Genomic DNA, 67,685 nt, shown 5'->3' on the forward strand with positions numbered 1-67,685 from the left:
TCTCAACAGTCAATGAATATCAGCACATGTGCTCTGCAGCAGGGTATAATGTCCAGATATCAGCACACACACACACACACACACACACACACACACACACACACACACACACACACACACACACACACACACAGGATATAGCTAAAACGACCGTCTTAATTGTTCCCTGCAGCCTGTGTATAGGTATGATCTGGGGGAAAAGCTCTCACAATCCTTCCTTGTACAAGAATGCAATGTCAGTTTTGGATAGATTCTCTCATCACTCTTCCCTCTGACACTGGGGTGTGTGCAGTACACTACAGGCTAGGTTTTACCTTGAAAAGAGTTCTGTAGTTAGTGAATACTGTCTTTGGCGCCCCACTGCGTGTCCCCAGCTGTTCTCCGTCCGCTTTGCTGGCAATGTCACAGTTCTGGCAGCAGCTTATCTTCTCTCTGCTCGGCTGCACATCCTCCCCCTTGTTCCTTCTACCATGCTGCTCTCTCTCTCTCCCTTCCTGCACAACCTCTTCCTGTTACTCCCCCAGCCAATGAGGGCCTTCATCCTCCTCCTGTCAATCACTCCTGGGCACAAGTTTTCAGGAGCACAATTAACCCCTTGTAGCCCTGCATTTTAAAAGCGTTTATGCACTCCTCTGTGCTGTTCAACAGGGCTTTGGGGTACCACACTTAGTATTAATTCATTTTTTTTATGCCTGGCTGCGGAGTCTCCACCTGCCTGGGCTGACTGCCAGGACAGGTCAGATGGGTGGTCAGTGGTTAAATACACTCTGCTGACACAGTGCCTAGAGCAGACAATGGTTTGCCCTAGTATAATAAGACTCAGTCGGACTCCAAGAGCTGAGTGGCAAGTAAAAGTGGAGCACCCAGGAAATAGGGATTGGCTGGCACATAACATATGTATGCAAAGATTACTATATAAACACATTGGATGCACAGTACGCATTAGAAGCATCTTGATTTATTTATTTAATGTAAGAAAAAAAATAGTTTGTTTTTTTTAATCCATATTTTCTTAATGATTATTATACTGTTAAGAGTTGTTCATTATCTTAAAATTTACATTACATTTGTTTATGTGTTGGGATGTGACCCATTGTACACACGCTTGTGTGTATTCTGCTGTGTGTGTATCTACATACGACAAGTAATGTTTAGGCAGAGCGCACTTACACACAAATTCAAGTGGAAACGTATCTTAAGATTTGCTTGGTGTTGAATGCGCACAAGTTCCCTGCTCTTTTTTAAAACACAAGTTGCATCCGGACGTGAATCAGGCCCAGCATGTTGAGAGGCATGGTAATACTTAAATTGGCAATACTTGGACTTGGACAATTTAATTTTTTTTATTGCAAGTTTGATCAGAGCATTCAAAATATATGTATCCAGCAATGTCACTCTCATAACAAAAACATACATTACAGTATAACAAGTTAGTGGTGGGCAAGGGAGGGGGAGGGAAGGCAGTGGACATTGGAGGGGTGGGACTTGGACAATTTTATGTTCAATTAAGTGTCACTTTTATACACCCAATTAGCAGCATTTAAAGACAATTTATTTCCACTTTCTTCTTACTCCTTTTATAAAATATACCCCTTTCTCTCCATCTCAATTAATTCTGTAGGCGTTACTCCACAGTCATAAGTCAACTGAATCATAATTCAACAACAATTCAACAACAACCCGAGAGGCTAAACTTTTATTGTATTATCTCTCTGTATGTTTGAGTTTTGTTCACAGACTTAAGCTATGTACGTACACACTACAGGTTTTCACTCGATTAAGGTGCCAATCACATGATAAACGACCGTTAGGTCCAATATTGCATTAGTGTGTACGCTCCCACAATCATGTTTTATCATACCAAAGCACATCATATCGTTTCATTAGATATTATAACGGGATTAAAAATCTCTATAAATGATGGAACGATGTCGGACAAATTCTGCAGTGTGTACAGTTACAGCCAGCAGTGTAGGCAGATCTCCATAGAGTTTACAAAGTCCCATTTTATTCATGCAGATGGTTACGACAGATGAAGAGCACAGATCTGAAGGCAAATCGTGTAAAATCGTGTAGGTGTGTACACAGGAATCGGAATACTGATCAGAACTTTCAGTCGTTGGTAAAATCGTTAACGATATCACATCGGGAGAAATTTTCTGTATTATGTACCCAGCTTTAATCAATTCATAATGGATTTGCACATCTGTACAACTGAATTCTTACAACATGATTTTAATATACTGTCATGGACAGCCTGAAGCAAAGAGGCGTATTCAGACAATCTTTGAAAAAGAGTTTTGATCTTCACTAGAAAGGATGTATCTATGCCAAAGGCGATATGAGTACATTCTGTGCAATCTTGTCAACGTCAGCAGCTGATTCAGGAACTGCCTGATCTGCAGGAATGTGACTGACCCCTAGCTTCTTATTTTCTTACAATCTCATACTGGTTTTAATAACTTGTGACCAGGATTAGGAAAAACATGTTCAGATCTGAGTACAGTCATCCAGAAATTTTCATTTAGATTAGTTTTATTACTACAGGTATGTTTTAAAGGGCAGCAAACTTGCTAATGAGTCTTGGGGGTAAATTTACTAAAACTTTTACGCTCCCACCACAAAATCAAAACCAAGCTCAAACTCACAAAATATTTGAAACCGCCATCCTGACTTTTTCGAATCACAAGTAGACAAACCACCCCATGTTTTAAGCTGCATTTTGTAAGAACCCATGTCAAACTGTCAGAAAAAAGGCAGTTTTTTTAGACATGTTTCTGATTACTCAAATCGCATGTCATTTCAGTATAATAAGTGCAAGGTACCTATTTTATCGCTCGTGTGTTATATTTTTAGCGCTAAGGTATAGATTTTCACAAATGCAAGATTTTAATCCTCTGTTCTATTTATTTATTTATTTTAAATGTTTTATTTGCATTTTCAAACATAAGAGACAGTAGATATTCAGCGTACAATTCTCAAATAGAAGATTACATATTAAGCAGGGAATGTATCAAAACAGACATACAGAAATCATATAACAGAAGTTAAGAGTAAAGAGTGCAGCTTGAGATAGCTCCACTTCAGGAACATCTACATGTTGTCAAAACTTTCTACAAACAGAATTAAGGCATCAGGCAACCTTTGTCTATCCCTCTAGATTTTGTGTATTGTGCACTGTGCTGGTGGAGAGGGGGGGGGGGGGGGGGGCGGGGCGGCACAGGCCTCATTTCCAAAGATGAGGTAATACATCGAACCATATATAGGGTGTCTACAGACATCGGACAGTAAAGGCCGTCAATAGTTTTTGCTTAACCGCCTATACAAGAACCAGGTAGTGGATTCAAACACTTTGAGAATAGTATCCTGTTGGGTCTTAGGTATTGACTCTATGTATGGACCCCATTTAGAATAGACCTTAAGGATCACCTTCTCGACACCTGGAAAGCCTGTGCGCCTATCAAAGAAAAGGAGTTCCAGTGATTCCATTTGTACGTCCTTTAGGAATGAGGGGGAAGAGGAAGTAGGCAGCATGGTGGCTTAGTGGTTAGCACTTCTGCCTTACAGCACCGAGGTCATGCGTTCAGTTCCCGACCATGGCCTTATCTGTGTAGAGTGTGTATGTTCTCCCCGTGTTTGTGTGGGTTTCCTCTGGGTGCTCTGATTTCCTCCCACACTCCAAAAACATACTGGTAGGTTAATTGGCTGCTATTAAATTGCCCTTAGTCTCTCTTGGTCTGTGTGTGTGTGTGTGTGTGTGTGTGTGTGTGTGTGTATGTGTATGTTATGAGCAAATCCGGATTTAGACCTCATAGGGCCCTAGGCAGGATACTTTTTTTGGGCCCCTCCCTGAAACAATCCATAGCACTATATTTTTGCAGTCTACCATATACCCCTATAGTTACGTAGAAGTGAAAGCATGTGCCGCCGCATGCCTACCATATACCCCTATAGTTAAGTAGATATGAAAGCATGTGCCGCCGCTGCGCGGCGGCACGCCGCCAAAGGAGGTGAGGGCGTGGCTTGCATCTTTGGGGGCGTACCTAACATGTGAAAAGAGCAAGGCCACCCTGCTGCAGAAAAAGGCACCCCTAAATAATTACCAAGCAGTCCCGTTTTTTTAAGTAGTTGGGTCAAAACAACATAATAAATATTGAAGTCAGGGCAGAAATACTTACTTAAGTTGTTTGCAAAAATAATACGCATAAATCCAAGTATGTGCTCTTGTCACTTTTGTCCCTCTATCATCACACTGTGCCCCTTCATTGTCACTTTTTCCCCTTCACAATATCACATGTGCCCTTTCCCCATCACCTCTGTGCCCATCACCATCACCACCTCTGTGCCAATCACCATCACCACCTCTGTGCCCATTACCAACTCTGTGCCCTTCACCATCACCACTTCTGTGCCAATCACCATCACCACCTCTGTGCCTCTTCACCATCACCACCTCTGTGCCCTTCACCATCACCACTTCTGTGCCAATCACCATCACCACCTCTGTGCCTCTTCACCATCACCACCTCTGTGCCCTTCACCATCACCACCTCTGTGCCTCTTCACCATCACCACCTCTGTGCCCTTCACCATCACCACCTCTGTGCCCTTCACCATCACCACCTCTGTGCCAATCACCATCACCACCTCTGTGCCCTTCACCATCACCACCTCTGTGCCAATCACCATCACCACCTCTGTGCCAATCACCATCACCAATTCTGTGCCCTTTTACCATCACCACCTCTGTGCCCTTCACCATCACCACCTCTGTGCCCATCACCACTTCTGTGCCCTTCACCATCACCACCTCTGTGCCCTTCACCATCACCACTTCTGTGCCAATCACCATCACCACTTCTGTGCCAATCACCATCTCTGTGCCCTTCACCACCTCTGTGCCCCTTCACCATCACCACTTCTGTGCCCCTTCACCATCACCACTTCTGTGCCCCTTCACCATCACCACTTATGTCCCTTGTTTTACTTACCTTTCTATTGCGCGCTGCTCCTCCTCTGTCAGTCCAGATGTAAAAAAAAAAAAAAAAGAAAAAAGAAAGAGTCACGTGATCGCTCGTCGGGTCCCGGCAGCCTCTCCTCCTCTCTCTATCACTGAGACACTGAGAGGAGAAGAGGCTGCCACGAGTCGCGGGGGGGGGGGTGCCGCGAGTCGGGGGAGGGGCCGAATATTTTCATTTTTTTTTTCATTATTTTAAAATTACTCCTGTCCCCCCCAGCTGTGCCCCCCGAGAGCCGCTAGGCCCTAGGCAGGTGCCTAGGTTGCCTAGCGGTAAATCCGGACCTGCTTATGAGACTTAGCTTGGCGAACAAGGTGCATCCACTTCGGCGACTGCAGTTCCGCGGATGTCAAGCTGGGCTAAATCTACGGCAGCATCAATGGCCTAGGGTCTACAAACAGGGTGTTCCCATTTCGGTGTCAGCAGTTTTGCAGAAACAGGTCTGGCCTAAATCACTGTCGCCTCGGGTGGTCGAGCTCATTAAGGTGATTTTAAAGTCCGAAATGGTACGTGAGTGTCATGTGCAAGCTAATTTTTAGTCATAAATCTGCAAATATATGTTTGTGAATTACTTCCTAGAAATATTGTGACATGGTTCTCTTAGAAGCTGTTAGATCAATGGGTTGTGTGTATGTTAAACTGCCCAGGGGGGCTGGTAGATAAGAGTAGCACCATATGCCATTTATGGCAGGACGCAAATGTGAAAGCCTTTGAAGAAATCTCTTGCAAGACAATGAAATCTCACACATGTTTGGGAGGCCCCAGACATGCCGACTGCAGAGACTGGGTTGTATGTAAATGACAGATTCCAGCTGAATAAGGTCACAGGAAGGGGGGAGGGGGCTGTGGGCCCTGTAGCTGGGTTTTAAAACTGTACTGAAAATGTAACTCCTGGTTCTTCCGAGGGAGTCATTTAGTTGAAGAGGTTCCATTTTTTCGGCTTCTCCCAGCCCCAGAAACTTGATTCTAAGTGAGGTATCAATTCTGTGTTTTATCCTTTTTATTTTATAACAAACAATTGCACTATATTTGTATGTCATTTTATTATCTTTTTATCTTAAGCATTGTGGATGTATTTTTCATATTAAATTACACTTAATAAGTTCTAGTCTCTGTGTTCTTATGAATTCACGCGACAGTTTGGTCCAGGCGCTACCTAATTGAAACTGTGCAAACCTTGTGGTTTATGTGAACTCTGATTAAAGTAAATTGTGTTGGATTAATGCTAGGGAGAACCGAAGGCTTCCTAAATAAGAGTGTCAGCTCTTATCCGAGAGGTGGTGGTAATTAGTATCGCAAAGCTAGTGTGTGGCATAGATAGGGGAGGATTTAATCATTTTAGACAGACCAGGTGGTTGTCTTTGTGGTTGACCCTGTGTCACATAAGCGTCACGCAGACTCAGGTGAGTGCTGTTCGTGACAGTGAGTATACCCTTTTTCATGCTTCTACACATGTTTACACTGTGTTGGTTAAGCCCCTACACAGCTTATATCTGTCCGCTAACACAGAAGCAGCATTCCGCTCTTCAGGTGAAAAACCATCTGAACAGAGACGCTGTTGTTCACTATCTTCCACAGATGGGCAGGTTTTTATTTCTCACTGTTGTCACAGTCAGAATCAGGATGTAGTTCATTTCTCACTAGAGGATGTCTATTTCGATCTTGGTTTTACTAACCAGAACATTATTCCCTCTGGTTACACACACGAGGTGGATTATTCCGGCTTAAACTTTACACAGTTTTAGCATTGGCAAAACACCAGTCTTTATTTCATTTGGCAATCTAAGCCTTAGTGCCACCCTATTGAGAAAATGTTTTTCCTCATATATTTCTCTTGGTGTCTGTCTTTTGACAAAAACCAGGGAAACGGTAATAGACTGGCCAGATTTTCATCTTCCCTCCCTTTCCTGTTAGAGTGAATACAAGGGAAGTAATCCCGGCTGGTGACAACCCTGTGGTTGTTCAGTTCTCTTATTCTGCTATCCCTGGCGGGAGCTGACTAAAGAGGTTTTTCCTACACAGAGCAGGAGCTGGTAGAGTGGTTCTCTGACAGAAGTAGTTCTCTAACCTTTATTTACATTAAGGGTTACTGGGGTGGTTTGTATTCACCCAGCGGAGTCATAGCTGGTAGTAATATAGCCATCCAGCTATGATAACATTAGTTTGTCACAGGCTTACAGGACTACGTTCCAATATTGGAACTCTCAATTGGCACTATTACAAACGAGTATTCAAAGGCTTCTGGCGGTGGGTGTGCTGTCTTTTATTTTTATGTCAGCGACACCAGGCCATGATGTTTACGTGTTCAATACATTCATCTTTTCTGTTAATCTAAGGTCAGGGTACCACATTCCGGGTCAGGCCTAGCCTTACAGGGGTACTTTATAGTTTATGTACAGTGGCTGTCAGGTAAACATCCATAGGTCTGGGGGGCATCCCCTGTACATGGAAGTTTTTTATTACAACCAACGCTTAGCTTATAGCTAGACGTTTTCAGCCACAATATTATACTTGCAGCCTTAGCAAGCAGCAGGGTTGCATTATTGGGTTCGCAGGTGGTCACTTTAGACCTTCCCAGGTCTTCGCTTATTCTACCACACCAGAAGTGTTGGCTTCTGCCTTATCTTCTAGAATGGAACATTTTGTATCTTCCTACCGAAGAACACGCTCGTCTCTCTTCTACATAGTGCTAAAATGTTCATGGAAGAATTTCCTTTCAGTAACATGAGTTTATGTTTTATAAAATAGGATACCAAGGTTCTAGTGAATCATTGGCACTCCTCATCGGAACAACTCCCATGTCTCAACAGGGAGATTCTCATCAAGGGAAACTACCTTCCTTGTTTTGGACGGCCATAGCATCCCTCTGCCCTGATCCACTGGTTTACCTTTCGGGTGGTGCTTAGCCACACTCATTTTTAAATGGGTCTGTTGTCCTTCTTGTGCAGGGGGTCAGGAAACCTGTAGAGATTTGGTCTCATAATGCAGGGCTGTTGTATATTTTTAGCACTTCTGGAATATCCATATCCTAATTGCAGGATAGGGGTCGACCTGAGTATGGTCGGTGGGGTGTGTTTTGTGACATACTATGGGCCAAGTTAGTCCAACGTATGTTTGTGGAGGGCGAATGCTTTAGCAATCAGTCATTTACCAGATAAAGTGGGTCACTCCAGGTTTAATACCTTTGTGCCTTCCTGGTTAGGTCATAGGGCTCTCCGAGAGGGAGTCCAGGTTCTTTTGACATGTTAACCTGTTTTGTATGTCGGTTCTCAATCTAATGATCCTCAAGTGGATTTGTCCATAGCCAAGTTATTTACAGGTTCCATTTCCTCATGGGTGTTCAAGAGTTTCTAGGAGGGGGCGCATCCCAGCTAGTCTGGTGGTCCGCCGTTTGTCTCGCAAAGCAGTGTTCTCCTGGTTTAGGGGACTAGCGTTGACGTCCCTCTTTTTCCGGTTCCAGAGCGGACTCATCTTGCAGTTCGGCCCTTTTTGATTTCCATCATCTAGTTTGACGCTGTGGCGTCGGACGCCCAACATTTACGGCCAGAGAGCCCTTACAGGGAAATTGTTGCTACCTCAAATACAGCTTCTTCTTCAGCTGTTTCTTTGGGCTTGAAACTATATTTGGTTGGTGTAAATTCCTTGAGTTTTACACGTCTCACTTAGGAATCTTTAAAGGATTTTCTTTTCTAGTTGGCTCTGATTCAGGTCTCCCCCTTACTCCCTTCAGTGGCTCTCCGGTTAGCTCACCGGAAGGTTGTCTTGCTTAAAGGGTTTCTTCAGGCTTAGCCCCCCTTTGGTTGGTCACATATTTCCAGGGAGTCTAATTCTCGTCATCAGGGGGCTTGCTTTGGCCTCCGGTGACTCTCTGAAATATTTAAGCTGTTAACTCATGGTATGAGTGCTCTCTTGTATATATGACGGCCTTACATTGTCAGTTTTCTATATGAGTGCTTTCTCAGATATCACTGAGTTTGTCAAGCCATTTAGCTCATTGTATAAGTACTCCCTGGTATATCTCTGAATGGTTTAAGCACTGTATCAGTGCTTCCTTAGATATAGCTGATTGGTTTAAGCTGTTGAATCAGTGTATATAGTGATCTTTTGGATATCACTGAGTGGATTGAGTTGTTATCTCAATGCAGGCTGCTCCCTTGGATATCACATCTCGTAGGGGATCCGGGGCGAGAGTGTGTATGGCTCTTCCTCATTTTATTTCCCAAAAAATAAAATGCATACCACTGACACAGGGATTGCGGTATATTATTCTTGTGCCTCTTCTTTGTGTGTAACGCTTCTCCAACGGGAGATAGTTTGTGCTCTTATTCGCACAGTTCCTGTTTAGGAATTTTATGCCCTTTAGCCTCTCTAGTGCTAAAGAGCGTAGGGGGCAGGCCAGGGTCTAGGTGGTCTCTTGCCACTGCATCACGACCAACATTCTGTCTGTACCCTTCTGTAGGTTCCAGTGACTTTTACAGTGCACTCTCCAGGAGGGTTGCAGCTTTTTGTACGGCACAACAGCGTCATTCAATGGCGCAGTTGTACAGAGTGGCAGAGTCTGTTTCTGCTGCATGTTGTTTTCTTTGTTGCATGCCTTTACATTCACAAATGCAGGGTTTTGGCCACAAAATATTGCGCACAGCCGTTCCAGAGCATTCCCGCCCTTGGACACAGCTTTGGTAGCTCCCCAAGGTAACACAGTGTCCCCCAGTGGTAGGCTAGAGAAAAGAGGATTTTTACTCACCGTAAAATCAGTTTCTCTTACTACACTGGGGACACTGCGCGCCCTCCCTTGCTCTGAAAGTAATGCTGTCTTTGGTGTTGCTTTCTAAATTGCTTCTTCTTTCTCTCTTCCTGGCTTGGTTATACAAAACTGAAGTCAGCTACAGAGGAGGGGAGGAGTCAGGGGAACAAACAAGTTTATAAGTGCCTAACTCCAGTCCCACCTACTATACCCCAAGGTAACGCAGTGTCCCCCAGTGTAGTAAGAGAATTTGATTTTACGGTGAGTAAAAATCCTCTTTTTGTGGTAAAAAAAGGAAGAAACAGAACAAAAAGCTAAAGTAGTTTTGCAAGCATTTTTAATGTTTTTAAAATACATATAAATGGGTATGACACTAGACACCATTGTTTTAATATTACACTACCAATGCCCATTTTTTTGTGGTTCATTGCAGTAGCAATTTCTGGAATGCTACTTGTTCCATCTTTTGTGTTTGCCCAGTTCAAACCATTAACAATTCTGCAATGATCTCTTAAACACTAGTAAAAACACAAGTAAAAATGCATATGAAACCCGTTTGCATTTTATATGCATTTTTACTAGTGTTATAAAACTGCATGTAAAACATCACTGAGTATGAGACCTATCTAAAGCTTCCCCTCAGGAGCAGGTCTACTTCTTTCATTTTCACTCTGTGATGGTAATGTCTCACACAAATCCACTAGGGCATATATCCACATTTGAAAAAGCTGTGCTGTATATAGTTGTATAGTTGGATTTTATGGCAGAACAAGCTGTTTTGTAGAGGTGCAAAGTTATTATGATACAATCGAGTTCCATTTTGGCTCTGTCATTCTGCATAACGCCGTTCCACTCTGGGTTTGTACAATCACATTTCACAGAATTAAGTGTCTATCAATAGAGTTTGGACAGTGACGGTCAATTAATCATGCTCTGTGGCAGTGGCGGAACCAGGGGTGGGGGGGGCTTGCTGCCGGCGGCTGCACACTATGTGCAGGTCCGTTCGGCAGAGAGAGTTAGGGAGAGAGTCCTGCCCAACTGCTCTGATTGACACAATCAGAGCAGCCGGGCAGGACTCTCTCCCTAACTCTCTCTGCCGAACGGACCTGCACATAGTGTGCAGCCGTCGTCAGCCTTAGGTGTCAAAAAGGGGGACGGGCTACATCGCCCCCCCTAAATCGCCCCTGGTACAATTAAGTTCCGGATCCGCCCCTGCTCTGTGGTGTGGTTGAGGTCGGACCAAAATCCATTGGCCACATGAGGAACAGGGCTAATATCTCACACAATCTGTACTTTGGAGATGGAGCACCTGTGATGAAAGGTAGCGGCCGGGTGTTTGCTAATCAAGGTTAAACCCATCTGGCAACTGTGCACCGAGTCGAGTCCAAAAATGTGGCCACCCCTGGCATATATGAATGCAGTAAACATAATAACAGATATATGAATATAATTAAGCATCATAACACAGACATGGATAGTCATGTGCTCCCAATTACAGCTAGCATGGATAGAGGTACAAATTCCATGCGTGTCATTAAACAAACAGCAAAAAAAACAGGATAAGATGACATATAGGGACATACGAGGTAGACGAATATGAGACATAGGGTACAGAGGTCCCTGCCTGTGAGGGCTTACATTCTGGAGTGATTTGGTACTGAGGGACAGTAGGACATGGGTGTATGTGGTGGACAGAGGAAGCTGAGGGAGTGGATTTTGGAGGTGTAGGGGAGGGGGAGGCAAACATGAAGAGGTGAGTTTTGAGGGAGTATTTGAAGGATTGTAGGTTGGGGGAGAGTCTGGTAGGGTGAGGCAAGGCAAAACAATGTTGCCAAGTGGGTTAAATTTAGTGTTCTAGAATGTTTACAGTGTTGCTAGGACAAACAGCTGTAAAACCACGCACAGAGATGTTTGATGGGATGTCACTTTTGTGCTAGAGATACCAGTCAATCAAATGTCAATAACAAACATGAATGGAGATTACTCCCTCAGGTTCATTGTGTACTTAGATAAGTGAAACATGTACATGCACATGCATCAATGTGGATGGAGGATAATGGACACAAGACAAGTACAGTGGATACAAGACGTAATTATTTATTAAAGAGCAGATCTGTATTTGCCTCCATCCAATCTAAATAGTAGAAAATGGAATCAATATACAACCTTTACATAAATATTTTTTATTTATTGTAAGCTGATTTGGTGCATGGAGGTTAAGGCTGGGTGCACACTAGAAAAAATTTCTCCCAATGAAATATCGTTGACGATATTACCAACGACTGTAAGTCCGGATCAGCCGATTCATGTGTACACACTTACGCAATTTTACCTTATTTATCATCACAGCTGTGCTCTTCATTTGTCATAACCATCTGCTGAAACTCTATAGAGATCTGCCTACACTGCTGGTCGTGAGTACGTACAAACTTGCAGAATTGAAACAACATTGTTCCAAGATTTTGAACAAGATTTTTAGTTTGTTTATAAAACCAAATCAAACAATGCAATGTGCTTTGGAACTATAATCAGTCATCGTTGGAGCGTACACACTAATGCGATATCGGGCCAAACGGTCGTATGATTGGCCTTTAATTGGGTGAAAAACTTGTAGTGCGTATCCAGCCTAACACTGATCCAACAAGCAGCCAGAAAGTTATGTTGCTCAGTAAATCAGTCCCTATGTGTTTTGGGATAGATCAAAACCGATCTTGAAATCAGAAAGAATTTAGGTGAAACCCCACCATGATCCTTACAGGAGCATGTGCTATCCACATGTCTAATGGCTGCATGATTGCTCAAGCAGGTCTTATCTCTTGTACTAGGGGTGATCATGATTAACAGCCACCCCAGCTTGTAAACTCTAACATTTAGCATAGCAATATGTTATTGATTCAGTGTGGACATGTTTAACCAATTACAGGATCTGAGGAGCTCACCAGAAAATAAACTCCATAATATTCCTTCTCAGGCCAAGACAAGATATATCTGTCATCCATCATAACTGCTAGATGAATAGGCCTTGAAAGTTTTCATTAATTTCCCATTCATTGCTAATAGTTTAATTTGTCAAGAAACACAGAAAATGAAGGATTAAACCTTAGATCTACGCAGAACTACATTTTTGCTATATTTCATTGTCATTCATTAAATTAATAATTTTATGTATAAATTGAACAATGGCAAAGAGGAAGAATGTTTGAAAATCTTTGAAAGTGACGAATTTCCACAAATAACATCAGGGAGGGACAGTCTATAAAACGGGAGGTAATTTTTTCTTAACCATGTCATGACCGAAAGATCCCAACTTCCCCTCACCCCCTTCAAGATTAAGCCAATTTTCAAGTTTAGGTGTATGCATAAGATTTTATTTTAGTTTATATAAGAAATGTTGCATTGCTTTTATCTAGAAAGATAGGGATTTATTTGAAAGTATATTGGAATAAATATGTTTTATAAGTCCACAATATTGGGGAAAATATAAGATTCAGCTTTTCATAATTGTTATTAACTTGGGGAGCCACTTTTTTTGTTTTATTGGTCTCCCTATTGCCATCACTAACTCAGTGTAAACCAGATCTAACACAGCTGCATCTATTACATCCAGTTTACAATAGCTCTGAAAGCACTGTCAGGCAGTAGTGGACAGACACAGGTATCTCCTACACTACCATCTGCTGAGGAAAGTTCTTGTGACATATCTGCACATGTGGAAGCAGGACATCGGGAGTAATTCAATTAGCTGCCATGTTCTAAGGATGTGCTGCAGTAAAATAACCGCTCATTTTCCCTTACACCTCTATGGGGCGCGAGGAAAAATCAGATGAGATTTCTGTAAAACTCTTGCGGCTGCGATGTTCTGAGGTACAATGCGGCTAATAGACTTTCCCCCATATAGTTGATTATTATTAGAATTAGATAATTATTATCATTTATTGGTCCCAATTGTAAAGCGCTATGGAACTTGCTGGCGCTATATAAATAAATGTTGATAATGATGATGATGATGATGATTGGTACAGTACCACCTTATATGCAGCACTGTCGGGAGATTATGTAATCATTCATACCAGTCCCTTTCCCCATTGGAGATTACAATTGAAATTCTTTACTACATAAACTACAAACATTAGGGTGCATTTTTGTCATGCAACCAATTAACCTACCTTTATGTTTTTGAACTGTGGGTGAAACCAGAGCATCAGGAGGAAACCCACACAAACACAGGTAGAACATCCAAAATCCATACACATAGGGCCTTGGTCACTTTGTGTGTCATGTAAAATTATTGGCTCTGCACATGTGCATTACTTGCACCAATATTTTGAGTTGCATTTATCTAACACTTGCAGCCCTTTGTTCTTCCAGAGGCAAATCAGGGGTGTTCACAAGCAAGTGCAGTATAGTAAGAGCACAGAGATACAAATTAACCTCACACCCATGAACCATGTATGTATTTAGGTTTAGAGTTACATCTGAACAGTGTGTTTTTTAGGGGTACTGTTTGCACCTACACAAAGTAGGTGCAAGTTCGACTTTGCGCAACATTTCCGTCCATATTTAGAGTTCTAACTATCAGCAGATGCATATAACTTGTGCCAATGGCAAATATGAGCAACCCTAATCACTTCCATAGCATTTACTTTATACTGTATGTGCTGCAACCAGGCTGGCAGGAAATAAACGAAACATATCTGGTTGTTGATGCACAGTTGCCAATATTTTAAAGTGTTTTTCAAGGACACTTTGCTGCTGAGATAGTGCATTTAAGTGTGTCACATGCAAAACTGTCTCAGAACAGGGCTGCTATCAGAAATTGTGGGGCCCCTTCTCTCTGACCACCCTACCTCACTGGCTCCAGTGGATGCAGAGGTGTTGCATTGAGCCAGAACGTCTGGAGCAACAATATGCTCCCAGACCTCCCCACACACCCATCAGACCTCCCCACATGCCCTTACACATCTCCACATTATCGTTATTATCATAGATTCGTAAAGCGCTACAGCGCTCCAAAGTGCTGGGACATACATGAAACAAGGACATACAAGGCAGACAAAATAAATGCAGACATGAAAAGAAAGGGTATGGATGACCCTGCTCATTAGAGAGCGTACAATGTAAGTAGAAAAGGGCACAGCTGAAATAGGAGAAGAGAATGTGGCTGGTGAAGAGTAGGGGGTTCTTGGTGAAGACCGGGGGGTTCGTTAGACTCCGCGCCTTGGGAAGGTCTTTGTAAACACTGGCTGTTAGAAATCTCCTATGAGACGTGACAGTGGCTCAGAGTGGAGACAGTTGTGAGGGTGGATTAATGTGAATAGTATCATCAAGGATAAGGTAAGCTTTAAAGAAGAGATGGATATTTAGAGAACGTCTAAGAATTTAAAGGCTGTGGGAAAGCCTGACTGGGTTGGTAGGGAATTCCATAAGTGGAGAACTGCACCAGAGAAGTCTTGTAGACTGGAGTGAGAGGTGGTTATCGGAGAAGAGACAAGGCGCAGGTCAGAAGTAGATCTAAGAGGGCGGGAGGGAGAGTATTTTGATATAAGATTTGAGATGCATTAAGGGGTGGTGTTATTGAGAGCTTTGTAGGTAAGGGTGGGTTATGTCATTAGACTTCTCACATGCCCTTTACATATCCCTCAGAAATCCCCAAATAGAGCAGACGCTGAGAAGGAGACAGATATTATGTATATTGCACTATCTATGGTAAAAGCTTTACTAGTATTAGCACCAGTGGAGACTGTCTTTGTAGTGGGGGAAGTATCCTGATAAACCCTGTGAGTATCTACTACAGTGGACATTTTAAAATTTCCCACCAGACCCTATATAACATTAATATCTACCCCCTTCATATTATAAATGACTCCACCCTTAACAATAATACCCACCCTACATACTATAACACCCACACACATAACATTAATCCCCCCATGTCATTTACCCATCTTCCAAGGCTGGGGGTGGTAGCCACATGTAGAGAGAGGAGGGTGGAGCAGAGAGACTATTGAAGGGGCAAGTAGAAGAAGAGAGGTTGACTGGGATTGAGAAGAAAAGTGGAGGACTGAAAACTGGGGGAAGGCAACTCATTGGAGACTGATCCTGGGGGAGGACTAGTCACCGGGAAGTATAGCAATGATTGGACCTGCCCTCTTTAGGACAGGGTTGAATCTGATAATGCAAGACAGCCCAGATCAGGGCTCCAGTGGCCCGCACAATTGAATATAACATACATTTTGTGTTTGAAATACTTTTTTTCAATAAACAATACCTTATTTTCAGAGGATAAAGATAAGAAGTAGTCAACATTGAATAATACGGGACATTTCCAGGGACACGAATTTCCAAACAAATCTTTAAAACCTGGTCCCACGTTGTTGCAAAGTCTGATCCAGCCTGCATGTTTGTCATGAAGTAGGTGCTGCTGCTTAAATAGTAGCCAAGGCTGTACATACGCTATGGTACCCAGTAGTGGTGGGATAAATCATATGGTCCATTCATTTCCCAGTTAGCTATTCTAAGTTTTTTTTAATAATTCATGATTGGAGTTTGCATAACTCCCAACTGGGGAGGGAAATCTAGAAACATGCAGAAGAAGGGATATCAGGGCAGAGCCCTCAAATCGGGACTGTTTCACCTAAATCTGAACATTTGGGAGGTATGGTCAGGAGCAATGTTACCCTCACGAAAAAATAATTTTACTGTATCAGCCTGATATCTGTCTTCATCCATTGTATTGGTATGTTCTTTTATGATTACCATTCATGCTTGTATTGTGTTTGTATACATGTAATATGGGCACCTAAATGTGTATTGTATTCTGTGAAACACTTTGACTAAAACAAAAAATGACTGTCAGTACTATTGCTGTATGTATAATACTGAATACGCCTTAACATCCACCAATTTGGAGGTAATGCCAAAGAGGTTGGGAAGCCCCAAATGATCCATAGCAGGGACTGACTAGGAGAGGGGGAAAGATGATGGACCTGATTCATTAAGGATCTTAACTAAAGAAACTTCTTATTTCAGTCTCCTGGACAAAACCATGTTACAATGCAAGGGGTGCAAATTAGTATTCTGTTTTGCACATAAGTTAAATACTGACTGTTTTTTCATGTAGCACACAAATATCAACTTTAAATGTCAGTGTACAAATAAGCTATCAAGTATTTGTGTGCTACATGAAAAAACAGTCAGTATTTAACTTATGTGCAAAACAGAAAACTAGTTTGCACCCCTTGCATTGTAACATGGTTTTGTCCAGGAGTAACATTGATTCTAATAGACCCACAGGGCCTGATTCTTTAAGGGAAAAATTGAGTTTTCTCCTGGACAAAACCATGTTACCATGCAAGGGGTGCAAATTAGTTTATTACTTTGCACAAAAGTTAAATACTGGCTGTTTTTTTCATGTAACACACAAATACTTGACAGCTTTATTTGTACACTGAAATTTTAAGTTGCTCTAGGACATGCCCTACCCCAACTATAAATTTGTCCCTACATTTTAAATTTACCTCCCCCTCCAATACCACATGGTTTTGCCAAGGTGCCAAGTTTCTCATTTTTTTTTGCTTTACTTTGCTTAATGAATCAGGCCCACAATGTCCTAGAGCTACATATAGTATATGTTAAATAAAGCAGCACAGTAACATTCTGTTCTTTATCGCGCTGGTACACAGACAACATCCACCCTACCAATATTGTGCCTGTGATTTTATGGTTGTGGAACTAGACTGGGCTTGTGAAGTTTTTGGCACTCAAGGTTTTCATAGTTACACAGACATATGCACCAATGTTCATCTGAATGGCTGTTTTCAATGTTTGTGAATTTTTCCTTTTCATCACTCAGAAATTACATCATCTCAGTTCATTTGATACTGCAGATTAGTCAGGAAATCGGATAACATGTTTCTGCATAGCATGTACTGTATTAGGTGAACAACACTTCGAAATTAGATAGAAATATTGTCATCCACACTGATCACATAACAGAATTAAGATAATGCTGCTGATGCCAAACAAAAGAGGAGTGAAATGCTGCAGACAGCAGGCTAATTGTGCTCTGTCACATGACAGCTATGGGCAGTCATTTCTTTGGGCTGGCTGTGATGAGCTGATCAGATACAAGCTTTATTAAAATTGCCTACATGGCTCAGCAGCAGCAATGTACACCCCCAAGTGTAAGTGCAAAATAGTCACTAAGGATAACAGTTCATTCTTTCTATTAAAAACACTGTTTGAAATACTGTCACTTCTTCCCATTAAAACATAGAAATTTTACTTGGGATCTGTGTTGAACAAATTATTAATGTATACACAAGTGGCAGCTTGGTTCTGATCTTTGAGCTGCAGATAAAGATTTGGACGTAATAATCTTCCCACCAGTCCACTAAGCTATCTGACATCCCTATTTCTGAAAACCTCACAATAAATCCTACCCTCTCAGTCTCACTACCTAGGTGTTCATCAACTGTCATTTGTTCCCAACATCTAGTCTGCATCTAAATCCATGGGCATAACACTCAATAGCCAGGCCTCACAGCATAATTTGTTGGGTGGCAGTGATTTGTTGCACAGGCCCCCCAATTTTGAGCATGATATATAGGAGCAGGGGCTGGCGCGTGAATAATGAAGCACCACTTGGGCACCCATATCTGGAACTGAAAGCCCAAATAGGGCTCCACTGCACATGGACCTCTATCGTAGATAGACAGGCATCACCAGCCTTGACTATTACAGTTCCCTTACTACTCTTCCCTCGGTTTGGTACGATATGACACGGACCCTGAGATTAAGTTTGCAAAGTTTTTTTTCATTTTGTGAAGCATGTTCCGGTGTATTGTATTGGTTTTTTTTTTATCAAGCTTGAAGAAAAGAAAATTAATTTTTTTTCTAAGCTCGGACTCATGAATTATTTTTACTAGGTATTTTTTTGGACAAGCTTGGACCTTGGCATGAATTGTAATAGTCTTTAAATGTGTCCGCATGCCCTGGCAGCCATGGGTATGCTGGTGCTTGAAGTACAACAAGCATCAGCATAGGAGCTCATATATATATATATATATATATATATTAAAAACAAAGAGATATACGCCTCATGCTATATAGCATCCAGGAAAATCACTCCTATATGCGTACCAGAGGAATGAAGAACATGCCCACATCCAGGGCCGCCATCAGGGGGGTACAGGGGGTACTGTTGTATCGGGCCCGGGCTCACCAGGGGGCCTGGTACAACAATACAACACATACTTACCTGGGGGCCCGCTGTCTTGCAGTCCGCTCTCCGCTACTCTGTCTTCAGCCTGGCTGTCACCGTGACAGCCAGGCACCAGGATGCGATCGCAGGGGTTGAGGAATCATTCCCCCTGCGATCATGTGCTCTGCCTGTGACAGATAAGAGTAGCGGGGAGCGGACTGCAAGACAGCGGGCCCCCAGGTAAGTATGTGTTGCGGGGGGGCACTCATCAGGAGCCGGTACTGGGCCCCATAATTTCTGAAGGCGGCCCTGCGCACATCAACAAATTGTAGTGCAGCCCAAGCCAAATCAACTCATCATCCTCTCATGGTATAGGGAAACAGAAAAAAACATTCATAGTGTAATCATATAATAATTGTGGGTCCCTCCACCGCACTGCACACTCCGTATGTGAATACTCGTACCAAAAATAAAATAAAAGCAGACTTATCTGCATCACTTGTTGTTAGTCTTCATCACACTCACATTTGGAACCAATGTGAGTGATCTGGAGCGTGTCTTTCCCTATAGCTGATCTAATCTGGCTCCCTCCCCCTCTGAGACCTCACAACCTTCCCCCCCCCCCCCACCCAGCCCCCTTCCTCTATTCGGGACGCTCTTAAAGTTTGGGATAGGACAGTGGGATCCTCTCCAGACTTTACACCCCCCACCAGTAATATCTCTCTCTCCAGTCTTACTTCACTTATCCCCAACCTCGACCTCTCTACCTGATCTCTGAGAGTTTTTGCTCCTTGGCACCTTTGTTTTGGGCAGAGGGTCTTTGCTCCTTTGCACAGCTGCAGGATAGTTTTGACCTCCCCGCCAGAGATTTTTTAAGTACCTGCGGCTGCGGCATTGGATCACTGACCTTATGCATATGGTGTGCTTGGTAACCCCCCCCCCCCCCCACACACACATCTTCTCTATTCTAAATTGACTAGTGCCAATAGCAAAAGAGACATCACATTTTGGTGTACCTACCTTTCCACCCTCTCTATTACGAACTAAACATACTTCCCAAGCAAAATGGGAATCCGATTTAGACTTAGCTCTTTCCCCGACTCAATAGGACTGTATTTATAATAAATTAGCCAAAATGTCTAAATGCACAAACCACCTGGAAATGTTTATGTAGCTCCTGCATAGGACTTACTAACCCCTGTCCCCCTCCATAAGATATGGCCCTCTCACTCTCAGCATTGCTGGCGTAGTTGTGGAGAGGTGGGTGATATTTTTCATGTCTTTTCTTCCTGCCCGATAATTCAACCGATTTGGATTTAAGTTTTTCAACTTGCAGAAAAGGTCACGTTGGTAAAACTTACCCCCTCTCCACTTATTGCTCTTCTACAACTATTCCCAGATCAGGTACCACAACATCATAGATATATATGGGGTCATATTATGATTGCTGCTAGAGCGGCCATTGCTCAGCAGTGGAAACAATCCTCTCCTCCCACCATCAACTAAATTACAGCTAAAATCCATTTCAGCAGCGAGATGGAGACACACGGTCCCTTATTTCATGGCCCTGTCCTCACCCATAGGTAAGTGGATGTCCTGGCACGAGTTTGCTACAGAGGGGGAGGGGGTTGGGATGCTTGGCCCTCCAGTCAGGTTTATCACTGCGATCCTGATTCCTCATGTACAGTCTTCCCAAGCTGTGCCATAGGACACGCAACAGTTTCACCCTAGCATATGTAACGTATTTATCTGCCGAAAGATTGCCTGATTTATTAATCTTTATCTGTTAATGCCACTTACAATTCTGATTGTATTCAGCTTGTTGTGTCTGCTCCCCACTATGTATCCCTTCCCATTCCCTTCCTTTGTTCTGTATCCCTTCCCTTACCATTTAAATACCCCAATAAAAATAACTTTGGAAAAAAAAAGTACTTTGGCTCTTTGTATTCTAGATGGATTACAGAAACATAAAGATCTGTGTTTTTTGGGGGCGTAGAAGTTGTGCGGAATTTCTAAGGAAAGCACAATCCACCTAGTTTATTTAGCTGTCCTTATACATACATCTATAATTTCCCCTTATTTCACTACTGTTTTGTTTAAAAATATCTCACATACCTACCAGCACTCTTTCTGTTTTGATAAAAGTGGATCTATTACTATTAATATTATTATTATTATTATTATTATTATTATTATTATTAATTTTTATTTATAGGGTGCCACAAAGTATCCGTAGCGCCGTACAAGGACAAACAATGGCACAGTACAAGGTGAAACAGCACAGTACAAGTAACATTAAGCACTATAACTCTGGGGGCTCAGGCACAGCATGAAAGAGAGGGAGGGAGGGGAAAAGTGAGTATAGGCAGGTAACTATGGCCCAAGAGGGTGGACACGGATGACAGGTTGAGAGTCACTGAGGGGAGCGGAGAGAAGCGAGAGGAGACAGAGGGCTGAAGGACTGAGAGGAGATAAGCTGAGTAGCTGGAGAGCGCAGTTAAAGTGATGGAAACAGAAGGTAGGAGAGCCCTGCTCAAAGGAGCGAACAATCTAAAGGGAGGGGAAGACAGACAGACACATGGATGAGACGGAGAGACGGGAGAAACCGAGACGGAGTCGAGGAAGGGGGAGAAGGGAAGAAGGGATGAGAAAGAGAGGTAGCCGACCGGTGGAAGTTTAGGCATGAGACTGGAAGGCTTTAAGGAAAAGGTGGGTTTTTAATGTTCGTTTGAAAGAGGACAGATTAGGGGAAGTTCTGATGGAGCGGGGGAGCTTGTTCCAATGGAGGGGAGCGGCGCGGGAGAAGTCTTAGATACGTGCGTGAGAGGAGGTAATCAGAGGGGAAGAGAGGCGACGATCGTTGGACGATCGCAGTGAGCGGGAGGGAGTGTGAATAGAGATAAGGTTAGAGATGTAGGGAGCAGTGGAGTTGGCGAGGGCCTTGTAAGTCAGAGTGAGGAGCTTGAAAAGGATTCTGTAGGGGAAGGGGAGCCAGTGAAGGGCTTGGTAGAGTGGGGATACAGAGGTGGAACGGTGAGAGAGGAAAATAAGCCAAGCAGCGGCGTTAAGTACAGATCTAAGGGGAGCGAGATGAGAGAGGGGGAGGCCGATAAGGAGAAGGTTGCAGTAGTCCAAGCGGGAGATAATCAGAGAGTGGACGAGAGATTTGGTGCATCCTGGGAGAGAAAGGGCCGAATGCGGGCAATGTTGCGAAGCTGGAAACGGCAGGATTTGGCGAGAGAGTGAATGTGAGGGGCAAAGGAGAGAGAGGAGTCGAGGATGACACCTAGGCAGCGGAGTTGGGGAACAGGGGAGATAGATGAGTTGTCAACAGTGATGACAACTATGAACTACTATGAACTATTTCCCTAACTAACTATACATCACAAATGACAAGTAAATCCTTAATCTTTTGCCCAGTAAGGCTTTCCTTTACAGTAATGTAGCAATATGCTTAATAATATTATTTGGGGCAGATTTGATTAGCCGCGAGGTGCCGCCAGACATTGCCTTGATGTCCCGCTGCACAACTTTAGATTATTTCAGTAGTAAGATCTCTGTTCATTATTCCTCTCATGTTTATGTACCGTGAGAGTAAATGAGCGAAGCGGGATGTGTCTCTGCGAACAGTTCTGGAAACACATCGCAGCAACTTGCAGCCAGTTGAACTTCCCTCAATGTCACTGACAATGGGCAAATTTCAATGAACAGACGGTGGTGTACAGTCCTTAGGAGTCCATGGATTCCAGGGCAGGTATTACTTATGCACTCCCATTTCCAAAATTTTTACACACATTTATACGCCCCAAAATACTTCTCTGCCCATATAAAACTACATTTATATTATATTGTCTAAAGATAGCTCTCAACAAGCAGTGTTTTTAAGTAGAAATGACACAAAAAATAACATTATTTAGTTCTATGTCTTGTTGAACTAATTTTTTTCAGTCCTAAATGTTTACTGTAAAAATTTACATATAATAATACTGAAGAAAAAGTTAACAGTATGCCATGTTGTGAACACAAATTTGGTCATGTACATAGAACTCTACCAAACACACACACACACACCAATCACATCATCTCCCTGACCCGCTGGACTGGCAAGACTTCTGCATCCCCAAACACATCTTTCTTCTTGCTCTACTTTCAAATACCCACCCCCCACATCTACCTTTTTGTCCTACTAGCCTAACCACCTTTCCCAAATCCCTTTTTTCTCTACACTCAATCCCATACTTACAAGCTCGAGTGCATGCAGCTGTGTCCAATTCCAGCTTTGGGCATCTCGAAGGTACGTGTTTTTCAGTCGTCCTATATAATACTGCCACAAACACTACACTGCCACCACACACAGTACTGACTCCCGCATAACAATGGCATCACACACAATACTAACACTGCTACAGACTACACTATATTTTATCATACACAATACTGACACCCAAACTGGAGACCGACAAACAGCCAACAGTTGTTACAGTCCATTAACTTCCTTTTATTACTATTTCAAATCGAAAAGCTGTTTAAAACTTTTTTTGTTGCTGTTTTAAGGTATAAAATGTTGTTTATAACATTCTTCTATTCAGTTTTTTTATTGAAATTAATTTCTTATATAATCAAATTCAAAACTTCACTCAACTCTACCTGTCACTTATATTACAATGTCACTCCACGGAATACCATACTTACCAACTTTAAAAGGCAGCTGTCCGGAGGGGGTCCGTCGAGGGGGCGTGACCTCGCGTGGTGCGCCGTTAGGCTCCGCCCCCTGTCAATCTTAGCCCATTTTAACCAATCGCAGCAGGGGGCGGGGCCACGATGGCGCGTTTAGCCCCCCCCCGCTATCTTCAACAGCGGCGACTTCGGGATCCGGGGGTTTTGCCTGCTCTCTCGGGAGCCCGGGAGAACTCCCAAAAATTCGGGAGTCTCCCGGACATTCCGGGAGAGTAGGCAACTATGCGGAATACTGACACCCGCAATAGCCTGCATTCTGCTGCTCATACAATAGTCACCCCCCCCCCCCCACTAAGGGGGAAATTTAGGGACGCAGCAATACCGTTTATGCTTCCTAGACCCCTCAGTCTACTCATAATAGAGAAGAGTGCGGAGGCCTCTTCTGAGCATATGGTATACGGTACATGCACCGCTCAGAATAGGTCTCAGCTCTGCTATTTAGAGAGCTTATTGATTTATAAATCCTGAAGAATATGAATAAATGGTGACTACTGCATCTAGCATACAGAACAATTTCATAGACACAAATATTTAAAACCTGGAACTGTTCCTGGAAATTGAAAACTGATCTGTGTAGTTAGGCTGCCACCTGCTGCTGGAAAACGGTACAAAAAAGTAAAAAATATATGGATTATCTATATATGCACAGAGATAAAGCAACATTTGTGGATGAACGTGTAATTTTGCAGCATATGAGCTTGGGAGGTACAGTCAGGTTTTGCATTGAGAGTATACAGACTACCGATTCATACCTTGTTTGCTGATTTATAGTCTGTATAGTGCAAGAGTCAGTTTATTTTGCTGTGTTTTGTGGTTAGGTTTCTCTGCTGTGTGTGGAGCAGTCAGTTGGCATTCTCAGACTTTGCCATTGAGGTGTACTGTACTGATATACTGTAAAGATGGGATCAAAAGTTTACGTGTCAGTGAAATATAGATTTCACCTACTGACACTCAAGGCACTGTGTAAAGGTACTGTAGTCTGGATGTACAAATGCTAATTTGGGAACTTGGGAACAGGCCAAATTAAGCCAGAGAAGCATTAAAAATTTTGCAGTCAAATGTGTATAGAGACAAATATTTTGCAGAACAAATTTGAAATTTCTCCAAGAACTGATTGCAGCTTATCTCTCGGCACTGACAATATTTTACTCTATCAGCATTACATCAGTGCATCTATGTAAAACATTCATAGTACAGAAACTACTGGCAAATAAAATTAGAGATGCTCGAGCTTGGTTTTCCGAAAACCGTGGCCACCCGAATATCGCAGACACGAGTGGCTCGGTACTTTTGCACACCTTCTGAACTGAAAACGAGGCAAAACGTCATTGTTGCTTCGTCGGATCTCACAAGTTTTGAATTCTATAACTACCACCCTCCACGGAGGTCCGGCGCCATGTCACAGACAGATACAGAAAGGGTAGCAGGGTTCTTGCCAGTCTACAGTGCAGTTAGGCAGCGTCATTGATGAAACAGAAAGAGGAGGGGTGGTAGTGTTCTTAAAAGTCTCCAGTGACATTGCTCTGTGTCATAGCTCACACAGAAACAGGAGAGGTGACAGTGTAATTGCCAGTCTACAGTGTCAGTGCCATTGCTGAAACATAAACAATAGGGGTGGCAGTGTTCTTAAAAGTCTACAGTCACATTGCCTGTGCCATAGCTCACACAGGAACAGGAGAGGTGGCAGTGTTCTTGCCAGTCTACAGTGTCAGTGCCATTGCTCATTGTCATTGCTGAAACAGAAACAATAGGGATGGCAGTGTTCTGAAAAGTCTCCAGTCGCATTTTTCCATGCCATAGCTCACACCTAGACAGGAGGGGCAGCGGTGTCCTTGTCACTCTCCAGTCACATTGCTCTGTGTCATTGCTCATACAGAAAAAGGGGGAGTGTCAGTTTTCTTCTTATCTGTCTCCAGTGACATAGCTCCGTGCCATTGCTCATACAGAAACAGGTGGGGTAGCATTGTTCTTGTCACTCTTCAGTCTCCAGTCACATTGTTCTTGTCACTCTCCAGTCTCAGTGCCGTTGGTCACACAGAAACAGGGGTAGCAGTGTTCTTGTCACTCTCCAGTCTCCAGTCATATTGTTCTTGTCACTCTCCAGTCTCCAGTCACATTGTTCTTGTCACTCTCCAGTCTCAGTGCCGTTGGTCACACAGAAACAGGGGTAGCAGTGTTCTTGTCACTCTCCAGTCTTCAGTCACATTGCATTGTGCCATTGATATGGATTTATATCAGTCCACAGAAGACCAGGAGCACCAGGCAGCTGCTGGCACCAGTCATAATGATACTAATCCCTTCTCGTCATGTGCTAAAGCCTATGTTCAAGTGCATGATGGTAAATAAAAAGCTTGAACCTTTAACACACCTCTCTAATAAAGGTGAAAGTTTACTGTATAAAAACATAAAATTGCCAACATGCCATTCTGCCCAAAATATTAACAAGCATACCAGCATCAGCTAGTTCCCTTCTCTCAGCTAGATCTCAGCACCTACAATCTACACTGTCATCATCCTCACCCTCATCCTCAATTGTAAAGCGCTACGGAATTTGCTGGCGCTATATAAATAAATGTTGATGATGATGATGATGATCCTCATCAGTGTATACAGCATCCTCACACAATGCTAATTCATCCCTGCTGGAATCCACATTACAGAAGTATCTGTACTTTGATGTAATTGCCAGTAATGCCCTTCCTCATTGAATTTGTAGTACATTTTAGGACAGAGTTGTCACAATTTTTTGGCAATACTTTTAGACAAGACCAGGGGGTAAATGTATCAAGCTGAGAGTTTTCCGGCGGATTTGAAAAGTGGAGATGTTGCCTATAGCAACCAATCAGATTCTAGCTATCATTTTATAGAATGTACTAAATAAATGATAACTAGAATCTGATTGGTTTTTCAAACTCGCCGGAAAACTCTCAGCTTGATACATTTACCCCTAAATGTCAAAATGTTGTGCTGACTCATCTGCATCACCACTGGGTGTCTTGGGAAAGCTAAAAAAAAATTCCTAGCAGCAGTTGCAGCTCTCACAATATTGGTGGTGTTATTAGAAATTACATATCCTCTGGTGAGTCCAAGCAGGATAAGCCATGTTGCAATGACATCCCTTAGTTTTTCAAACAGGTTGGCAGCGGTATGCCTCTTAGTGTAGCCGGTGAAACACAAATGTAGGATACCAGATTGTATTTGCAACAAGATGAGAGGGATATTTGTGTAGCCGACGACGGCGCTAGTGAGGATGTTGATTATTATTATTATTATTAATTTTTATTTATAGGGCGCCACAAAGTATCCGTAGCGCCTTACAAGGACAAACAATGGCACAGTACAAGGTGAAACAGCACAGTACAAGTAACAGTAAGCACTATAACTCTGGGGGCTCAGGCACAGCATGAAAGAGAGGGAGGGAGGGGAAAAGTGAGTACAGGCAGGTAACTATGGCCCAAGAGGGTGGGCACGGATAACAGGTTGAGAGTCACTGAGGGGAGCGGAGAGAAGCGAGAGGAGACAGAGGGCAGAGGGACTGAGAGGAGGTGAGCTGAGTAGCTGGAGAGCGCAGTTAAAAGTGATGGAAACAGAAGGTAGGAGAGCCCTGCTCAAAGGAGCGAACAATCTAAAGGGAGGGGAAGACAGACAGACACATGGATGAGACGGAGAGACGGGAGGAAGGGGGAGAAGGGAAGAAGAGATGAGAAAGAGAGGTAGCCGACCGGTGGGAGTTTAGGCATGAGACTGGAAGGCTTTAAGGAAAAGGTGGGTTTTTAATGTTCGTTTGAAAGAGGACAGATTAGGGGAAGTTCTGATGGAGCAAGGGAGCTTGTTCCAATGGAGGGGAGCGGCGCGGGAGAAGTCTTGGATACGTGCGTGAGAGGAGGTAATCAGAGGGGAAGAGAGGCGACGATCGTTGGACGATCGCAGTGAGCGGGAAGGAGTGTGAATAGAGATAAGGTTAGAGATGTAGGGAGCAGTGGAGTTGGCGAGGGCCTTGTAAGTCAGAGTGAGGAGCTTGAAAAGGATTCTGTAGGGGAAGGGGAGCCAGTGAAGGGCTTGGTAGAGTGGGGATACAGAGGTGGAACGGCGAGAGAGGAAAATAAGCCAAGCAGCGGCGTTAAGTACAGATCTAAGGGGAGCGAGATGAGAGAGGGGGAGGCCGATAAGGAGAAGGTTGCAGTAGTCCAAGCGGGAGATAATCAGAGAGTGGATGAGAGATTTGGTGGCATCCTGGAAGAGGAAGGGCCGAATGTGGGCAATGCTGCGAAGCTGGAAACGGCAGGATTTGGCGAGAGAGTGAATGTGAGGGGCAAAGGAGAGAGAGGAGTCGAGGATGACACCTAGGCAGCGGAGTTGGGGAACAGGGGAGATAGATGAGTTGTCAACAGTGATGGAGAGGTCAGAGGGGACGGAGGTACGAGAGGGAGGAAAGACAATGAGTTCAGTTTTAGCAAGATTGAGTTTAAGAAATCTAGAGAACATCCAGGAGGAGATGGCAGAGAGGCATGCGGATACCCTGGAAAGAAAGGGAGGGAGAGAGATCAGGAGAGGAAAGGTAGAGTTGAGTGTCATCAGCATAAAGGTGGTACTTGAGGCCGAAGGAGCTGATGAGTGCACCCAGAGAAGAGGTGTATAGTGAGAATAGTAAGGGTCCAAGGACAGAGCCCTGAGGGACCCCGACTGGAAGGGAGGAAGAAGGGGAGAGAGAATCAGAGGTGGAAACAGAGAAGGAACGGTCAACAAGGTGTACCAGGAGAGGACGGTACCGGAGAGGCCAATGGACTGAAGGGTGTGAAGCAGGAGGGGGTGGTCAACAGTGTCAAAGGCCGCTGAGAGGTCGAGGAGAATCAGGAGGGAGTAGTGGCCCATGGCTTTAGCCGAGAGGAGATCGTTCGTAACTTGAGCCAGGGCACTTTCAGTGGAATGGAGGGGGCGGAAGCCTGATTGGAGAGGGTCAAGGAGGGAGTGTTCAGAGAGGTAGGTGGAGAGACGGTTGCAGACAAGTCTCTCGAGTATTTTGGAGGCAAATGGGGCGGTAATTAGAGAGTGAGGTGGGGTCAAGATTGGGTTTCTTGAGAATGGGTGAGACGAGAGCATGTTTAAAGGCGGAGGGGAAGATGCCGGTGGAGAGGGACAGATTAAAGAGGTGAGCGAGGTGGGAGCAGGTGGAGGTGGAAAGGGAGCGAAGAAGGTGAGAAGGGATGGGGTCCTGGGGGCAGGTGGAAAGGGGGGAAGAAGAAATGAGAGAGTGGACTTCCTCACCCGAGGTGGGGTGGAAGGAGAGAAGGAGTTGGTGGCTGGGGGGAGAGGGGAGGGGGAGGAAGGGCGAGAGGTGGGGTGGCGGAAGAGTGGGTGGAGGAGGAGATTTCAAGTCTGATGGCCGCGATTTTAGAGGAGAAAAAGGAGGTGAAGTCAGTGGCAGATAAGGAGGAAGGGAGGGGGGGAGGTGGGGGAGACAGGAGAGTGTTAAAGGTAGCGAAGAGGTGGCGGGGGTTGGAGGACTGGGAGGAGATGAGGGATTTAAAGAAGGATTGCTTAGCGAGCGAGAGGGCAGAGCTGTAGGAGGAGAGGATAAACTTGAAGTGGAGGAAATCAGCCAGGGAGCGAGATTTTCTCCAGTGGCGTTCGGCAGTACGAGAGCATTTTTGGAGGAAACGGGTAAGTGTGGAGTGCCAGGGTTGGGGATTGGAACAGCGAAGGTGGATGGGCTGGGCAGGGGCAACCGCATCAAGGGCGGAGGAGAGGGTTTGGTTATAGAGGGAGGCCGCCTGATTAGGGCAGGACAGGATGGAAAGGGGAGAGAGTAGAGTTTCGAGAGAAGAGGATAGAATAGCAGGATCAAGGGTGTCAAGATCGCGCCTGGACCGGGTAGATTTGGGTGGGGGGAGGGGTGCAGGAGTAGAGGAGAGAGAGAGAATGAGAGGAGATGGTGGTCCGAGAGTGGAAAGGGGGATATAGAGAAGTCGGACAGACTGCAACGGTAGGAGAAGACAAGGTCAAGGGAGTGACCAAGGTAGTGGGTAGAAGAGGAGGTCCATTGGGAGAGGCCAAGGGAGGAAGAAAGGGCAAGGAGTTTGACGGAAGCAGGGTCAGTGGGGTTGTCAATAGGGATATTGAAGTCGCCAAGGATAATGGAGGGGATGTCAGAGGAGAGGTGGTGTGGGAGCCAGGCAGCAAAGTTGTCAAGGAAAAGGGAGGAGGGCCCAGGGGGGCGGTATATGACAGAGACACGGAGATGGATGGGGTAGAAGAGACGGATAGAGTGGACTTCAAAAGAGGAGAAGGAGAGGGAGGGTTCAGGAGGAATGAGTCTGAAAGTACAGGTGGAGGATAGGAGAATGCCCACTACTCCGCCTGGGCGGTCTCCAGGTCTGGCGGAGTGGGTGAAGGAGAGGCCGCCATAGGAGAGAGCGGCAGGGGAGGCAGTGTCGGAATCGGTGAGCCAGGTTTCGGTAATGGCAAGAAGGTTAAGAGAGTTAGATAAGAAGAGGTCATGGATAGAGGGGAGTTTGTTGCGGACGGATCTAGCATTCCAGAGGGCACAGGAGAAAGGGAGGGAGGGGAGAGGGGAGATGGGGATAAGGTTGGCAAGGTTAGCGGTGCGCGGGGGAGTGCGGGGACAGGAGTGTGAAGTTGGGCGAGGTGAGAGTATGGGTATGGCAAGTGAACAGGGAGGCATGGTGAGGTGAGGGAGGGGTGGGGGAGGAGTGGAAGAAGTAGGGGGGGACCGAAGAATCGTCTGAAGCAGAGGGGCGGGAGAGGAGGACAGGGGGAGTCAGAAGGTAGACAAGAGGAATTGAGATAAGTGAGTTAAATAAAGTAATAGCCAACAATGACAATGGACAGGGGGAGTCAGAAGGTAGACAAGAGGAAATGAGATGAGTGAGTTAAATAAAGTAATAGCCAACAATGACAATGACGGTGGGGAGAGGTGTGGCAAAGAGGCTAGGCAAGGCCTAGCCGTGTTAAATGAGACAGAGAGGCGTGAACGGGGAACAAAGAGACAAGAAAGGCCAATAGGCGGAGAGCAGAGGAGTACCAAGGGAGAAATAAAATGCTGTTGGAATAGATTAAGAAATGCAAATAGAAATAATTAAATTATAATTAAATACAGTAAATAAGAGAAGCAAATAGAAATAATTAAATACAGTAAATAAGTAAATAAGAAATGCAAATAGAGATAAATACAGTAAATGCAATAAAAACAGAGAGCGAAAAATAAAAATAAGTACAGTAAATGCAATAAAAATAGAGAGCGAAAAATAAAAATAAAGAATGGAGAAAATAAATATAAAAATATAATAAATAAAGAAATACAAGTGGAAAAAAATAAAAATAAGGCCTACAAAGGAAGCCGAGAACAATAAATACAGTACAATATGGATGTGGAGGGACAGAAGATGCCGGTGCCCGTGAAGAGGGCGAAGATATCCGGCAGCGCTATGCCCCTGGAGGGGCTGAAGATGTGCCTGGTGCCTGGGAAGGGGATGAAGAGTCCCCCGGTAGCTGAGCCCTGCAAGTGGGTGAAGACAGAAGAGGAGAAGTACTCACCCGTCCATCGATCCAGCGGCGGTGAGTATAACTTCTTTCTTGCAGGTCCTGTGCGCGAGGGAAGGATGAGCCAATCAGGGCTCATCTTTCCCCGCTGGCCAATCAGCGGCCGGATGCGCGAGCCAATCGCGGCTCGCGCCCGGCCATTCAAAAGATTGGCGCCGACGCGAGCCAATCAGCGCTCGCGCCGGCTGATGACGTCACGCCGGCGACTATATAAGTCGCCGGGTGGCGCCATTTTGCCAGAAGTCCGTCAGCGGAGAAGAGAGAGGACGTCTCTGCAAGACGTCCAGCAACAAGACCAGCGGCAGCGGCGGCAGGGGGCCCTTGTAAGGGCCGTGAGCTACCCTGCCGCCAGAAGACTTCAAGCAAGCCGCCGGAGCGGAGATCGTCGGCGGGGAGCCCTTGTCAGGGCTGAGAGCGCCCCCGCCAAGCACCCCTCAACAGCGCCGAACCGGAGAAGAGGCGCCGCCGGTTGGAGGGTCTGGAAGACCCGGAGAAGGCGGAAGAAGACGGCGTGGCAAGCTGAGACTCCTGCGCAGAGCAGGTAAGTATACTCAGCGTTAATTCGGGCACTAGGCCCGTGGGCACAGTCGGGCACAAGGCCCGTTGGCACTGTAAAGTAGGGGCACTAGGCCCCAACGAGTTTAGTGGGCCAGTAGGCCATGGTATTGATATAAAGGGGACAAGCCCCTGTTAGTTAGAGAGGGGGACTCAGAGCCCCAGGTGTACAAGGGCACAAGGCCCTTAGGTAGTTAGTGGCCTAGAGGTCATAGGAAGGCCAGAGGGCCTGGTTAGAGGCTGGTAGCCTGTAGGTTATTAAGGGCACAAGGCCCTCAGTTAGTTAGGAAGGCCACAGGCCTCAGGCAGGGGCTAGGACCCCTAGGTAGTAGGGCACAAGGCCCTGGTGAGTGGGCTCAGAGCCCTGAGTTAGAGAGGGGGCTGAGGCCCATTAGTCAGAGCAGAAGGCTCTGTGTGTAGCTGGGCAGAGACCCATGGTGTGTAGGGCATAAGGCCCTGGTGGTGTGTGGTAGAGGCGTGGGAGCCTCGTGAGAGTAGGCGCGGTCCTGTGTGAGGTGAGCACACGTGGTTAGGAGGTACGGTCGAGCGTAGGCTCCTGTGGTGCTGTAGCAACCTGCTGGTTGGCTAGCAGCGGTGTGTTCGGGTAAGTAGCGGGCAAGGTACTGTATACTGTATCTATTTATTCTGTCTGTGTGGCGAGTGTAGTTTACATTACAGTATTTTGGTGTGCTTTCTAACTGTGTCCAGGGGCAAGACGTCAGGCCCCCATTAAAGGTAGGCTCTTGTTTCCTGTGGTTTTCCTGTGTTAACCCGTGCTGTGGGGGACAAGTGTAAGTACCAGCATACACATAGTCAGGGGAGAACACACGTAGTTTTCCTGTCCCTTAGGTCCCCGGGGTCACACTGGTACCCAGAGGGGGGTGGCTGAGTGAGTTGGGTTGGTGGCAGTACAGCACACCTTGAGGCAGTTCCAGGGGCGGCCGTGGTTCTGATCAAGGGTCCTCAAGGCCGGTTCCGTGCAGGTGGACCTGTGGTTCCGGACGTAGGGACACGTGTGAGATACCCGAGTACAGGCAGTCGGGCGGTTCAGTTCGATCGGCTGTTCCGTGCTGCAGTCGGCCCGCGGGTTAGTGTGCTGTTTTACTGAGCCTCAGCCGGGCTTAAAGAACCCGTACTTAGGGCCTGTGTGTGACTCCATAGCAAGAAGGCAGCTTCTTGGTACGACCTGGGTGAGGGGGTTAGGAACCGCCCTCCGGTTTAGGCTGTGAACACCGGCTGGTGTTCCCCGTAGCGTGTAACTAGTAGTTCCGTTAGTGCACCACATTTAGTTAGTCCTAGTGTTTGACTTAGTTGCGTTGCCGACCATTAGAACGTTGTTAGGGTCGGGTCGCCGTTGTAGTTAGTCCAGTTTGTGGGTGCCATCTTAGTTTCACGGAGAGCGTAGAGGGAGGCTGTGTGTTCTTGTCATCCGCAGGAGTCGGGAAGGTGCAGGAGAACCGGATCGGAAGTGGGAGTGTCCCGGTGAGTATCACGCTCGATTCCCCCTTTCGGTTAGGCCCTCACCGGCAGGTGTGTGAGGCACTTGAGGCGGGATTAGTCCTCGGATTAGTCTTGGCCTTCAGTGCCTGTAGTCCCCCCGCGTCTTGGCAAGAACAAAGTGAGGAGGCGGCAAGGAGCTTGGACTGACCGTGTCCTTGTCCTTTGCCGTAGTCTCGGACAGCCCTTACCTGGTAGGCACGGCCGTAATCTCTGCCTCTATCTTAGAGGGACGTGATTGGAGGTGACTGCGGCTGCGGATCTGCTGGGATCGGATCGCAGCTGGGAAATCAGAAGCGGACTGGAGGTGACCATCGTTTACAAGGTGAGTTATTTTCTGTTGCGTCTGTCCCTGTCTTTCCCCGCAGGGGGCGTTACATTTTGGCGTAGTCGGCAGGATCAACGATGGCTCATCGGGGGATCATTCCGCTGTACGAGGGATACAGCTGTGTCATCTCTCGTGACGAAGTGGCAGCGTTCACGAAGCAAATCCTGGAACGTTGTGAGACAAGGAAGAAGAAGAACAAAGGTACTAAACGGCAACCGGTGGAAGAAATGCTGTGCTGGAAGTGTGGGTTGCCTGGACACTTCGCATACCAGTGCCCAGTTGCCGAGGAGCTCTTTGATGAATGGGAGGACGAAGAAGTCTCCGATGAATGGGAAGACGTAGAAGTCTTCGAGTGGAAGGACGAGGAAGCCTTCCATCCATGGTCTCAAGAGAAGTCGGAATCTGGAGGGAAGGATCGGCAGAGCCTGCTGACTGTCGGATCGCAGGTGATCGTCCCGTCCAAGCAAGATTCGCGACAGGAATACCCGCGTCAGCCGGATGCTGGAGCTGGGGTATTGGAGACGTCGGATACGTCAGACGACTTGTCCGTGGCTGTGGAAGAGTTGGTCCCTGAAGACGAAGGGAGAACTGAGCAGACCCTCCACGGGGCAACGTTGTGTCCGGAGACATGTGAAGATGTCTGCCCGGTGGTACCTGAGAGGATGGAAGCCATCAGTACCCCGGAAGAGAGAGCTGCTGAAGAAGTACTGCCTGACGAAGACTGTACTTTAGAGAGCGCAGCTGGAGAGTGGTGGATGTTGTCACCTTCTGAAGAAGCTTCCCGCACAACCGAGGAGGTATCGGACGGATGGGAGGTCCCGGCATGCGCCGAGGAAGAGACTCCCTGGATACCGACTTCGGGCGAGGAAGTTGCCAGGATGGTGTGGATCCTGCGCGAGAGGGCTTTACCGCGAAGGACCCGGTGGACGCAAGTCAGGGATGCCGGTAAGCGACCCTTGGAGGTGGACGTAGAGGAGAAGACGTTGATTGTGGGGACCACAATGGAAAAAGGCGGCGGAAATGTGGAGGGACAGAAGATGCCGGTGCCCGTGAAGAGGGCGAAGATATCCGGCAGCGCTATGCCCCTGGAGGGGCTGAAGATGAGCCTGGTGCCCGGGAAGGGGATGAAGAGTCCCCCGGTAGCTGAGCCCTGCAAGTGGGTGAAGACAGAAGAGGAGAAGTACTCACCCGTCCATCGATCCAGCGGCGGTGAGTATAACTTCTTTCTTGCAGGTCCTGTGCGCGGGGGAAGGATGAGCCAATCAGGGCTCATCTTTCCCCGCTGGCCAATCAGCGGCCGGATGCGCGAGCCAATCGCGGCTCGCGCCCGGCCATTCAAAAGATTGGCGCCGACGCGAGCCAATCAGCGCTCGCGCCGGCTGATGACGTCACGCCGGCGACTATATAAGTCGCCGGGTGGCGCCATTTTGCCAGAAGTCCGTCGGCGGAGAAGAGAGAGGACGTCTCTGCAAGACGTCCAGCAACAAGACCAGCGGCAGCGGCGGCAGGGGGCCCTTGTAAGGGCCGTGAGCTACCCTGCCGCCAGAAGACTTCAAGCAAGCCGCCGGAGCGGAGATCGTCGGCGGGGAGCCCTTGTCAGGGCTGAGAGCGCCCCCGCCAAGCACCCCTCAACAGCGCCGAACCGGAGAAGAGGCGCCGCCGGTTGGAGGGTCTGGAAGACCCGGAGAAGGCGGAAGAAGACGGCGTGGCAAGCTGAGACTCCTGCGCAGAGCAGGTAAGTATACTCAGCGTTAATTCGGGCACTAGGCCCGTGGGCACAGTCGGGCACAAGGCCCGTTGGCACTGTAAAGTAGGGGCACTAGGCCCCAACGAGTTTAGTGGGCCAGTAGGCCATGGTATTGATATAAAGGGGACAAGCCCCTGTTAGTTAGAGAGGGGGACTCAGAGCCCCAGGTGTACAAGGGCACAAGGCCCTTAGGTAGTTAGTGGCCTAGAGGCCATAGGAAGGCCAGAGGGCCTGGTTAGAGGCTGGTAGCCTGTAGGTTATTAAGGGCACAAGGCCCTCAGTTAGTTAGGAAGGCCACAGGCCTCAGGCAGGGGCTAGGACCCCTAGGTAGTAGGGCACAAGGCCCTAGTGAGTGGGCTCAGAGCCCTGAGTTAGAGAGGGGGCTGAGGCCCATTAGTCAGAGCAGAAGGCTCTGTGTGTAGCTGGGCAGAGACCCATGGTGTGTAGGGCATAAGGCCCTGGTGGTGTGTGGTAGAGGCGTGGGAGCCTCGTGAGAGTAGGCGCGGTCCTGTGTGAGGTGAGCACACGTGGTTAGGAGGTACGGTCGAGCGTAGGCTCCTGTGGTGCTGTAGCAACCTGCTGGTTGGCTAGCAGCGGTGTGTTCGGGTAAGTAGCGGGCAAGGTACTGTATACTGTATCTATTTATTCTGTCTGTGTGGCGAGTGTAGTTTACATTACAGTATTTTGGTGTGCTTTCTAACTGTGTCCAGGGGCAAGACGTCAGGCCCCCATTAAAGGTAGGCTCTTGTTTCCTGTGGTTTTCCTGTGTTAACCCGTGCTGTGGGGGACAAGTGTAAGTACCAGCATACACATAGTCAGGGGAGAACACACGTAGTTTTCCTGTCCCTTAGGTCCCCGGGGTCACACTGGTACCCAGAGGGGGGTGGCTGAGTGAGTTGGGTTGGTGGCAGTACAGCACACCTTGAGGCAGTTCCAGGGGCGGCCGTGGTTCTGATCAAGGGTCCTCAAGGCCGGTTCCGTGCAGGTGGACCTGTGGTTCCGGACGTAGGGACACGTGTGAGATACCCGAGTACAGGCAGTCGGGCGGTTCAGTTCGATCGGCTGTTCCGTGCTGCAGTCGGCCCGCGGGTTAGTGTGCTGTTTTACTGAGCCTCAGCCGGGCTTAAAGAACCCGTACTTAGGGCCTGTGTGTGACTCCATAGCAAGAAGGCAGCTTCTTGGTACGACCTGGGTGAGGGGGTTAGGAACCGCCCTCCGGTTTAGGCTGTGAACACCGGCTGGTGTTCCCCGTAGCGTGTAACTAGTAGTTCCGTTAGTGCACCACATTTAGTTAGTCCTAGTGTTTGACTTAGTTGCGTTGCCGACCATTAGAACGTTGTTAGGGTCGGGTCGCCGTTGTAGTTAGTCCAGTTTGTGGGTGCCATCTTAGTTTCACGGAGAGCGTAGAGGGAGGCTGTGTGTTCTTGTCATCCGCAGGAGTCGGGAAGGTGCAGGAGAACCGGATCGGAAGTGGGAGTGTCCCGGTGAGTATCACGCTCGATTCCCCCTTTCGGTTAGGCCCTCACCGGCAGGTGTGTGAGGCACTTGAGGCGGGATTAGTCCTCGGATTAGTCTTGGCCTTCAGTGCCTGTAGTCCCCCGCGTCTTGGCAAGAACAAAGTGAGGAGGCGGCAAGGAGCTTGGACTGACCGTGTCCTTGTCCTTTGCCGTAGTCTCGGACAGCCCTTACCTGGTAGGCACGGCCGTAATCTCTGCCTCTATCTTAGAGGGACGTGATTGGAGGTGACTGCGGCTGCGGATCTGCTGGGATCGGATCGCAGCTGGGAAATCAGAAGCGGACTGGAGGTGACCATCGTTTACAAGGTGAGTTATTTTCTGTTGCGTCTGTCCCTGTCTTTCCCCGCAGGGGGCGTTACATTTTGGCGTAGTCGGCAGGATCAACGATGGCTCATCGGGGGATCATTCCGCTGTACGAGGGATACAGCTGTGTCATCTCTCGTGACGAAGTGGCAGCGTTCACGAAGCAAATCCTGGAACGTTGTGAGACAAGGAAGAAGAAGAACAAAGGTACTAAACGGCAACCGGTGGAAGAAATGCTGTGCTGGAAGTGTGGGTTGCCTGGACACTTCGCATACCAGTGCCCAGTTGCCGAGGAGCTCTTTGATGAATGGGAGGACGAAGAAGTCTCCGATGAATGGGAAGACGTAGAAGTCTTCGAGTGGAAGGACGAGGAAGCCTTCCATCCATGGTCTCAAGAGAAGTCGGAATCTGGAGGGAAGGATCGGCAGAGCCTGCTGACTGTCGGATCGCAGGTGATCGTCCCGTCCAAGCAAGATTCGCGACAGGAATACCCGCGTCAGCCGGATGCTGGAGCTGGGGTATTGGAGACGTCGGATACGTCAGACGACTTGTCCGTGGCTGTGGAAGAGTTGGTCCCTGAAGACGAAGGGAGAACTGAGCAGACCCTCCACGGGGCAACGTTGTGTCCGGAGACATGTGAAGATGTCTGCCCGGTGGTACCTGAGAGGATGGAAGCCATCAGTACCCCGGAAGAGAGAGCTGCTGAAGAAGTACTGCCTGACGAAGACTGTACTTTAGAGAGCGCAGCTGGAGAGTGGTGGATGTTGTCACCTTCTGAAGAAGCTTCCCGCACAACCGAGGAGGTATCGGACGGATGGGAGGTCCCGGCATGCGCCGAGGAAGAGACTCCCTGGATACCGACTTCGGGCGAGGAAGTTGCCAGGATGGTGTGGATCCTGCGCGAGAGGGCTTTACCGCGAAGGACCCGGTGGACGCAAGTCAGGGATGCCGGTAAGCGACCCTTGGAGGTGGACGTAGAGGAGAAGACGTTGATTGTGGGGACCACAATGGAAAAAGGCGGCGGAAATGTGGAGGGACAGAAGATGCCGGTGCCCGTGAAGAGGGCGAAGATATCCGGCAGCGCTATGCCCCTGGAGGGGCTGAAGATGAGCCTGGTGCCCGGGAAGGGGATGAAGAGTCCCCCGGTAGCTGAGCCCTGCAAGTGGGTGAAGACAGAAGAGGAGAAGTACTCACCCGTCCATCGATCCAGCGGCGGTGAGTATAACTTCTTTCTTGCAGGTCCTGTGCGCGGGGGAAGGATGAGCCAATCAGGGCTCATCTTTCCCCGCTGGCCAATCAGCGGCCGGATGCGCGAGCCAATCGCGGCTCGCGCCCGGCCATTCAAAAGATTGGCGCCGACGCGAGCCAATCAGCGCTCGCGCCGGCTGATGACGTCACGCCGGCGACTATATAAGTCGCCGGGTGGCGCCATTTTGCCAGAAGTCCGTCGGCGGAGAAGAGAGAGGACGTCTCTGCAAGACGTCCAGCAACAAGACCAGCGGCAGCGGCGGCAGGGGGCCCTTGTAAGGGCCGTGAGCTACCCTGCCGCCAGAAGACTTCAAGCAAGCCGCCGGAGCGGAGATCGTCGGCGGGGAGCCCTTGTCAGGGCTGAGAGCGCCCCCGCCAAGCACCCCTCAACAGCGCCGAACCGGAGAAGAGGCGCCGCCGGTTGGAGGGTCTGGAAGACCCGGAGAAGGCGGAAGAAGACGGCGTGGCAAGCTGAGACTCCTGCGCAGAGCAGGTAAGTATACTCAGCGTTAATTCGGGCACTAGGCCCGTGGGCACAGTCGGGCACAAGGCCCGTTGGCACTGTAAAGTAGGGGCACTAGGCCCCAACGAGTTTAGTGGGCCAGTAGGCCATGGTATTGATATAAAGGGGACAAGCCCCTGTTAGTTAGAGAGGGGGACTCAGAGCCCCAGGTGTACAAGGGCACAAGGCCCTTAGGTAGTTAGTGGCCTAGAGGCCATAGGAAGGCCAGAGGGCCTGGTTAGAGGCTGGTAGCCTGTAGGTTATTAAGGGCACAAGGCCCTCAGTTAGTTAGGAAGGCCACAGGCCTCAGGCAGGGGCTAGGACCCCTAGGTAGTAGGGCACAAGGCCCTAGTGAGTGGGCTCAGAGCCCTGAGTTAGAGAGGGGGCTGAGGCCCATTAGTCAGAGCAGAAGGCTCTGTGTGTAGCTGGGCAGAGACCCATGGTGTGTAGGGCATAAGGCCCTGGTGGTGTGTGGTAGAGGCGTGGGAGCCTCGTGAGAGTAGGCGCGGTCCTGTGTGAGGTGAGCACACGTGGTTAGGAGGTACGGTCGAGCGTAGGCTCCTGTGGTGCTGTAGCAACCTGCTGGTTGGCTAGCAGCGGTGTGTTCGGGTAAGTAGCGGGCAAGGTACTGTATACTGTATCTATTTATTCTGTCTGTGTGGCGAGTGTAGTTTACATTACAGTATTTTGGTGTGCTTTCTAACTGTGTCCAGGGGCAAGACGTCAGGCCCCCATTAAAGGTAGGCTCTTGTTTCCTGTGGTTTTCCTGTGTTAACCCGTGCTGTGGGGGACAAGTGTAAGTACCAGCATACACATAGTCAGGGGAGAACACACGTAGTTTTCCTGTCCCTTAGGTCCCCGGGGTCACACTGGTACCCAGAGGGGGGTGGCTGAGTGAGTTGGTGGCAGTACAGCACACCTTGAGGCAGTTCCAGGGGCGGCCGTGGTTCTGATCAAGGGTCCTCAAGGCCGGTTCCGTGCAGGTGGACCTGTGGTTCCGGACGTAGGGACACGTGTGAGATACCCGAGTACAGGCAGTCGGGCGGTTCAGTTCGATCGGCTGTTCCGTGCGGCAGTCGGCCCGCGGGTTAGTGTGCTGTTTTACTGAGCCTCAGCCGGGCTTAAAGAACCCGTACTTAGGGCCTGTGTGTGACTCCATAGCAAGAAGGCAGCTTCTTGGTACGACCTGGGTGAGGGGGTTAGGAACCGCCCTCCGGTTTAGGCTGTGAACACCGGCTGGTGTTCCCCGTAGCGTGTAACTAGTAGTTCCGTTAGTGCACCACATTTAGTTAGTCCTAGTGTTTGACTTAGTTGCGTTGCCGACCATTAGAACGTTGTTAGGGTCGGGTCGCCGTTGTAGTTAGTCCAGTTTGTGGGTGCCATCTTAGTTTCACGGAGAGCGTAGAGGGAGGCTGTGTGTTCTTGTCATCCGCAGGAGTCGGGAAGGTGCAGGAGAACCGGATCGGAAGTGGGAGTGTCCCGGTGAGTATCACGCTCGATTCCCCCTTTCGGTTAGGCCCTCACCGGCAGGTGTGTGAGGCACTTGAGGCGGGATTAGTCCTCGGATTAGTCTTGGCCTTCAGTGCCTGTAGTCCCCCGCGTCTTGGCAAGAACAAAGTGAGGAGGCGGCAAGGAGCTTGGACTGACCGTGTCCTTGTCCTTTGCCGTAGTCTCGGACAGCCCTTACCTGGTAGGCACGGCCGTAATCTCTGCCTCTATCTTAGAGGGACGTGATTGGAGGTGACTGCGGCTGCGGATCTGCTGGGATCGGATCGCAGCTGGGAAATCAGAAGCGGACTGGAGGTGACCATCGTTTACAAGGTGAGTTATTTTCTGTTGCGTCTGTCCCTGTCTTTCCCCGCAGGGGGCGTTACATGGACTAGGGTGAAAACAGGAGAATGAGAATGAGAACAAACCCGGGAGATGAGACAAAGTCACTGGGCGAAAGTCTGTGAAGTCTGCGATGAGACAAAGTCGCTGGAAGAAAGTCTGTGACGTCTGTGATTGCCAGGAGACTTAGAAGCAGGAGCTTCAGGCAGCGGGTGTCCAGAGGAGTGCAGGGCCGATTACCACAGGTCGCTGTAGTCCTCAGGAGGGCCAGAGATCAGGAACGGCAGCGGGCAGCGTGGAAGGCAGGCCAAGGCTGTGGGTGTCCAGGGGAACTTGTCAGGAAGGCCAGGCGGCGGTGACCAGGAGACACAGGCAGCTCAGGCGGCAGGAGACAGCGGACAGATAAGGGTGAGCAGGAAGCGGTACCAGAGACGGCGGCGGCGGTCAGAGAGGAGCCACGTGTAGAGGATGGATGGGGAAGACGGCAGGAGACAGCAGGCGAGTCCAGGCAGTGGGGATGATGTTGTTTGTGTAAGTCCTGCACCAGTGGAAGTAGTTCTTGCCAGTCATAAGAAGAAGGCCATTGTCATGTATGTGCATTAGTGTCACGAGCCGCAGTGATCCGCAGCTCGCATCCTCCATCATCGTCATGGCAACAGCCGGGATGTCACTTCCAGACTGTCTTTAAGACAACAGTTGGGACGCCTTCTGAGCAGCGCTGAGTCCTGGCAACGCTGGGCAGCCGGGCATGTGCACATATTGGTAAACAGCCTGCGAACTAATTAATCTGGCAATTAAACTATTAAGCAGCCTCTGGGGATACTTGCAGGGCCCTGATTGGTTCTTTTCTGTATTTAAGGCAGGGAGGGCTTAGCCTCCCAAAGGGATGTCATTGCAACATGGCTTATCCCGTTTGGACTCTCCTCAGGATATGTAATTTCTGATAATGTCAGCAATATTGTTAGAGCATTACAGCTGGGTGAATTCCATCACATTCTCTGTTTTGCTCACACAATCAACTTGCTGGTACAGAGCTTTTTGAAAAATGAAACGGACGTGCAGAAGATGCTGTCTATGGCCCGGAAAATTTGGGGACATTTCTGCCAAGAATAATTTAATTTGCCTTGCCACCAACTGAAGCAGGAGGTGATAACAAGGTGGAATTGCAGCCTTTATATTCTTCACAGGACGGAGGAACAGCAAAAAGCCATCAGTCTTTGAGTTCATTGGTTTGTTAAACTGTACCTGCTACCCCTCCTGTTTGTTTTTGTGTGAGTTTGTTAAACCTTTTTAACATATTTCCCAAGGACAATTTCATCTTGCACTATTTAACATTTTGGCCTTGGTCTATCAGCTTGTGTAACAAACGACAATCAAGGTTTCAACAGTGTTATTAGGTCGCCAATTCACATGGTGGACTTTATGATTAAGTAGACTTTTCAAATGTGGACAGTATTATTATAGGGCTAGGGATATGGTTGAGGACAGGTCTAGGGACAGGTGTGGGGATAGGGACAGGGACAGGGTTAGAGTTAGGGATATATTGTCTACATTTGAATTTTCAACCTAATAAATACTGTCTACATTGCAATTGATGTCCTAATAATACTGTTGATGTCATTATATTGTCGACTTTATAACCTCGTATACTCTGCTGCCCATCAATCATATTATGTCAATCCAACATAAGGGTGGGTGGGAGTTCCGAAGGACAATTCCATCTTGCACCACTTTTCTTTTCTGCCACTGCTGTGTTGCAATGTTTCCTAAATGTGCTATGAACTGCAATGTGTTTGTGCCGTTACTAATCGACAGAGCAACCAGGTAACTCGCTGCAGTCTTAGAGTTCATTGACTGCACTGTTAGCTTACCTGCCCTAAGCTCATTGTTACCTTGTTTTGTGGGTGCAAAAACAAACCAAGCACTTCATCCACAAAAGTGTCACTCCTTGTCGCTGGAGTGCTTGGTTTGTTAAACTGTACATGTCCTTTTTAATATCTAACATAAAGGTAGGTGGGAGGGCCCAAGGACAACTCCATCTTGCACCACTTTTCTTTTTTGCCTCTGCTGATTGACAATGTTTTCTACATGTGCTATGAACTGCCATGTGTTTGTGCCGTTACTAATCAACAGAGCAACCAGTCAGCTTGCTGCTGTTTTACACTTCATTGACAGCATGGTTAGCTTAGTTGTCTTAAGCCCATTGGTAGCTTGTTCTGTGGGGGCTCAAACAAACCAAGCACTTCAGCCACAAAATTGGCATTCCTTGTAGCTGAAGTGCTTGGTTTGCTAAACTGTACCTGCTACCCCTCCTGTTTCTGTGTGAGTTTGTTAATTCTTTTTGACATATGGGTGGGATGGCCCAAGGACAATTCCATCTTGCACCACTTTTCTTTTCTGCCACTGCTGCGTCACATTGTTACCTAGATGTGGTTTGAACTACCGTGTGTTTGTGCCATTGCTCTGTTGCTTAGTATGCAGCCAGTTTGCTGCAGTCTTTGGCCGAAAGTGGATGAAAATAATATTGTGACCTGTGAGGTGTTCAATTGACTAGAAATGACTAGAAATTAGTGTTATTTAGGTTAATAATAATGTAGGAACAAAAAAAAGCAAAATTATGTGATTTTAGCATATTATAGCATTTTTTGTAAAAAATGCAGATCCAAAACCAAAACACGCGAAGGCAGTTTTGCCAAAACACAAACTTAATAAAAAACCAAAACCAAATCCAAAACACAGGGGTCAGTGAACATCTTTAAATAAAATGGATCTATATATGTACTTCATTAAAAAAAAAGGCCTTTAACCCAATGGTGTTTAAACGCCGAGTGTGACTTGCATTATTAACACAATTGTGAAGCAAACTAAATAAAACCCATTCTATCCTAGGTGACTGAACACACTTGCAGTCATACTTGTGTCTGTAGCATGATATTTTTGGATGCTGCTTGATCCATTTCAAAGCATCTCAATGTACTTGAAAAAGTCCATTCATCTTTATGGGAGCACATTATATACATACCCACTAGAGCTTAACATAAGTGGTTACACCAGCATTGTGCTATATCTTATCTCATTCATGTCAAAGTCCCATTTATTCCAATGGCCCATTCATTCCAATGGGGTTGAGCATTACACAAAATGAAAAGAAATTGCAATGAATGGTGAATGAGTGTTTGGGGAGTTTGTATTCAATAAAACATTATTTTACAAATGTGTGTGTGTTTAATTCAATTAGTTATACTATATTGGTACAATGGCCACAAAAATGCCACTTCAGGTATCCCATTATTTTTCATTCTTCTTTACTCAAGTCCCAAGAGAGCTGCGAACTGCCCCAGCACTATGCATTGCTGAGCTGGTAATCTCTGGGAGAAGGGGTTTCTTTGCACCTCTCTATCACATAGAGACTTCAGCCCTGCAGTGACCAATATATTCTTGCTAGTTTTTCTTGTCTCTTGTCCTCAGCAAAAATTACCCCACCCCCCCAAAAAAACTTTTATGATTTTGCTTATGTACTCTTTTGCAATTTAAAAATGTATCTGTACAGCTACCTTGTAATATTACTTCCACATTTTAAGACTTTAAACTCTTGTATTCCGAATTAGCAAATACTATGTGCATTTGAGTTTGAAGTGGTTGGTTGATTAGTATTCTCATTTTAAATACATATATATATATATATATATATATATATATATATATATATATATATGTTAACCCGTGCATGATACTCATGCATACACATGTGTGTTCATGAGGTAAAATTACCTCACGAAAATGAGTTTGAGCCCTCAACTCGTAAATTTAGCCTTTACTACCCCTCCCACGCAGGGAAGGGGGGATGATGGAAGTTAACTGACTTCACTATTCTAATTTTTTGGGCAAATAATGTCAGTATACCAAATTTCAGGTCAATTGGATGAGCCCTTTCCAAATCGTAAATTTAGCCTTTACTACCCCTCCCACGGGGGGAAGGGGGGGATGATGGAAGTAAACTGACTTCACTATTCTAATTTTTTTGTCAAATAATGTCAGTATACCAAATTTCAGGTCAATTGGATGAGCCCTTTCCAAATCATAAATTTAGCATTTACTACCCCTCCCACGGGGGAAGGGGGGATGATGGAAGTTAACTGACTTCACTATTCTAATTTTTTTGTCAAATAATGTCAGTATACCAAATTTCAGGTCAATTGGATGAGCCCTTTCTGAGAAAATAGTTTTTTCCACACACAGACTAACACAAGCCGCTAGGCTTTTATATATATACAAGTTAACCCGTGCATGATACTCATGCATTCTAGTCAAATCAAGCTACTTAAGGTGTTAAAAAGGTTCTTGTCATGCATTTGGGCCATAGCCCAGGCCTCCTCAGGGGAAGAGCGTTACTTCCCGACGCAAGCGCCCTTTTTTAACGTGGTTTTGTCCACATGTCACCACCTCATCATTTTTCTCCATCACCTCATTCTTCATCTTTATCGCCACATCTATCCAGATGTCTATCCAGACACAGGGATCTCTCTCAGCGGTCCTGAGTATCACACTCCTCTCGCTCTGTCACCCCCGGCAACCACCCACCACTCCACACTGTCATCCCCGGCAACCACCAACCACTCCCAACTGTCACTTCTCCTTCAAGAAATATATATATATTTTTTTAAAATCTTTATAAACACTTTTAATAATTAACAAATTAAATTAACAAATTAAAAACATCTTATACCAAATTTCAGCCTTTTCTGAGTTTTTTTTTTCCACACACACACTAAGAATTTAGTAGGTCAGTATATAACTCCACCCAGCAGGTGGCGCTGCAGCTTGTTTTTTTGTTTTTTTTCACACACACTAAGAATTTAGTAAGTCAGTGTATATAACTCCGCCCAGCAGGTGGCGCTGCAGCTTGTTTTTTGTTTTTTTCACACACAGACACACGCCACTAGGCTTTTATATAGTAGATATAGATGATAGATAGATAGGTAGATAGATAGATATACACATACAGCAGGTGACATAAGTTTTGAACACATCGACATTTTTCTCAGTAAATATATATTTAATGTGGCTATTGTAATGAAATTTACACCAAATGTCAGCAACAATCCTTGCAATCCACACATGCAAAGAAATCAAATCATAGATGCTCATAATTTAAGTTTAATGTGAAATGACACAGGGAAAAAATATTGAACACATTAGGTATTGAACACACTTTCTGAAATGTATTTAATACTTTGTACAAAAGCCTTAGTTGGTAATGACAGCTTCAAGATGACTCCTCTATGGAGAAACTAGACGCATGCATTGCTTAGGTGTGATTTTGCCCCATTTGTCAACGCAAATAGTCTTCAAATCTTGAAGGTTCCGTGGGCTTCTTCTATGAACTCTGTTCTTTAGTTCATTCCATAGATTTGCAATTGGATTCAAGTCAGGTGATTTATTGGGCCATTCTAGCAGCTTTATTTTCTTTCTCTGAAACCAATTGAGAGTGTCCTTGGCTGTGTGTTAGGGATCATTGTCTTGCTGAAATGTCCACCCTCGTTTCATCTTCAGCATTCTGGTTAATGGCAGCAGATTTTTATCAAAAATGTTCGGTACATTTTTCCATTCATCCTTCCTTCAATTACATGCAGTATGCCAGGACCGTGTGCCTAAAAACAGCCCCACACCATGATGCTCCCACCTCCAATCTTCACTGGTGGTATGATGTTTTTGGGGTGATGTGCAGTGCCATTTCTCCTCCAAACATGGTGTGTATTATGGCATCCAAAGAGTTCAATTTTGCTCTCATCTGACCACACTATATTCTCCCAGTATTTTACAGGCTTGTCCAAATGCTGTGCAGCAAACTTTAAACGAGCTTCAACATGTTTTTCTTCAGCAAAGGAGTCTTGCGTGGCAGTGCATGCACACAGGCCATGGCGGTTGAGTGCATTACTTATTGTTTCTTTGAAACAATTGTACCTGCATTCCAGGTCTTTCTGAACCAAGGACAAGTGGTCCTTGGTTCTTGGACAACTCTTCTAATAATTTTTTTCACTCCTCTGTCAGAAATCTTGCAAGGTGCACCTGGTGGTGGCCGGTTTATGGTGAAATGATGTTCTTTCCACTACCAGATTATGGCCCCAACATCCTTCTGTAACCAATGCCATCAGTATGCTTTGCAACAATAAGGTAACAAAGGTCTTGAGAGAGCTCTTTGCTTTTACCCATCATGAGATGTTTCTTGTGTGACACCTTCGTAATAAGACACCTTTTTATAGGCCATCAGTTGTGGCTGAACCAGCTGGAAGGATTGCTTTCTACTTACTGATAGATTTCAGCTGCTGTCTTGGCTTTCCATGCCTTTTTACACCTCTCTTTCTTAATGTGTTCAATATTTTTTCTGTGTCATTTCACATTATTACACAAAACTTAAGTTATGGACATCTAAGGTTTGATTTCTTTGCATGTGTGCCAGCAACGCAAGGGCTGTTGCTGACATTTCATGTAAATATCATTACAATAGCCACATTAAATATATATTTACTGAGAAAAATGTTGATTTGTTCAATACTTATTTCACCCACTGTATATACACACACTGTATATATACATACACACACACACACTGTATATATACATACATAAATGATGATGATGATATACATTATATGGACAAAAGTATTCAGACACTTGACCATTACATCAACAGGCACTGTAATGATATTGTATTCAAATATATATACTTTAATATGGAGTTGGTCCCCCTTTTGTATCGATTACAGCTTCCACTCTTCTTGGAAGGCTTTCCACAAGATGTTGGACTGTTTCTGTTGGAATTTGTGCCCATTCATTCTGTAGAGCATTTATGAGGTCAGGCACTGATGTTGGACGAGAAGGCCAGGCCGCAATCTCCGTTCCAATTCATCCTAAAGGTGTCCGATGGGGTTGATGTCAGGGCTCTGTGCGGGCTAGTCATGTTCTTTCACACCGAAGTCATCAAACCATGTCTTTGTAGTCCTTGCATTGTGCACTGGAGCACAGTCATGTTGGAATAGAAAAATAAATATATGATATTGGGTATCTGTGTTCCCTGATATTTGTGGAGGTGTAATGCTGCCGTATAGGACTGGCATTGTGTAGAAGGGGAGTTTCAGCCTTTCAGATGGAATGAATAAAGAGGTATTGCCCCTGGCGTAAAGTGATGCAATGAATAGTGTACCGTAATAATGTATTTAATCTTACACAGATATATATATAAATCATGTAATTACACAAGAGATAAGGTTGCAACCTATAAGTAAGCATAAATACTCAAACAGTTAACTCGGATGGAAAACAGTAACTGTGGTGTTTAAAAATGCACAAAGCTAAAGAAACAAAAATAACAAGGAATGGTGCATGAGTCCTGAAGAACAAATCCAGGATTAGGGTGAGCCGTATAGATATAGGAGTGTACTTAAGGCTCAATAGATCTGATGCTAGACAAAATAAAAACAATGTCTAAATGTTCAGTATAGTCAAATACAAAATGTTCCAAGCTGTAAATAGGGGCAATACCTCTTTATTCATGGAATAGAAAAGGGCCTACCCCAAACTGTTGCCACAAAGTTGGAACCATAGCATTGTCCAAAATGACTTGGTATGCTGAAGCATTTAGATTGCCCTTCACTGGAGATAAGGAGCCTAGCCCAAACCCTGAAAAACAGCCCCATACCATTATCCCTCCTCCACCAAACTTCACAGTTGCATAATGCAGTCAGTCAGGTTTCGTTCTACCGGCATCTAGCAAACCCAGACTCACTCCTATGACTGCCAGAGAAGCGTGATTCATCACTCCACAGAACATGTTTCCACTGCTACACAGTCCAGTGTCTTTGTGCTTTACACCACTCCATCCAACGCTTGGCATTGGTCTTGGTGATGTGAGGCTTGCATACAGTTGCTCGGCCATGGAAAACCATTCCATTAAGCTCGCGCCGCACAGTTTTGGTGTTTACATTAATGCCAGTGGAAGTTTGGAACTCTTCAGCTATGGAATCAACAGAGCATTGGCGACATTTACACACCCTGTGCCTTAGCAGTCGTTGACCCCACTCTGTGATTTTATGTGGTCTTCCACTTCGTGGCTGAGTTGCTATTGTTCCTAAATACTTCCACTTTCTAATAATATCACTTACAGTTGACCGTGGAATATCACCATCAAATATCAGGGATGAAATTTCAAGAACTCTCTTATTGCAAAGGTGGCATCTTATCACAGTATCACACTTGAAGTCACTGAGCTCTTCAGAATGACCCATTTTGTATCACAGATGTTTGCAAATGGAGACTGCATGACTAGGTGCATGATGTTATACACCTCTGGCAATGGGTCTGATTGAAACACCTCAATTCAATAATTAACGGGTGTGGCCAATTTCTCTTGTCCATATAGTGTATATATATATTTATACACACCAACACACACAATTGTTGTCGTTGATTTTGTCAGAGTCACGGTGCTCTGCAGCACCAGGCAGCCAGGAGCACAGAGCGTACATAAAACAAGGTAGTGCAATGTAGGAGAAGTATATTCAGATGCAAAAACAAAGGGTTGGGAGGCCCGTCTGTGCCAGAGCTCACAATAAAATGTACCAACAAACAATCAAGCTTAGAAACAAAGCACAGCATATGCAATTTCCTTGGCATGCAACCCAACTTTTGAAACAATGGGGCAGTTGCCATTTACACCAGTAGCACCCAAGTCGCTTCACTGCCAAGTTCAAAAGGAAGGCTAATATTGTCTTTTTTTATCTCACTTTTCTATTGAATAGATGTCTTACAATGTTTCTTATTCACCAGAACGGTTCGTTAGGTTCCCATATTGGGTTTCTTACACACAAAACCGAATCTGGTGGGACCTTACTGGCTGATGCTAATTAAGGTAGCAGCATTCGGGAGGGCTACTCTTCAATTGGGAGCAGGAGATGTCTCATCAAATTGTTAGAGTTGCCCTCAGAGCAGAGGACAATTGTAATCCCAGTGTTAAATATTTTCTTCAGCACATGTATATAAGTGTCCAAGCTATATGTTTATGAGTCTTATTGTTTAAAAAGGGACACTGCTTTTTGGACAACCCACTTAATTTAACCTTATATTCTCGAATAGCAAATTGGGGCACTCCAGGAACCCCCAGGCCTGGTACGTTTCAGATCAACCTATTTTAATGGCAGCACTTTTCCAGTTCACAGTAGATTACTCAATCCATTCCACTTCAATAGGGCTGGACAACACCACCTGGCTTCCTTGTTTCAGGTAACAGGAGGATCAGGAAGCGTCCCATCTGTGACACAGTAAGGGGTCAATTATATTACAGGGATGCCCAAAATTGGTCTTCCCTTTAAATATTGGATTTTATGGTTATTACTTTTGTAGTAAAAAGCTGCACTCTCCTTTGACAGTGATGAGCAATGAATGGCCCTAGGACTGCATGTGTTCCTCCAGGCATTCACCAAGTCCTTCATGCTTTGATGTCAGATTTGTTTGTGATAGTTTGTAACACTGGTTTAGTTTACAATAAAATTGCAGCTGCTATGTTATTACAGATACAGGTGTCTCTTTCTTTTCATATATTGTTTTAACATAGCACTAAGATTAAGGGTGAAGACCAAGGTTAGAGAGTGGGCCATCAGGTCCCTGAAGTATTACTGTCCTACATGTTAGATTTTACTAACCGTCTCTCTCACCTTGCAGTATGTCCCAGGGCTCTTCCAGTTCTTCTCACAGCCCAGGCTCTAACAGAGTACTGCTCGTGGTTGGTCTTCCCATATCACCCTTTTTCCGCCATGTTGTAAATTTAACTGATTTGGCAGTTTTGCATTACAGGGAATGGGATAAACAGCTGCATGTAGCAGCTCTCGGAGGCTCTATCTAGGTGAAGGTGAAAGTGAGACTGGTACGTCTGATAGATTCAGAAGAATTGCTAGGTCAAAAAAACTTGCATGGTCTGTGACAGATCCTGATTGCACATTAAGCAAGACGCATGGTCCCAAAACACAGCAATTACCTTCTGAGGACATGTATATTAAGATACACCCTCCGCCATAGCTTAGGGTATCACAATGCATCTTGTCACAAATGAGGGATCTGTTGATTGTCATTACATGGTGAATTCTTGGATGAGTAGTTTTCATTGATAATTTGAACCATAGAAAAATCTTCCAGTTTTGAAAGTGCCCTGGCTGTACCTTTAAATGTACCTTTAGATTTTGGGATTATTGGGAAGTAACAATTCAAATTTTAGGAAACATTATCTATTCCTAAAAAAAATGCTGTTGGGAGTTTACATATGTGTTCAGAAGAATAGCAAGGTTCTGGGGAACAAAAATGTGTGGAATCAGTGTGAGACAGCAGATTGGGCTTCAATGCATACCTTTGATATTATTGAGTTGCTGTGGTACCAGCATATGAAGTCTGATTTGGAGACACATTTCTTCAAGCAGTTGTTAAAAATAAATAAATAAAATAAATAAATAATAATTTGTGCATATTCTAGAATTTGGACTATCCCAGTGTCCATCATTATTACTCTGGTATGTCTTATTGTGTTCAATGCTGGGTTGGGTAGAAAAGAAAGTGGAAGACTGCATACATTAGTGTATTAATCATACATTCCACATCCAAACCTATCATGATGTGTGCTCCCAGCCAGTGCTACCCCCACAATACTTCAAGCTTAGATATTAATAGTTTATAGATGTGTACTTAGGAGGGGTGGTGTCTTTATCTTATCCAAACTGATTCAGATGGAGAGGAAAAGAAAATAATAAGTATGTATACAATTTCCCACTCAGTATACTTGATGCAGTGGGTTAAGCAAAGAACATGTTACTTATAATAGGTGTTTATAAATATACAATATTGAGTTAAAAGGCAACAAACCATGCATATACTGTATACAACTGAATCCAAGGAAGCTAGACAGAAATAATATAATGCTGGCAATACAAGCAAATCCAGGCATTTGGCTTAACAAGTCAGACATTCAGCTCTGTGGCCAGTTTACACAGTTTGTGGACCAAAAAGAGCAGATGAAGTCATTTGGTGGTTGGTAGAAATTAGCTAAATTTTCTTAACTGTTCCGCAAAATATTCACCTCATTCCACATTTGGGCAAAAAAATGTTACATATACCACCACCAGCGGAATTTGGCCTTAACTATTGCCAGACATACCCCAGACCACACAGCAAAATGCATTGACCATAGTCCTCATACATCTACTCATATACTATAAATTAACAAATAGATCTTCTGAGAAAACAGAGAGGCTCTGTTTTAGTAAAGACATCCTCAATTACGAAGAAAAATTAAAGGATTAAGAAAAGACAATGAAATTAAAATGATCCAAAAGTGAGGAGGCCACTTCGAGCCAACTGGGTGGGTTAGACATAACAAAGTCATGTCATAGAAACATGGAGGGATTTATATGGTAAAGCAAACATGGTGTTAAAAAAAAAGCAACTAGACTGAGTGTCTCTGGGATTTTGAAATTTGGTGCAGTACATATTCCTTGCAGAGGTGCTGCTGTAGTGTGAACTGTTGCTATTCCAGCAGGGCCATAGTTGAATTCAAGGAAATTGGTCCATTATTTCTTATATGCACAAGACTAGGATCAACATCCCCGCCACTTTTAGAAAAATCTTTGGACAAATAATTTTTTTTCACATTAATAAGACATACATTTAAGGTTCTTCCTAGGTCTTCATACGATACTTATGTGAAGCACATAATCTTTCTTTCAGTCACACAAGAATGTCTGCCTTAATGTATGCTCTTACTGGAGATAGAAGCATCTGCATTATTTGCAGCAACCTGCTATGGAAGCGCGTGTCCCAATGAGAGCAAGTTGAGTAGTCAGGAAGGGGTACACACTTCTAGTGTGTAATCAGGGCCATTGGGGCTGTCTGGACAGCAAAGCAAAAAAGTTTGCTAGGGCTAAGAGAAATTATTTTTGCTCCCCTTTGCCACCATGTTTGATGCATTAGGCGAGACTTCTCACTTGCTGGACTGGGTTGTGGGTGTCAGAACTACTGTTATTGTGGTTTTTTGATGTCAGTATACTGGGATTCTCAGACCACATGTCCATGAAAGCTGGGCAACAGACCTGTTCCATAGCACTCACTATTCTTTTTTTGCAGCATCTGGTGAACTTAGATTCCAGATGGGTCTGCACTTCCTCTGGGAAAAGGAAACCAACTGGCCAAGCCAGATCCAATCAGCTTCCTTGATACACTGACAGCAGACCAGTGAAACAATTTTGCACGCACAACCTGCAGTCCAGAGCCAGTAAAGCACTGCCGTCTGTCATTGTCAAGTGAATGGTGGGGGCCTTGTGCTACTAATGTAACAGGAGTGTTCTCACCATCATCTCTTATAGCAAACAGCAAAATCTGTAACTCTGAGCTTAAGGTAATTAAAAAAAAATGCAGCAGTCACTAGATCACTGATCAGTGTAGCATTGGCTCTGTCTTTGCTTTCAATCCTCCAATTTGTAGAGAAAGCTTCCATTACTAAGGAGACTGCAGGTCAGCCAGTTATGGAGTTTATCAGTTTGCTAGGAACAAATAAGATCACTAATATTCATGAAGTAGCATTTCTCACCGAATTGATAGGCTGGATTCTCATGAATATAGTTCAGCCCCCACAATGAATTCAGACACTGAGTAAGAGGTGAAAGGTCCACTTTAATGCATAGATGTAAAATTGTACCACCACTTTGATAATTCTGAAAAAAAAAAAAATTAAAAAAAAAAAATCTTCTCTATACAGAGAAAAACTTACATCCATGCTCCATCGCGGCACTGAACTCTGATTAAAAGTAACGATTTTAGAGATGCAGCATGTATCCCAACTCATTCTAGGTTTCAAGTGTGACTCTAGAAACCTAATAGTGTAAGTACAACTGTATGCAACACAAATATTGCTGTCAACATTAGTCATAGGAGATCCCAAAGTTCAAATCACTGAGCCCTACGCAGAGACATTGGCACCAAGCAGACAGTACTCTTAACAAAGATGGCAGAGCAAAGAAAGGGGCAAGCAGACCACCCTACAAACAAAATAAAGAAATACACAGCCTAAAGAAAAATTGTTCAATATTAGGTCAGTGTATGTGTAAGGGATTGATTAGAGAAACTTGTGTATTTGTGGTGGCCTAGAAAGGAGCATAATAATGCTTACCATTTGAAGACAAACCTGTAAAGGAGTCAGGAAGAAGTGAGGAAGCGAAAGAGCTGTAACCCCCCTCAGCCTTTACCCGCTGGGAGGTTGAGTGAATGAGTGAATTCCAGAGCAAAACAGTTTAAGAGTTTTATTGCAAAAGTCACTCTGCATATTTACAAAGTGTAGTGTGAATTTTTTTTATTTAAAATGTTTAGCTCCATTACAGCAACTTAAAAAAAATAATTGTGGACTGCTCTATCCAATGCACCAACACCCCAACATTACTTTCAAACAAGTTGTGTAAACTGAATTAAAATAAGCATTTCATAGGGGAGAAGACAACCCAGATAGCTTTCGTTTCAAGCAACAATACTCACAACTAAATACTGGTTCTAACGTCAACAGTTTGGCAGTTCTGTCGGTCAAAAGTACAGTTCATGTGACAGAATTTACCCCCTCTCTGCAGTAAACCTTAAAGAGATAATGACTTCTGTCATAATTAAGGAATCCTCAACATAAAACATTTTAAAAAAGGTATTAACTTTGGCAGGCTGGGTATAAAGAGCCACCTAAGCAAACTATATCTTCAGCATATTCAGTCCCAATAAAACCTTTGCTCATTCGAAGATGCCAAGTTTCCACAGATACAGTGTGTCGAGGAGAACATCCCCGGAGAGACAAACACTCCACAAACAATGCATCAACATGTCAATATTTCCAATTTCAGTCCAATGTTTTCATGAAAGGGAACCTTGCAGCTGCCAAAATTCAAATGGACATCTCAGCTGTAATCACAATGGGAAAGTTCACAAAAAAAATATATATCTTTTAAAGTTCCATTTCTTCTTCTTCTTCTTCTCGGTTCCACAATGTGTCATCACAGTGTAGAGTAGAAGTACATTGCTTGTCCGCACATAATGAGTCTACTGCCTGAAGGAAAGAAGTTCCAGGTGTGCTGTGGGCCTGCTTGGCTATTTCAGGATCATCCTTATAGCTATTGACAATGCACTGCAGTTTATCAATAAGAAATTCTGGTTGAGGTTTCCAGAGAACAAGTTCCATAGATGGACAATTCCTATAAAATACAAAATGTACTTATTTAAAACCGTGCATTGCTATAAGTTGTTATACAAGACTACAGTTTGCACACTCAACTTTCATACTCCTAAAACTTATAGGCACTGGGACTTTGAACATTTGTTACCTATGATTTGTTTGGGTGTTATCGATACTTAAAATCAGCTACAAAAATAAAAATATTTAACAGGATATGATCCGATTTAGAGGTTATTTAAACATCTTGAAACAACATCTTTGCAAATGGATAAAGAGCTATGATATTTGAGATACCTGTGAAGCCAACTGTACAATATCCCACCCATATGAAAAAATAATTGTTACAATGCAGGTGGGCTTCAAAGTTTACAAAGGATTATGTAAAAAGTATCAGGTGTATTTTTTATTTAACCTGGATAAAAATCTTAATCATTAGGTGTTTTGCAGATCCATGTTTACAAAACCTTATACATATGACTATTAAATTACTTACATGGAATCCACAATTTTCTTGGTAAGGGATTCATCCAATCCCTTTTTTAAGCCTTCCACAAGTACATCAGACAATACAAGAGTGGGTAAGTTGTCTGCTCTAGTTTCATCATCATCATCGTCGTCTTCGTCATCCTCCTCTTCCAACCTAAGGGGAAAGATGTACTTATCAGGCACTGTGGTGGATCCTGGAAATGAAATCCAAGTGATTCTGCCAGTTCACGAAAAATCAAAAAACTCTGAAAAGTAATTTTCTGTCAGCAACTTCCAAATCACAGAGACCTATATTTTCCCATAACTGCTAGACTGCAAAAGATTTGCCCATACCAGTTTTGCAAGCTCTTCATACAGTCACCTATCCTGTGACGCAGGTCAAAACTGCTGGGTTTTACATGACAAATAAAGGTCATTAGGACACACACACTGTGGTCAAAGTATTTGATGATGTGCCCATTTTACGGCCTTGTCTGAAAAGTTTTCATTCAATGACTACCAGTTTATTTAATAAACAGGAGAAGATTTTAATTTCCCAGATACAGAGAGCAAGAACTAAATTTTGTGCACACGTGATCTAATTTACCTGCTTTCAATATCTCTAATTCTTCTGAGAGTAGCTTCACTCTGGGATTCTACACTTGTTTCCTCCATGTCCTCAGCAAGGACTGTGTGCATCATCTCAAAGGACTGGTCACGCAAATCCGGAAGTACAGTGGTTTGTTTCACCTGCGGCTGGCTAGAGTTCCAGCTTGGCTGTTGTGACTCTTCCGTAACAATACCTACACCGTGACATCCATCAAGTGCAGGCGTTGTAGGAGATGAAGAGAGTTTCCTTTTCTTCAAGGGGCAGCTACAAACAACAATAACTTAATCATAACCACAAATCAATTGAGATCTATAATACAGTTATCTTTGATGTCCCATAAGGAAACATTAGGGTAAGGCAGTGGTTCCCAAACTTTTGCATTTAGCGGCACCCTTAGAGTCTCCAAATTTTTTCAAGGCACCCCTCCAAAATAATTACTGAACAGTCCTGTTTTAGAAGTAGTTGGGTCAAAAAATTGTAATAAGTATTTAGGTCACGACAGAAATACTTATTTAGTTGTATGCAAAAATGCCCCTCTGCATCCAGGCACACTGCCCCCTCTGCCCTCTCTCCTCCTCCTCTGCCCTCTCTCCTCCTCCTCTGCCCTCTCTCCTCCTCCTCTGCCCTCTCTCATGCTGTCCCCCTCCTCCTCTGCCCCGCCGCCAGGCACCAGCTATAGAAAAAAAGAAAGCAAACAGAAACTTACCAATCGGCGCGGCGCTAGGACCCTGCAGCCTCCTCTCTCGCGCAGCTGTCACTGACGTCGATATTCAGTGACAGCTGCGGGAGAGAGGAGGCTGCTGGGTCCTAGCGCCGCGCCGATTGGTAAGTTTCTGTTTGCTTTCTTTTTTCTAGGGCTGGCCCGCGGCACCCCAGTGACAGCGCCGCGGGGCACACTTTGGGAACCGCCGGGGTAAGGGCTTGTGGCCACATATACCAGCCTCAGGATTCTCCATTTTTCTGCTCATTATTGCTGCACATCGCAGACAGTATAAATGCTGGGTATTAGTGGTTTTGTGACAAGAACCTTGTATTTCCATTGCCTGCTATGTGCAATAGTATCAGAGAGCCAGTGCCCTAAGTCTTTACCAACATTAAAAGGAAACTTTATTATCAAAAAGACTGAAGTGCTACTTACTCACAGTCATCATACTGGTGTTTGTGTTTCTTTCTCCGTTGACCACTTGGCCTAAACAAAGGAAAATTGGTATGCAAGTAGTGTACACAAGATGTTTAATAATGTATTTGCCAAACATTAATATACATATAACAGAGTGAGAATACAAATGAAGATAAATTATTACTTTACAATATGTAAACTTTATATATATATTGTATATAGATTCATTGATCTTGTACTTAACTTGCAAATCAAATATTCATCCAGTGGGTACATGGCAACTATGAACAAATCAACATCAATACATTTATGACTTCTGAATTACATAGCTTGTAAAACTACAAGTATGAACACAACCATGATTGCCCGCTATGCACGTATATTTTAATAGTCATTCAATCAATAATGAGCTTACAGGGCGATGCCCAATTGGGTAAACTTGTTTTTATCTGTCCCCCAATGTAGAGCTTGGACAGCTCCTGAGGTGCGACTATAGTAGAAGGAGTGAAGAACGTTGGCATTGGAGAATGCACCAATCATGAACTTAAACTTCTCCAGACAAAAGGTGCATAGTGAATGGAGCACCTTATTTAGAGGAGCCAAGGTTATCCAAGGAACTTTCACATTAAATCTTCCATCCTAGCTACTTGAATGCTAATTATCACTGCCTGGCAGGTCACATCATGTACTGATAGGAGTTACTTTCTGCTGTTGGGTGTGTACCCAAAGCTGGCACCACAATAAAAAAAAGTTAATTTATGAAGAGGGCGAATAGGGAAGAAGAAAGTCTCTACAAAAAAACGTTTGTCCTTTTCTCCAAATATGTAATATTTCAGTAAATCAGTTTAAAACATAACAATAATTAGGCTACATGTCAATGTTTAACATTGCCATACATACACAAATTACCATAAATCCACCTTCCAAACCCATATACTTTCAGCACCACTTACCCAGAGCAGGTTTTTGGGGATAATGTGTGTCCCCCTTCAGGACGTTGGAACAGCGCTTCATTTCCTCCAGTAACATTTGGATTGTATTGGCTATAATTACTAAAGACTGAATCATTATGGTTTAGCCCACTTCCCATGGAAATGCTATTTATTTGGTTGAGGTCATTGGCTGATGTGCCAAGACATGGAGATTCTAGGATCCCTGATGGGTTGGGCCTCAGAAGAAATGAGTTTGAAGTCTGACGATATTCCATCCCGCACAATGGCACTGCGCTAAAAGCTCTGCAAACGGCAGCCATTCCAGCTTTCTCCTATGAGAAAAATATATTCGTAATTAAATGTAAGCGTAAACTAATCCTAATTAAATGTATATTATGGGTCCTTTTGACCAGTCTTATTTTATTTAAACAAGATTTTGATATGCAAATATTTTATTTTATCAGGTCATTGTATGTTTTTATGCAAATTGTATTAGTTGGTAAGTGCTTAGACCGACAATAAACAACCATTTATTTACACCATTATTACACTTCAAATTCAAATGTACATGTTCTGAGGATTAGCTGCAATTCACTTTGGAGGCAATTGAGCGCATTATATTCTGTTTGACTATATAAAGGAAGGGATTCCATTATAGTGCAGCTCTTGCCCTCCTAGAGTTGAGCGCATTACCATATTTTGTATAATTAAATGTATACAATGTACATTTAAAAATGGCATGGACTGAACAGACATTGATGATAATAATAATAATAACAAACAATACTGTTAAAGAAAACCAGCAGTTTCTAAAAAAAAAAAAAAAAACAAAGTTAGTTCACTTGGAATATTCCATTGTTGTAAACAATGTAACTATATATTGTAGATGTAAAACAATAACAATGTGACTAGCAGCAGACAGACACTACAGGTGAGGGAGGGGGGGGGGGTGGGGGGGGGTGTATGGCACTACCACAAACTTAGTGATGTGGACCAACATGCTGGGACCTGTAGTGCTAAGGCTGCCTGGTGCAGGCACACATCCCTGATCTGTCACCTCACACAGACCCAGGGACAAGGTGGCTGCTGATAATGGTGCTCCGCACGATCATGTCGCTGCAGCCAGGTTGTTCTCCCTGTCACTGACAATACCAGTGTGCACAGCGCAGACCACGTCTCTAGAGAGGGTCACTCACCCGTCAGTAGGACGTCACCTCCGCCCTCCGGGGCTCAGCGGCCGCTGCGGTCCCCACGCGGGTCTCGCGATACGATCCCCACGAGATCACCACCGACCTAACCGACTTCCCCTCACACGCTCGTGCCGTCTCCTCAGCCGCAGTTATCCAGTAGTGGGCGGAGCCTGCACTCTTCTAGAACGCTCTCAGCGCTTCTACTTTCCGACCATAGAGACTGTGTTTGTGTGTAGACCATAACCTATAGATGGGTGGGGCGGCGTCCGTCAGACCTAAACAGTGTCGTCGCGTTGCGGGCTGCCATTTTGTTGGTTCCAAGACTTTCAAAGTCCTGTCACGTCATTTTTTAATGATGTGCTTAATTATTTAATATTTTAGTGTCATTCGACATATTTTTTAGCAGATATAACTTAAATGTAAAACTGTGGGAACAAGTATTTACTGAAATTAAATTAAAGATTTTTTTTTCATAGAACCACTCCAGTTATATAACTTCCAGCCAGCTCAAGTACCAATAAATTGAAACATTTCAGTAAATACTTGTTTCTGGTTACCAACTGGAGTAGACCTGTGCTGGAAGCATTCCTGCAATGGCTTTTTCCAATGACATTTACCAGTTATTTCATTTCTGGGCCATCATGTATCACCACGATTAAAGGCTGCAAGGTATTACTGCAAGCATTGGCTGGTATGTACACCGTGGCAGGGGCAGGCTGGGCCGCAGGGGGGCATGTGCCCCCCTGGGCCTGTCCCATAATGGGCTACCTTTATTTTTTTCCTTTAAAATAAGCTGCCGAGTCCAGTCTTGCCCCCCCAGGCTGAAGTTTGCAGCCCTCCCCTGCTCCATGGCCAAGGTTTCCAAAGTATTTGGTGAATCCCTTTTAAAATAAGAAATATCATCAGATATCCTAATATGCCAGATTTACTAATTAGGCAGGTTATCCACTAACATTAGAACATGTGTTTGGTAGTGTTTTAATGGCACTAAAAGCATGCAATTGGGTGTACACCCTGTACACCTGCTTGCTGGTTACACGCCGCATGTCAATTGCTATCAAGTTTCTTGCCAACTTTTGATAAATCATTTCAGGAAGGTTGTGCAAGTTTTATCTGCCAAAGGGGTTGTGTCCCGCTCGCCCCAGTGGTGTGCCACCGTATGAATCACATATATGAAAATGCCAGACGATCCTGGGAGTCATCAACTATTTCGGGGGAATGGGTTACATCCATATAGAGACCCAACTAATAATATATCACCACAAAGATAAACATGCCAAGGTTGCAGGAACTAAACATTGCTGATTCAAACATAGTCCAAACAGCACTGGAAAATCATTTCCAAGCAATCAGCGTAGAGTAAAACACTTTATTTTAAGCTTCACTTAAAAAAAAACCATATTTATCATTAATGACCAATGAAAAAATTAATATTAGTCTATGTGTGTTTGTTAGGGAATTTAGACTGTAAACTCAAATGGGGCAGCGACTGATGTGAATGACAAATATTCTCTGTACAGTGCTGCGGAATTGGTGGCGCTATATAAACAAATGGTGATAACGATGATAATGAAAACATTAAGGGAAGCAAGGTGTCCATCCAGCAGTAAATTCTGATATATATTGTGCCTGCTGGAGCAAGAAACTAATAAGGGAGGAAATCTGTGGTGGCGAAAACCAGTGTTATATGCGCCAGGTTTAAGGAGTTGATAAAGTACCACCAAACTGACACTACGTTTCTGGACTTGAGGGTGTTAGGGGAGACTTGCATTGTCCATAGTTAGTGTGTCTGAAATGTAGAGAGTGTTTGAAAACATGTAATAGATTTTGCTGTTCTCTATGTTGTTAGATTAGTCAGTATTAGTACTTTTCATACATGTACACTTTACTAATTACATCTCTGTGTGTGGGGGTTAATTTGGACAACAGCAGATACTGGGTGAAGAAGCTGCCTAGTTCACACTTGCCAACTTATTGCAGTCGGCGTATGGGAGCTACCAAGGGGAGGTGGGCGTGCGGGGGGAGGGGCTCAGAAAATCATGCCATTTTGGTCCTGCCAAATGGAGAATCGCGGCATTTTCTATTTTTTATTTCATTCTGCTCACTTCACTAGGAAGTGGGCAGATGCAAGAGGCTGCCATACACTCCTGGGAATACATTCTGGGAGAGTTGGCATGTATGGCCTACCTTCAGTATCTAAACCTAATGCTGCAGGCAAGCAGACAGTACAGAGTCATGTTCAGAGAGCATACCTGTAAACCTTTTCAAAATTTCCCCAAAAATCCCTCACAGAGGAAGGAAGTGATGAGTAAAGAGTACCGTCTTTATCCTGTCCACTGTGCAGTCGCTTTCAACATTATTGCACAACCTGCCTTTCAGTTTACCGCAGAAGCTCTGAGCACCATCGCTGTTGACAGGCAACTATGTAGGTGGGATAGCAGTGATTGGACAACTGTTGAAAGTCACTAATCTATATTTAATGTATAACAACACCTGTCTCAGTTTAGGAGCAGTAGACATTTTCTTGTACTTCAGGAGGTTAGCCAACCATCGCGGGAGTCCAGGAGGTTTTCCAGTGTTCCATGACTCTCTCGTAAATTCCAGGAGAGTAGGCAACTATGGCTTTATGTTGCTGCAAACAATTCATTTGACCATATTTGAGCCTTTTCAGTCATTCCGTCACCAACACAACATGTAAACATTTGTACAGTTTGACAAATTAAACAATGATCAAATCATCATCATTTATTTATATAGCGCTACCAGATTCCGTAGCGCTTTCCAATTGGGAACAAACAGTAATAAAACAATACTGGGTAATACATACATACAGAGAGAAAAGAAGGCCCTGCTCGCAAGCTTACATTCTATGGGACAATGGTTTAATACACAAGGGTAAGTGCTGCATCATATTGCATATTGGTTGTCACAGTTGACTTATAGGAAATTGATCCCTAGGTTCTGCTGGACATTGCTTAGCCCACCCACAGGCGCGGAGTCTAACAAGCCGGTGGTTTTCGCCAGGAACCCCCGCAAGGAGATATGGACTTTGCGGCACCAAACCTGCAGGTCGCGGTCCCGTGAGTGGGTGTACAGCAGAACGGTATGGAGGAGCCAGGTAACACGGGCAGCTACAGATGAGGCACAAGGAGAGTAGATGTCCTGTGGTGCAACCAGGAGAAACAGAGGCTGTCACAAGGGTGATAGGTAGAGGTACTGGAACAGCTGGAGTACAGCACTAGAATTGTGCAGACCACACAAGGAAGTGGAGATAGCTTGGAGATCAGACGATGAGTCACCGAGGCAGTTGCGGTCCACAGTGGTAGCAATCAGAGAACTGGGGCTGTCACGATGAAGTACATGAGAGGTGGTATAATAGTACTGGAGCAGCAATAGTTCAATACAGCAGGAGACTGAGAGCAACTGAAGTGGCCGAGGTAACTCGTAGCAACAATAGATGAGATACAGTAGTAGCGGCTCTGAGTGATAGCGGTGAGATAGCGGGAGCTGTTGTGATGTAGTACAGTTGAGATGGTAAATAGCAGTACTGGAACAGCAAGAGTTCAATACAGCCAGAGACTGAGAGCAGACTGCAGCAGCAGAGGTAACTCGTGGTAACAGCTGATGAGTCACAATAGTAGTAGCGGCTCTGAGTGATAGCGATGAGAGAACTGGAACTGTCACGATGAAGTACACTGAAGATGGTAGTATTACTGGAGCAGCAATAGTTCAACTCAGACATAGACTGAGAGCAGACTGAGGTAGCGGAGGTAACCCGTGGTAACAGCTGAGGAGTCACAGGTGTAATAGCAGCTCTGAGTGTAGCGATGAGAGAACCGGAGCTGTCACGATGAAGTACACTGGAGATGGTAGAATAGGTACTGGAGCAGCGATGGTTCAACACAGGCCACGAACTGAGAGCAAGCTGGAATAGCGGAAGATCCACAAGCAGCACAGGAACCAGAACCACAGGCTACAGGAAGTGAGCTTGAAGAACAGGCATCAGACAGGTGAATCCAGGAGGTTTAACTAGTGCTCCAGAAATGCTCAGCCAATGAGAAAAGGATGGGGGTCCAGAAGTGCAATAGATTTGCACCTGTGCCGAACTGAGTATAGCTGAATGAAATGAATGGAGTTTGTCTGACGCTGGAACATGGCAGATTCCAGACCAATGACGTGCGGGTAACGGAACAGGTACTACTTGCGGGACCGAAGCGTTACATTGGTCCAGCTAGAATGCAAAGGTAAAAAGTATTTAGTGGGCTGTATGATCAGTCACACAGCAATGTTGGTCAAAGGGTTGTTGTCTTGTGAAAATTGTGTATAGGGTGGTAATAGTGTAACCTAGGGAGATTAAGCGTTAAGCGGGTTGTTGAGGAATATTATAAGCTTGCCTGAAGAGGTGGGTTTTCAGAGAATGTGTCACAATTATGCGTACCTGCTGTTGTTGGCGCAACTCGGAGGAAGGTGCGGAGTCTAACGTGCCCCTGGTATTCTCCAGGAACTCCCGCAAGGAAGTATGGACTTCGCTGCAGGGACACGCAGGTCGCGGTCCTTCCACGAGTCAACAGCGAGATACAAGGAGATGTCAGACAGGCCGGGTCAGTAACGTTCTGGTAGTTCACGGTACACAAGGATGTCCAGGAGAATAGTGAGACAAGCTGGGTCGGAAACGTTGAGGTAGCGCAGTACAGAAGGAGAATCCAAAAGGGGTGGTCAAACGGTCCGGGTCAAAGGGTCACAGGCAGCACTGAAATAGTCAGGAACAAAGTAGAATACTGGTACACACACAATATGCTGGAGGCAGGAAGACCTGATACTCTGGCACAGGGGTCAGGACAGGAAGTGCTATATAAAGCCCAGGGGACCAATAGCAGGGATGGGCGGCACCTAATTAGCACTACAGCGCTATCCAATAGTGTCCTGTAAAGGCAGCAGCCTAATTAGCACTGCTGTGCTGGATCAATAGTAGGCAATGGGATGCGCATGTTCGGATGGCCGCGCCGGGCGGCGGGGAACTTCTGCATCTGGTTGCTAAGCAACCAGACGCACCGGGTGATGACGCAGGTGGCCGCCCTGAGGAGGCAGCAGGACGGCGCCTGACAGTATACCCTCCTCCTCTTCCCTCTCCACTTGTTTGGAGAAATTTTTTAAGAACCCTAGGAGCATGGAGATCTTGCTTGTCCACCCATGATCTTTCCTCTGGAACATATCCTTTCCAATGGACGATATATTGTTGTCTCCCATGAAGAGTACGAGAGGCCAAGATCCGATTGATCTCAAATTCTGTTCCGGCAGAAGTTTGTATTGGTGGAGGCCGACAAGGAGGTCGGAAGAATTCATTGAGTACCAGTGGTCGCAGTAAGGATACGTGGAAGGTGTTATGACATATTAGGGAAGGAGGCAATTTCAACTTGAAGCACACAGGATTGATGACCTGCAGAATGGTATAAGGGCCAATGAAACATGGAGCCATCTTCATTGAAGGAACTTTTAATTTCAAGTCCCTGGTGGATAACCATACCTGGTCCCCTATTTTCAGAAGAGGAGTGGCCCTACGATGGCGGTCTGCAAAGACTTTGTGATGCTGTGTGGCTTTGAGTAACGCTGTTTTAGTCTTAGCCCAGATGAGCGCAAATTTCCGATAGAGTGTATCTACAGCTGGCACTGATGAGGGAGATACAGGAAACGGATCTGGATTAGTAGGATGATTTCCATAGGCAATGAAGAACGGGGAAAACCCTGTGGATTCATGAACATGTTGGTTATGGGAGAATTCCGCCCAAGGAAGAAATTGAGACCACTTGTTCTGGTTGTCGGAAGTAAAACATCGAAGGAAAGTCTCCAGATCCTGGTTGATCCGCTCCGTCTGCCCATTAGTTTGGGGGTGATACCCCGATGAGAACTTTAGCTCAATTCTCAACTTGCGACAAAAGGATCTCCAGAATCGGGAGGTAAATTGGACTCCACGGTCCGAAATAATCTCCTTAGGACAGCCATGTAACTTGAATATCTCTTTGATGAAGATATCTGCAAGACTTCATCATCATCATCATCATTTATTTATATAGCGCCACTAATTAAGCAGCGCTGTACAGAGAACTCATTCACATCAGTCCCTGCCCCGTTGGAGCTTACAGTCTAAATTCCCTACTATAGACACACACTCACACACAGACAGACAGACAGAGAGGGAGAGACTAGGGTCAATTTTTGATTGCAGCCAATTAATTAGTATGTTTTTGGAGTGTGGGAGGAAACCGGAGCACCCGGAGGAAACCCACGCAAACACGGAGAACATACAAACTCCACACAGATAAGGCCATGATTGGGAATCGAACTCATGACCCCAGTGCTGTGAGGCAGACGTGCTAACCACTAGGCCACTGTGCTGCCGTAGGCAATCCAGTTAGAGGAATAAAGTGTGCCATCTTAGAGAAGCGATCAATGACCAACCAGATAGTGGTGAACCCTGCACTGGAGGGTAGATTTGTGATGAAATCCATGGCCACACTCTCCCAGGGAGCATTAGAAATAGGAAGTGGACGGAGTAATCCTGCCGGAGCTCTCCTAGAAGTTTTGTGTTGAGCACAGGTAGTACAAGAGGCCACAAACTTGCATATATCTGACCATACAATAGGCCACCAGAAACGACGACACAGTAAAGCTGTAGTCTTTTTTATTCCAGCATGACCGGCAATGCGAGATGAATGGGCCCACTGTAGCGTCTTGAGCCGAAGATGGGGTTTAACAAAAGACCGGCCAGGAAGAGGTGAGGATGGCTTAGTTCTAGTGAAGGTTACAATCTTAGAAGGATCAATGATATGCTGAGGAATCAAAGGTTTTTGGCGATCCGAATCGTCAAATGAGCGAGACAGAGCATCCGCTCGTCCATTCTTGGTACCAGGACAAAATGTGAGTGTCATGTTGAATCGGGCAAAAAAGGATGCCCACCGGGCTTGCCGTGGGTTAAGGCAACGTGCCTGAATGAAAACTAGGTTCCGATGGTCAGTAAACACGGTGACAGGATGTATGGCCCCCTCCAACAGATGTCGCCATTCCTCCAGGGCAGACTTAATGGCCAACAACTCCTTATCCCCAATTCCGTAATTGCATTCACTAGGAAGAAATCGTCTGGAGAAAAACCCACATGGGTTGTGCGAACCAGAAGGAGATTTTTGAAATAGCACAGCTCCAACGCCTACAGAGGATGCATCCACTTCCAGAAAGAAAGGTTGTTCCTGGTCTGGCTGGGAAAGAACAGGGGCTGAAGAGAACGCCTTTTTTTAATCTTGTAAAGGCAGCGGTGGCCTCAGGGGACCAAACCCTAGGATTTGCAGCCTTCCGGGTTAAGGCAGTGATTGGTGCAATGATGGAGGAGAATCCTGGAATAAATTGGCGATAATAGTTAGCAAAGCCAATAAACCTTTGGATAGCTTTAAGTCCTTGTGGTTGAGGCCAATTCAGGATAGCCACCACCGTTTAGGAGGAAGAGTTTCCCGGTCTCTTGGGGCAAACTCTTAGAAGCTGTCCCGGATCTCCACAATAAAGACACAGACGTTGTTTGAAGCGTCTCTTTCCTCCGAGGACAATTTAGAACGTCCTACTTGCATGGGTTCATCCACTGGTAAGATGGGGTTTTGAAACTGAGGTGCTAGCCGAGGCATGAACCGTTTGTCAGGGGTGTGTTTTTGCGTGCGCTGCTGGTAGCACAAGTCCACCTTAATGCACATTGAGATGAGGGAATCTAGATCAGCCGGAGGTTTTCTAGAAATCAGTTCATCTTTAATTCGGTGGACCAGACCCTGCCAGAAGGTTGCCACCAGTGCTTCGTTGTTCCATTTTAACTTGGAAGCCAGGGTCTGGAATTGAACCGCGTATTGACCCAAGGACAGGTGCCCTTGACGGAGGTTTAACAAAGCAGTAGCTGCAGATGCGACTCTCCCGGGATCATCAAAGACTCTTCTGAATGCCTCAATGAAAGTCTCAGAGTTGCTAAGGAGGGGATCCCCACGTTTCCATAACGGTGAGGCCCACGCAAGAGCTTGACCACTGAGGAGGGAGATAAGAAAGGCCACTTTGGTGCGTTTTGAAGGAAAGGCCCCTGGATTACACTCAAATTGAATGGCGCATTGGTTCAAAAAACCCCTGCATTTTCTGGGATCTCCGTCAAACTTCTCGGGTGCCGGGATGCGTAAACTGGCGGCCGCTGTAGAGACCGTAACCACACTGGAAGATGCAGACTTAGAAGAGGTTATAGCAGGTGTAGTGGGTAAGGACCCCTGTAAAGCATCAAAACGAGTTGCTATTCCTTGAACACATTGCAGAAGATGCGCCT

At 45.3% G+C, this 67,685-nt stretch overlaps 1 protein-coding gene across 4 annotated transcripts; it reads right to left on the reverse strand.

Moving 5' to 3' along the window:
• Positions 1-53,480: 53,480 nt before the first annotated feature.
• Positions 53,481-59,571, reverse strand: CCDC117 (coiled-coil domain containing 117). 4 transcript variants are annotated; one of them, XM_075178553.1, is made up of 6 exons: positions 59,354-59,571; positions 58,179-58,489; positions 57,244-57,294; positions 56,103-56,369; positions 55,524-55,670; positions 53,481-55,049 (listed from the first exon to the last, which is right to left on the reverse strand). In XM_075178553.1, the coding sequence occupies exons 2-6, from the start codon at positions 58,475-58,477 to the stop codon at positions 54,803-54,805; spliced, it is 1,011 nt and encodes a 336-aa protein (XP_075034654.1). In that variant the 5' UTR covers positions 58,478-58,489; positions 59,354-59,571; the 3' UTR covers positions 53,481-54,802. The 4 variants fall into 4 exon arrangements, with proteins under 4 accessions (XP_075034654.1, XP_075034658.1, XP_075034655.1 ...); XM_075178557.1 differs by lacking the exon at positions 59,354-59,571 and adding an exon at positions 59,226-59,340; XM_075178554.1 differs by lacking the exon at positions 59,354-59,571 and adding an exon at positions 59,215-59,335.
• Positions 59,572-67,685: the final 8,114 nt, after the last annotated feature.

The sequence above is a fragment of the Mixophyes fleayi genome, chromosome 1, assembly GCF_038048845.1.
Source record: "Mixophyes fleayi isolate aMixFle1 chromosome 1, aMixFle1.hap1, whole genome shotgun sequence".
Taxonomy (NCBI): Eukaryota; Metazoa; Chordata; class Amphibia; order Anura; family Limnodynastidae; genus Mixophyes; species Mixophyes fleayi.

Excerpts from the sequence above, each read along its gene's own strand:
- CCDC117 (XM_075178553.1), bottom strand. The coding sequence starts at position 58,477 with ATGGCTGCCGTTTGCAGAGCTTTTAGCGCAGTGCCATTGTGCGGGATG. Across the intron at positions 57,295-58,178 it reads TCCCCAAAAACCTGCTCTGG|GCCAAGTGGTCAACGGAGAA; the intron begins GTAAGTGGTGCT and ends TCCTTTGTTTAG. Across the intron at positions 56,370-57,243 it reads CACCAGTATGATGACTGTGA|CTGCCCCTTGAAGAAAAGGA; the intron begins GTAAGTAGCACT and ends TGTTGTTTGTAG.